We start from the raw sequence: 72,089 nt of genomic DNA, 5'->3' as shown, positions 1-72,089 counted from the left end.
ATTCTAAAAGTCACATCTAGTTTCCAATATCTAGCTATTATAATTCTACCTATTATAATCATAATTCTAATCAATTCTTTTTCATATTTTGTTAATTCTATTTCCTTAATTACCAACAATAATATAGTTTCCACTCTCAATGTTATTACTTTCCCCATCATTTCAAATATCATTTTCTCCAATTGTTGCCAAAACTTTTTAACCTTATCACATTTATACCACATATGTTCATAAGTCCCCAATTCCATCTCACATCTCCAACATTTTTTACTAATTTTTTTATCCATTTGTGACAATCTTACTGGGGTCAAATACCATTTCCAAACAACTTTATAATTGTGCTCTTTAATCCTTATAGATTTATTTATTTATTTATTTATTTATTTTATTTAATTTAACTTTAATGAGATAAAGTTCTCATAATTCTACTATTCCAATTCACATTCCAATCTGACTCTGGTATTTCAATATTAAGATCTTTTTCCCAATTTGTCCTCATCACTCTTTGTAATTTTTCATCAGAATTTATAATCTTATAAACCCTACTAACGAGTCCCTTTAGCCCAATTTCATCTTTCATAATCCGAGATACTAAATATTCAAATTCAGTTTCACATCTATTTATCGAATAATTTTCCCTTAATTTTTTTGTCCATTTTTCTATCTGTATTTTTTCAAACCAACTTAACCCTAATTTTTCAATAATTTCTTTATTCCTCCTTTCATTTTCCATAACTTTTATCCAATCTCTAATAATTTCTATATTTTCCTCTTTAATCACTTCATTACGTTTTATATTATTTTTAATCGGCCAAATTCCAATTGTCTCCCCCAAAAAGATTATATCCGGAATTAAAATTTTAACAAATTTATTCCACATTTTACTTAATCCCTTTAACAATCTATATCCCTTAACTCTAAGTCTCTCCAATAGTTATCTTCACCTTTAAATATTTTTACCACTATCCGGATACCATACGCACAGTAATAATTAAATAATTTGGGGATTCCTAATCCACCTTCCTTTTGATTTTGATACCACATTTTCTTCACTAATCTAGGTCTTTTGCCACCATTACAAAATTTATCCAATTTTTTCTGATATCCTTCAATATCTTTCTCTGTCAAATTTAGCGGTAGCATCTCGAATAAAAAGTTGAACTTGGGCAGCAACATCATCTTACACATTGCAATTCTACCAAACCAAGACAACTTTAACATTTTATATTTGTCTATCTTCTTCTCAATTTCATTAATCACCACATCATAATTAAGTTTTTTCAATTCTTTAACCTTGAGTGAAAGCACTATACCCAAATATTTCAATGTATTTTTAATCCTTATCCCAAATTGCTCTTGCATATTCTCACACTCATTACCATTACTATCCATCAATAATTCTGACTTTGACCAATTTACTTTCAGACCTGTCATTTCCTCAAATTCTATCAAATGCTTATATATCCTTTTCAGGTCTTTCTCTACATTTTTCAAATGTTTATAATGTTTTAACACAGAATAAGTTAAGCACTAACAAAAGGGATTCTTGTTAACACTTTATACTGCAGAAGGCCCTAAAATATTTCTAATAAATACATTTTAACCTTATGCTTAAATCGATAGTATTCTTACCTAAGAAAGGCATAACTGTTTTTTGAAATAATGATAATAATAATCATTTGAAATAATGAGCTCATGTTTCCTCAAGAAAAGCTAATAATTAGATTGTTCTGAATAAGCCTATGTTTTTAAATGAGCTATTTATCAGAATTTGAGAATACTGTAGGAAAGAATAAACAAAAAAAGACAATCAGGATCAGGACTTTGAAATAAGAATGCAATAGCAGTGCTTTTGGTGATTCTTTTGGATTATAATTTTAGAAAGATAAATTGAATAATTGTAAATAATTGTCAAAATAACTTCATTCTGAAATGCTGTCATATTCACTACTCCCAGCCCAGAACAAATTTTAACACTCAAATATTTATAATTCTTTGCATTGGTTATGCTGGGTGCCATTGCTGGAAGCTGAAGTCCCAAATAAGAACAGTTTGACAGTAGACCTAATTATGCAGAAATGGTAGGCTCCCAATGAATATATCTGTGCACCAGACAGACCTTCTTCAGGGAAGCCTTAAATTAGTCTCCTGCACGAAACTGGAGGCCAGTCAATAGCCTTTCCAGCTATATGAGTGTAGGATTGCATCAATTTACCCATCCCTGCTGTAACCAGCAATGTTGACTTTGGAATATTTCTCCTCTTGGCAATCTTGTGCTTATGGAGCTTAATGGAGTGCACTCTTAGTTACAAGAGTATAGGCTTGCTCTGTAAAGTAAAATCTTCACCAAACTAGGTCTGTACTTTGCACTAAGGCATACATTTAATGTATGAACCAAGACATTGTGGATCATAAATAATCTATATACGGTAATAGAAGCGTAAAATGTGTAGCCAAGAGAGAGAAACTACATTGTGCCCCTTGTTTGTTTTTTTTTAAATTAATTGAGAAAGTCATCCTCCAAGCCTAAAGAAGCACAAAGATTATCGATATCTGATTGTCAGCACTCATTTCCTATCAACTCAAAAGATAATTTCCGAAGCAATCATTCTCTAGTGTCAGTGCTGCAAGGTGAATATAAAATTAGTCTTACACAAATGAAATGGAAATGGGGAACTGAGAAATATGCTTTTAGCCCCCCTTCCTGTCAAGTGCTGAACAGAATTTCTTTTCTCCACTATAACTTTTTATTACGGTAGCACAATGTGTCTCGTTCTCATTGTGATAGAGCAGGCTATCTAGAAATCCAGCTGACCAAAGACATAGCAAGGTTTCTGAATGCACTGTGCATAGTAGCACTGCTTTCATGTTGAATGGGAAAGCATAATAATTAAGCTGCTATACAGAAATTGCTATTTGCTGTACAGAAAGTGAGATTGCTACTCTGGTTGGGGACTAAGAATGCAATTAAGTCAGGACATGGGTGAATAGTTTGTACTGCTGAAATTCAACAATACTTGTTAATGTCCTCTCTTTAATGACCATGGAGTAGTAGTTGGTTGCTAGCTAGAATACCCAGCCTATCCAGCTATTCGCCCTTTTTCTGGTTTTATTACAGCAAGATCCCTACCCACCATTATTTAAGCGGTTAGAGCATTAGAATCGACTATTTACAAAAATATACAGCATATAAAGCAGGGTTACTGGGGTTTATAATTTCTCTCCCACCGTCAGTAAATGTCTTTTCTTTAAGTGCTTGTGATGCCACTAGAAATTGTTTGTTCTTCATTAAGCCTATTACTAACACAACACTACTTCACTGTCACTACTGAGTTAATAACACAATTATATTCTATTTAATGTCATAAGGGCTGTAGAAAATTGTGTGTGGGTTGAGAACAAGAGGGCAACTGGCCGGCCAATTTAAATGATTCAGTCTAGGCTCCTGAATCCATTTTAAAAAGCCTGTGACATGGAGTATTGAACTATTGTTGCTGAAAAAGCAGCTTCCAGGAAGAATTCTAAGTAGCAATGAAGTAAAAATGACACAGTGAAGGAAAGCACTGATTGCATACTTTGGAGTGCAAAATGCAAAATAATGTGTTATTATATGAAGCTATTGGCTCTTTTGGGACACCTTTAAATAATATATTATTATTATAAGGTACAGGTTTCCTACCAAATTCCTTTCCCTTATTGACCCTTGGATTGTCTCCCTAGGTGAAATGTTGGGATCAAAAAAATAATGGCATTTAATAGAAAGCGACATGTATAAAAAATAGATACTGTATGTAGTTAGTCCTTGAGTTATTATAATTGAACTGGCAATTAACGGTTATAAGTTGTGATGCTCATAAAGTGAACATCATCTAATTTTATGAAATTTTTTTTGGTGGTGGTCATTAAATAACTGCAGTTGTTAAGTGGAGTGTGTGCGTGTGTGTGTGCATGCAATGTTGCAACTTCAAAACTGGATCATGTAGCTTTTCAAGGGTCCATCTTAACTTTGAACAGTCATTAAGCATACATTCCTGATTTGCTTTAATTGCCCTTTCATAATGTAAAAATAAACTAAACTGCCTTGCTATGTGATTTTCTCCTTCCCTGCTTTTTCTTTTCAACAGTTTCTTTTAAATGAGTCAGGTCAGAGAAAGCAGATTCCCCTCTCCTAGTCTGTTACAAAAATCATTTCCACTAAGAGTTGGAGCTTAGAGTTGGATTTCCCCTTTTGAGGACAATGGAAAGATTAAGTAGATCTTAGATATGCAGGAATGTTAGACTAGACTTCTCATTCTGTTTTCCCAGAATAATGGCGATGGTAATAATGCAGTGGCCATCCACTGTAAGGCAATGATTATCACAGATTATATGGGGTTTTTTGCATTCTCCAGTTGTTAATCTATCTCCCAGATGGCATAGGCAGTGCAAGTAGGGGAAATGCTTTTTATATGAACAAAATTCTCTGCAGAAAGTTTCATATTTGAAGGCATTTGTCACATTTATTTTTTGAAAATGTTGCTATTCAGTTAATACAAAACATTTGTGGAGGTGGAAATTCTTCCAGATCTGATATATGCTGCCGGACAATGCTGTTTGCCAGATAATAACAAATATTTAAAGAAATTGTTATGACTAAGAAGAACTAACAACTTTTAAAAGGGTTGGGGAGCGCAGATACAGCTGTAGCACAAACTTTCAAAAATTATTTCAGAAAAGGCAATTGCCTTATGTTAGATGTGCATTTGATCCAGGATTCTAAATTGAAACATTAGAATTAAAGTTAGCACATAGTCAAGTTGGCTTCAAACCAAACTGTGGCTGACTTAACTCAGTTATGGGTTAAGATGTTCTGCAAAAGAATCTATATATTTCTGGGCAAGCTGTTTCATCAGTTACTTCTAAAACAAAGTACCCAAAAGGCACTGCTTAGTCTTAACAAAAGCATTTAACTTTGGCTCTAAAATAAGGGCCACGTTTTAGAAACAGCTTTCAAACCTGTCCCCATGTGCAGAAAGATTAGTTTGGTTTTTTTTAAAAGCCCAATGTGGAGGATATTGTGTGGCTCCTGCCTGTTTTTCATTTCATGCAGAGGGTTTTGCCAATCTGGAGCCATTTACAAAGGCTACAGTAGTCTATTTTTCTTCTAGAGTTCTCCCTAGCCAGAAGGCCTTTCTTGCTCTGATAAAACTTGGGGGAAATTTTCTCATTTCCTTGCCACAGCTAAATGGCCCATAAACAAAGTAATTTGCTAAACACTTTCTGCACCTGTGTTTTTTTTTATAGAAACCAGCTGGATCAAAGCTTCTGGCAACCTGGGAGCTGGATAGAAGGTTAGTTGGAAAAGAGGGCATGTAAGATTAAAGCTTACTTTGTGACATTTAAATATTTTTGGGATTGAAGAACTACAATTTAGTAATGCTCTGAATGCAAAAGTTTCCAGATCAAATCTGATATTTTGGTGCATAGACCAGAAAAACATAGGAAAAACTTTGGGTCAGATTAATGCAGGAAATTCAGACTTCTATTCAAAATCGCTATAAACTATTATAATATTTAGAGATAGCTGACTTCTAATATTTAGCCTTTCTAATTAGTCTTTTGTGGTCATTCTACTTACCGTATATACTCGAGTATAAGCCGATCCGAATATAAGCCGAGGCACCTAATTTTACCACAAAAACTGGGAAAAACTATTGACTCGAGTATAAGCCGAGGGTGGGAAATGAGGCAGCTACTGGTCAATGTAAAAAATAAAGATAGAGCCAAGTAAAATAACATGAATATTTATTTGAACGAAAAACAATAAAAGTGCAAAAGGGGGAAGGAGGATTCCCAGCTTTAGAAAATTTAGAACTACGCCGCCTTTGGTATGACCTGAGCATAGCTCATAAAATTATCTGCTACAATGTACTTCCTATCAATGACTACTTCAGCTTCAACCACAACAATACACGAGAACACAATAGATTCAAACTTAAAAGTGAACCTCTCCAATCTAGATTGCAGAAAATGTGACTTCAGTAACAGAGTTGTTAATGCCTGGAATGTGCTACCTGACTCTGGTCTCTTCCCAAAATCCCCAAAGCCTTAACCAAAGACTATCTAGTATTGACCTCACCCCATTCCTAAGAGGTCTGTAAGGGGCGTGCATAAGAGCACCAGCGTGCCTACCGTCCCTGTCCTAATGTTCCCTTTAGTTGTATTCCTTTTATGTATTCAATTCATGCTTATATTTATATAATTATTTAATATGTATTTGACAAAATAAAATGAATGAATGAATGAATAGAATAGAATAGAATAGAATTTTTATTGGCTAAGTGTGATTGGACACACAAGGAATGAATGAATGAATGAATGAATGAGTGAGTTACTTCAACAACATTGTCTCACAGAAATTGACAATACAACTGCAAGCATGAAAATGAGTCCTCCTTTAGCTTCCAAGGGACCAGGGTGCCTCTGAAGGTCAGTGCTCTAAGCACTAAGAACCCAGCACAAATCTAAGCCTGTATGCACACCAATAGTGAAAATACCCTGCACAGTGTCTCTTGGCAGAGAAGGTTAATTTTCATAGACGTTGGGGTGGCTCTTTTTTTTTTTGGCAGGGCAATAAGGATCTCTAATATCATTAAACCCAAGTGTGAGGAAAAGACAGCAGCTAAAATGTTAAGGCCAGTTGTGTGACCTTCTCCAATACAGTTGGCCTGGCTGTTTGCCAAAACTTAAAACACCCTCCCATCCCCCTCCTGCTAAAGCTTCTTTCTTAAAACAATTGTGGTCTTTGCCTTTCATGTCGCTCAACCTTTCACCTGCCAGGTTCCTAGCCCTTCACCCTTGACCCACTGCTGTGTTTGCTTAGCATTGTGCCAATCGACTTTAGAAGTCTGTGTGTGTGTGTGTGTGTGTGTGAGAGAGAGAGGGAGAGAGAGGGAGGGAGGAGGAGGAGTGCAAAGGGGAAGGAGGATTCCCAGCTCTAAACAAAGGAAATCCCGGAATGCCAGCGAAGGCGGTGCTCGCGTTCCTCCTCCCTTGCTCAAAAGCCCCAATAACCTTCACCAGCAAGGCAGACCCCCACGGGAAGGAAGGGGACGGGCTGACTCACCGAGCATCTGGCTGAAGAGCAGCTGCTCCAGGTCGCCCAGCACGGTGAAGCACGGAGGGAGAAGAAAGAATGAAAGAAGGGGAGGAACGGCCCCTCCTTTCTCTCTCTCTCTCTTCCAGCGCCGCCGAACAGAAGGGGACTAGGGCGCGCACACACACGCCCAGCTTCTGAAGCACGGAGAGAGAAGAAAGAATGAAAGAAGGGGAGGAACGGCCCCTCCTTTCTCTCTCTCTCTCTTCCAGCGCCACGGAACAGAAGGGGACTAGGGCGCGCACACACACGCCCAGCTTCTGAAGCACGGAGGGAGAAGAAAGAATGAAAGAAGGGAGGAACGGCCCCTCCTTTCTCTCTCTCTCTCTCTTCCAACGGGAAAACGCTCTTCGCTGCGGGGAGAGGAGGGAGGGAGGAGGAGGTTGGCTTGCTTATTCAACCCTTCCGGCTAGCCATCCAGCCCTTCCCAGGAGAAGGCGAGGAGTTTTGGGCGGCGACCTTTTGCTAAGCGGCAGCTGCTGCCCCAACACCACCAGTTGGGCGGAGCCGGTGAGCCGCAGTAACTCCCGCCAGGCCATGCATTGGCGCGGGAAGCCCTGGCGGTGCAGTCCTTCTCGGCTGAGGGAGGAGGTTTCCGACGCGCTTCGAGAGTGGAGCCACCCAAAGGCCAGAAGAAAGGTCATTCCATCGAGTAATGGGCGAAGGCTCCTTCCTCTCCGCCTTACCCATGCTGTGCGAGCCCGGCTGGGCTGCAACCCCGCCGCCGCCGCTCCTTCCTCAGCCTCCCGGGGCTCGCGCTCTAGCAGCCGCCAAGCTCAGGCGGACTCGGCAGCTCCCCATCAGCACTGCCGCGCGCGGTCGGGCAGGAGGTCGGGCTCGCTCCGTGGCGGTGGCGGTGGCGGCGGCGGCGGCGGCGCCACCGCCACAGAGCGAGCCCGACTCCTCCTGCCCGAATCGCGCCGTGCAGTGCTGATGGGGAGCTGCGAGTCGGCCTGAGCTTGGCGGCTGCTAGGCGCGAGCCCGGAGGCTGAGGAAGGAGCGGCGGCGGGGTTGCAGCCCAGCCGGGCTCGCACAGCATGGGTAAGGCGGGAGAGGAAGGAGCCGCCCATTACTCGATGGAATGACCTTTCTTCTGGCCTTGGGTGGCTCTCGCGGCGGCAGTTCGCGCGATGGAAACCTCCTCCTCAGCCGAGAAGGCTGGCGGCCCCTGCCCAGCCCTCTCACTGCACCACCAGGGCTTCCCCGCGCCAATGCACAGTCCGCCAAGTTTGCGCCGTCCGCCCACCAGACACGGGAATGGGGGCCGGCCTGGGGGCGACAAATCCCGCGAGACCTCGGCGGGCCCGCTCCCCGTCCCTCCCATGGGAGTCCGTTCGGTACCCCCTCCTGTGCGGGGTTCCCGAAGACGTAGACTCGAGTATAAGCCGAGGGGACGTTTTTCAGCACAAAAAACGTGCTGAAAAACTTGGCTTATACTCGAGTATATACGGTACCCCTTTTTTTGTGAAAGGTCTCTTGACAACTGTTAATGAAGAAGGATATTCTTTGGATGAATGAGGCCACTGGCTTGCAAAGCTTCTGTTTTGCTTAGTAATGTGGCTATTTGTCAAATAAAAAGGGATGTAATAATACAATCCACAGGAGCATTTCTATGGTTTCTGGCATTCAAGAATTGCAGCACCCAGAATAGAAACAGCGGTAGCAATTTTGCTATTTCTTCCCAAGCGGCAAGAGAAGTGTCTTGATTAATTTACAGTTGCCTGCATGCATGTCACACTTATTGAAAGAAAGAAATTGATGTACTAAGACGGTATTTGGGACAGAAAACTTAGAGGCAGGTGATAGTTTCTTTCAGATACATTGTTCCAGCCTAGGCATTGCTATCATAGGTCAATCTTTAGAAATCTGAATGATTGAACTTTTTTTTTTTAGTACAGTCCATTACAGGTAAACAATTAAATTCTTGAGCCTACAACTATGGGTGAAGATAATAATGAATTTCACGGAAAACTGCAAATACAGGCAGCACCTTAAATCAGGGGTGAAATGCTCCCGGATCGGACGGGATCACGCGATCCGGTAGTGATGGCAGCTGCTGGTTCGGAGGACCGGTAGCAAAAATCCCTGGCCCCGCCCCCCTGCCTCTGCTGAGCCGCACCATCAGCAGGTTTTTGGGTTTTTTTTTGCTTTTAAAAGCCGGTTTTGCTTCAGCTGAAACCTGCCTTTAAAAGTAAAAAAAAAGCCTTTGAGGATCCTGCCCCTCAGCTGGGATCGGCAGCCTTTAAACTTAAAAATTAAAATTAAAATTAAAGACTACTCTGGGGATCTCACCCGAGTTCCTCATCAGCAGAACCTTAAAAAACATGTTTTCTGTAGAAAACATGTAGAAAAACTCCTTTTAAAAGAGTCTAAGCCACTTACCTGATTACTGATCAACTTCATGGCTTTTCTCACAGCCAGAAAGCCCCAGTTTCGCTTTTAGCACTAGACTGAACTAATCTAAATTTAGCTAATCTATTTCACCACTGAGTGATTAATGCTGTCTGGCTGAGGAACTCTGGGAATTGAAGTCCACAATAAAATAAAATAAAATAAAATAATAAAATAAAATATTTGTGCACCTTTCTGAGATTTGGTGTGTTTCTGTAGTGTTTCACTCTAGCTACACAAACACACAAAATCTCAGAAAGCTGTATGTGATATTTTGTGTGTGTGTGTGTGTGTGTGTGAGTTGTGTGCGTGTAAGGTGTGAAAGTTGATTTTTGAGCTTTTTGTGGCTGTGTGAAATGTGAAGTGCAGCTGCTTTTACATTGTGTGTGAGTCAGTTGTGTTGTGTTGTGTGTGTGTAAAGTGCGAAAGTTGGTTTTTGAGCTTTTTGTGGCTGTGTGAAGTGTGAAGTGCAGCTGCTTTTACATTGTGTGTGTGTCAGTTGTGTTGTGTTGTGTGTGTGTAAAGTGTGAAAGTTGGTTTTTGATGCCTCTTATTGTTTTTTTATACTTTGTTTATTATTTTTATTATTTATTGTTATTGGCCACGCTCACCCAGTCATCTGACCACCAAGCCACGCCCACCAATTAAGCCACGCCCACAGAACCGGTAGGGAAAATTTTTAGATTTCACCCCTGCCTTAAATCATATCAAATTATTGTTCTCAATCTTACATATTCTGATTGGCAGCAACTATAAGGAGAGATCTGTCCTATTGTTTCTTACTGAAACAGTTGAACATACAGAAGGTTGTATCTTTTGTACCTGGGCTCTTCCTAATTTGGAAGAGGAGCTTGGGTTAACATTCTGGGATAGGAGCCTATGTCCAAAAGGACACATGGGGGAAAAATACTCAATAAATGAGAAATATCAACTATCATTCTTCTATTTTGTACGGAGTGTAGTGTGGGCTAGGGACCATCAATGGAGTTTAAAATCTTTATTGATCTCCAGAACTGGAGTGATTAGTAGTAAAACTCTTTTCTCGATCTCATTCTCAGTGACTTGGAGTTAACAAGATTCAGAGGTATAAGAAGTGCAAAAGCTAAAGAAAAGCTAAAGAATCAATTTTCAGCAAATGAAACAGCAAACGTGGAAAACTCTTAAAAATATCACCGGCTCTGGCAAACCTCCTTCCCAGACTGAAGGTAATCAACAACTGGCAGATGACCTGAATGAGTTTTACTGCAGGTTTGAAAGGAAACTAAAGCCACCTATCTCCACAACCCCCATCTCAGACACACCAACAATACCCAAGCCTCCTACAACTGACTCCATTTCATTGGGTTCACAACCCCTAGTGATCACAGAAAAGGAAGTGCAGGACCTATTTCATAGACAAAAGCCAGGAAAAGCTCCAGGCCTTCTTGCTTAAAAGTCTGTGCTGACCAATTGGCCCCATCTTCACCCATATTTTCAATAAATCACTAGAGATGTGCTATGTTTCTTCTTGCTTCAAGTGCTCTACCATCATCCCAGTGCTGAAGAAGTGCACCATCAAGGAACTGAATGACTACAGACCGGTTGCTTTAACATCTGTAGTCATGAAAACCTTCGAAAGGCTAGTGCTTTCCTACTTGAAAACCATCACGGATCCGCTGTTAGACCCCTTGCAATTTGCATACCGAGCAAATAGATCAACAGATGATGCTGTTAATATGGCTCTGCACTACATCCTACATCCACTACAAAGACCTATGCAAGGGTCCTTTTTGTAGACTTTAGTTCAGCATTCAATACCATCATTCCAGACATTCTTCTAACTAAGCTAAACCAGCTACAGGTACCGGAACAGACTTGTAAGTGGATCACAAACTTCCTAACAAACAGGAAGCAGCAGGTGAAGCTAAGCAAGATCACATCAAATACCTGTACAATTAGCACAGGGGCCCCCCAAGGCTGTGTGCTCTCCCCACTTCTTTTCTCTCTGCATACCAATGACTGCATCTCCAACGATCCATCTGTTAAGCTACTGAAGTTCGCAGATGACACAACAGTGATTGGTCTCATTCGAGACAATGACGAATCCACATATAGACGAGAGGTCAAACGACTAGCCTTGTGGTGCAACCAAAACAATCTGGAACTGAACACACTCAAAACCGTAGAAATGGTGGTAGACTTTAGGAGAAACCCTTCCATACTTCCACCTCTCACAATACTAGACAACACAGTATCAACAGTAGAAACCTTCAAATTTCTAGGTTCTATCATATCGCAAGATCTAAAATGGACAGCTAACATCAAAAACATCATTAAAAAGGGACAACAAAGAATGTTCTTTCTGCACCAACTCAGTAAGCTCAAACTGCCCAAGGAGCTGCTGATTCAGTTCTACAGAGGAATTATTGAGTCTGTCATTTGCACCTCTATAACTGTCTGGTTCGGTTCTGCAACCCAACAAGAAAGACACAGACTTCAGAGGATAATTAGAACTGCAGAAAAAATAATTGCTACCAACCTGCCTTCCATTGAGGACCTGTATACTGCACGAATCAAGAAGAGGGCCGTGAAAATATTTACAGATCCCTCACATCCAGGACATAAACTGTTTCAACTCCTACCCTCAAAACGATGCTATAGAGCACGGCACACTAGAACAACTAGACACAAGAACAGTTTTTTCCCAAAGGCCATCACTCTACTAAACAAATAATTCCCTCAACACTGTCAAACTATTTACTAAATCTGCACTACTATTAATCTTCTCATCGTTCCCATCACCAATCTCTTTCCACTTATGACTGTATGACTGTAACTTTGTTGCTGGCAATCCTTATGATTTATATGGAAATATTGACCATCAATTGTGTTGTAAATGTTGTACCTTGATGAACGTATCTTTTCTTTTATGTACACTGAGAGCATATGCACCAAGACAAATTTCTTGTGTGTCCAATCACACTTGGCCAATAAAAAATTCTATTCTATTCTATTCTAAAAGGATCTGGTGGAGTGCAGAATTCCTGGATATTATACTGTGCCCAGGTATTGAGCAGTTACGTGTTGGAGTACAACAGGATGAAGGATTCTATCCCAGTTCCTTACTAAATATCTTTGTTTTTCTTATATTAAATGGAAAGGTGGATTCTGAAAGCCAGAAACAAGTAAGTCACAAAACCGATAGCTCCCAAACCTACAGGGCTCTAGGAGCAGATCACAGGAAACTCTAAAAATCCAAACTTTGCCTATTCATTAATATCTTGGTGGAATCTGAGCTGGCAATAACCAATAAAAGATCTCTTTTTAAATATGACAAGGATCCCTTATTTTATGTGACAAAATGAGAAGACAATTCTGGGATAGCCTGAGAGAACCTCTACTTGTGATGTAATCAAATCTTAATCCCCATTTTAATTATGCGTTATAATTTTTAAAGACTGAAACCTACAATCTTGTGTGCCACAAGCCCAACATTTCTGCTTTTGCTATGCCATTCTAAACAGATTGATAATGAGTACACAGTAATTCAATCTATGTTTTTGTTCAAATCCTTTTTAATTCTTCCATTTGGTTCAGAACAGCATTTTGCTTTGGAGCAAAAAATGTATTCCATGGATATGTGAACAATAGACAAAATTGCATTTTTTTTCCTCCCCCAGCAAAGCCCAAGGGTTGGGCTTTTCATTATGCATTCTCCTTAATCTTCTTCTAAATTTGATCAGATTAATTCAACACATCTTCTCAACACATCTGGCATGCAAATTTTTAGGTGGCAGGACGGCCCCAAGATCTGGCTCATATATACAGGTTTCCTAACCAGGTGTTTGTTCTGTAACTCTCCATTTTATTTATTTATTATTTATTTATTTTGTCACAACATCATACAAAAAGATTATATAGTATATACACATATAAACATATATAGGAAGAAGAAAAGAAAAACAATAGGACAGGAACGGTAGGCACGTTTGTGCGCTTATACATATATGGTCCTCTTAGGAATGGGGTGAGGTCAATAGTAGAAAGTTTTTGGTTAAAGCTTTTAGGATTATGGGAAGAGACCACAGAGTCAGGTAAAAGTATTCCAAGCACTGATGATTCTGTTGCAGAAGTCATATTTTCTGCAATCTAGATTAAAGCGGTTTACATTAAGTTTAAATCTATTGGTTGCCCTTGTATTATTGCAATTAAAGCTGAAGTAGTCTTTGACAGGAAGGACATTACAATAGATGATTCTGTGAGTTAAACTTAGGTCTTGTCGAAGGCGACGGAGTTCCAAGTTTTCTAAGCCGAGGATTTCAAGTCTGGTGGGATAAGATATTTTATTGTTTTCAGAGGAATGGAGAACTCTTCTTGTAAAATATTTCTGGACACGTTCAATTGTATTGATGTCAGAGATGTGGTGAGGGTTCCAAACAGGTGAGCTGTATTCTAGAATTGGTCTAGCAAATGTTTTATATGCTCTGGTTAATAGTGGTGTTTTTGAAAAAGAAGCTACGCAAAATTAGGTTTACAACTCTTAGAGCTTTTTTTGCTATGTAGTTGCAGTGGGCTTTGGCACTTAGATCATTTGACATGAAAACTCCAAGGTCTTTAATGGGATGGGGGTCATCTGTAAGGTAATGTCCATCTAGTATGTACTTAGTTTTAGGATTCTTTTTTCCTATATGTAAGACTGAGCATTTGCTGGTTGAAATTTGGAGCTGCCAATTTTTAGACCAAGCGGTTAGATGGTCAAGGTCGTTTTGAATGATTTTCCTTCAGCATTGGTTTTTGCATCTAAAGCAGACAAGGCAAGGGCAAGGGTGATTTAATTATCATACAGATAGTTGCTGCTAAGAAGGGGGCAGAAACTCAAAAAAAAAAGGTAAACACATTATACTATAAAAGTTTCATATAAATTAATATTTCATACAGTAGGTCCCAATTAGCTCCTAAAATATTTGCAGTTGTAAATTAGCAGTGTTCATTACTGCCTTGTAAGTATATTTAACAAAAGAGCTAAGTGCCCAGCTGGATGCAATAGTTTTTTTTTTAAAATAAAAAGTCTGCTGCAAAGTAAAACCCTCATCCTTGACAGGCACTCTTGTCTTTCACTGCACTGGCAGATACTTTACTCTGTCTTGAAAATGGTCTGTAGCACAGATAAAAGCAGTCCAGCTCCCTAGCAGCAGCAGGTCATTAATTGTTCTAAATCCATTTCTGTGTTCACATGCAGATCGTAGCAATAAAAAAACACTTTCTCTTGATTGCCTATGAATTGTTGTTTACTTTTTTTTTTGGCCCTCCTGATTTTTGAATCTAACTCTTTTATTCATCCAGCTTTGTTACATTTTTAGAAGTGGTGTTATGTCTGTGATGGACTGTGTGCGATGTCTATCTTTGTTATTAAGCACCCTGAATGAAAAACCAAGGACACAGTTATTGCTGCTGTTGCCATAGGGAATCAGGAGTGCTAAATATTCCGTAGAACAGTTATTGTCTACACTCAGGACTGTGTTTTGTATCAATATACTGTAGCAGACAAAGACAACTATGTGGAAATGGAGTTGGGAACATCCCATTGTCTTCCTTTATGTAACTATGAACAAGGGTATCATCCTGTCAGTTGGTCTTATTTTTGTAAACCTGTTATTACACTCTTCCTCTTCCTCTGAGGAAGAGATAGGGGCTTAGGTTAAGTGGAGAAGTCAGGATCACCAGTATCAAACTTACACACTCAAGCTTCTGGTATATGCTCTGGCTTTCGGAATGGTACTTTTAGCCTAGAACTCTTGGCACTGCCTGTTTCTCTACCAGGGTTTCGCCTCCGCGGTATTACACCTGGGCATTTTGGCCACAGTCCCTTCGCCATGGCCCATTCATTGCAGTACAGTTTACGTCGGGCTTTTGGGTGCACAGGACAGTTCGAAGCCAGCCAATTGATGCAAAGGCTTGGGGGCTTTGGGAGTGGAGCGGGAGCTGCAGTTCAGAGAGTGGCTCTGTTTTCAAATTGTCCTGTGCACCCAAAAGCCTGACGCGAATTGTACCACAACAAATGGGCTGCGGCAAAGAGACTGGGATGGAGGGGCCGTGGCCCAAAGTGCTGAAGCGTAATAATATGGAGATGAAACCCTGGTGGAGACACAGGCAGCGCCAAGTGTTTGAGGCTAAAAGTCCTAGACCCCTGGGTTTCTTCTCTATAGCTGTAGTGGCTTGACTGAATCTACAGAGTGAAAAGTTGAGAGGTTTCCTACTTCCTGTGCCAGAAACCTTTTCATTCTAGGTACCATCTAGCTGTACTTTCTACTTTGATGCAGTGGCTTGGTGTAATTCCTGTTGCCACCACCCAAGAGAAGGTATTTGTTTAGCATAACCAGTCGATGTGGGATAATGCTCCTATAGTCTGCATGACTTATTGCCAGGGAAAAGGGAAGTATTGAATGCATGGTTCAGGAAATTAGTCCCTTCTTCTCCTCTTCTATGGAGGGATAGACCAATCTTACAAAAGGGAAGAAGAATCAAAATATATATTTAAAGAGATCTTCAGCCCAGCAGAATCGCAGCCTTTTGATAACTCCCTAAAGCAACTTTTACAAGCAAATGTTTACATAAGCTGCAACCATTCTGTGAAATGGCTGGATCCTTGATATAGTTAGGTCTAATTACAAGGAGAGTCTAGAGCAGGCTGGCCACACCCACACCGCGCCTGGTTTAATGAAGTGGGGGAGTCCCAATACGTCACCTGATGCTGCCATGACAACATGAGTTTGACACCCCTGGTCTAGAGGAACATGTAGAACCAGATGAACAATGTTAAAAGAGAATCTTTACTCTTCAGAAAAACAGTTCCTGAACCTATATTCATATGCTTTACTGAGTCTTGAATTTTAAATACAATTAAAAAGGTCATTTAAAAGACTGATTAAACTTATCAGATAATGATATGTGTTGCCACAAAACCCGGAGGGGAAAACACTGCAAATTGCTGATTTGATATGTGACTTCTAATGAAGGAATGTATAATGAATTATTTTCGATAAAGGAGAATATTATTACAGAAAAAAAATCATTATCAACTGCCCTAGGAAGACTATAGGGCCGTGATGGTGAACCTATGGCACATGTACTGGAAGTGGCATGCAGAGCCATCTCTCCAGGCACGCGAGCCGTCACCCGTTGCTCTTCCGGGTTCCAGCATGCCAGCCAACTGGTCTTCATGTGCGTGGGAGTGCCATAAACCGAAAGAGCAGCCACCCAGTGCGCATGCGTATGCTGGGAAGATGATCTTCCGGTCTTCTAAGTTCTGGCATACATGCATGTGCAAAGACCAGCTGACCAATGCACATGTGCACGCCAGAAACCGGAAGATCATTTTTCTGGCACACGCAGGCACACCAGGTGGCTGCTCTTTTGGTTTCTGGCGCTCCTGCATGTGTGAAGACCAGGTGGCCAGCATGCTGGAACCTGGAAGAGCAAGGGAAGCAGAGCTGCCAGCCAGCCATGATGCGTGGGCGGCCTGCGGCTTCCATTTCTCCCTGCCCGTGCAGGCTTCTTGTGCGGCCTCACCCTGCAGCACCGACATGCATCCTCAGTCCAGAGCATCGGGCCAACTTGGGTGCAAGGGACAGCGTTTGCTGGCTGGCCGGCCACCCGCCCTGCCCGCTACTCCTGCTGCTGCGAGGGGCGATGGGGTGTTGGTGGTTCTCGCACTGCCACTTCTGGCCGGGATGCTGCAGCAGCCAGGAGGAAAAGGAGGAGGAGCTGCCATCAGGGAGGTGGGCTGCCCCAGGAGGGCCAGAGGAGAGTGCAGCATAGAGACGGAGACGCCACTGAGGGGTAAGAGGTGCGCCAGGCCAGCCGGGAAGCAGGATGGCGCCACTGAGGGATAAGAGGGGGAGCTGCGCTGGTTCTCCCACCTGCTGGCCCCCCAAGCTGAGCCCCAGGAATGCTGACGCCCCTTACCTCCAAGGCCGGGAAGGGGCTCCAGCTTTCCAGCAGGGGGAGGTGCCATTCCCTGCCCAACTTTCTCTCCCTAAATACTATAGTCAACACATCAAAATATAAACCATGGTTTAGAAACTGCAGGTCTCTTTCTGAAGAGGAGATTTGGTACATTTTAGTTTAAAGTTTAAATTAGAACTTCACAAAAGCTTGGAGATATAGTGGGAACTGCAAAGAAATGCCTGGGGCTATATCCAGTTCTGTGTCATATAATTTTCCTGGACCATACGCCCCTATGCTGAATATAAAGGATGGTGAAGTGTTTCAAACATCTTTCTATATGAAATTTTGCAAAGTGCAAAAATACAGAGGTTCTCTGAAAGTCATTCAGTCAAATAAGTGGCCTTCAGTTGAGGAATAACTGCTACATCTAAACCCACGCTAAGCTCTACTATGGAGAAAAGAACAAAATATAATTGGTATTCTTCAAAGTGACATTTCAATAAGTGTTGTTCTCAAATAAATCACTGCACAATAATTTTCAAGAACGGCCTGCCCGTGTTTCTTTATCACATAGCTTGCTGAAAAAGTATATTTCAAAATGTGTTAGGAATTTCAATGGATGAAAAATGCAGCCTAGATTTATTAAGTCAAGCCTACTCTTTGATATAAAAACAAGCAGGCTAATAACTTCTCAGTGCTATCAAGTTTTGTTAGCTCCCAAGGTGATACATGACTGGGACCTACAGGACTATCAACTTCCTTTTATCAGTCACAGGATGCTAAACACGCTTAGCCTCAGAGACCCTTACTGTGATTGTTCTCTTTTGCAGTGCTGCATAAACTTTGTGTTGCTATTAGCCATTATCACCTTTTTCTAACAGCATGTGATTCTTGTTATTATGGAGGGCTGCTAAAGAAAATAATGCATGCTAGAAAATGTCTTTAGCCTTCAGATTCTGTTACTGGTACCTCTAAAGGCGAGCCATCTGCTCTAAGTTAAAGGAAACCAGGCTTTGCAGTGCTTCATGACCTTATCTGCAGTGCAAACGCAGTTTCATTTCAGTTCAGGGAAAAAAGCTTGCCAAGATAACACAAGCACTAAAGGCTGTAAAAAGATGAGAAACAGCCAAAATATAAAAATGAAGAGAAATTGCTTACAAGAATTTTGCTCTGCATTTTCTAAGAACTATAGTGAACTACTTCTCCTCCTCCTCCTCCCTTTCCTCTCTCCTCCTTTTCTTTTCCTCCTCTTCTTCCTCCTCCCTCCCCCTTCGTCCCTCCTCTCTTCTTCTACAACATATAATGCTCAGTCTTACACAGGTAATATCTAGAATAGAATAGAATAGAATTTTTTATTGGCCAAGTGTGATTGGACACACAAGGAATTTGTCTTGATGCATATGCTCTCAGTGTACAAGGTAATACACTGTAATAGTGTATTACAGTGTAATACAGTGTAATACAGTGTATTACAGTGTAATACAGTGTATTACAGTGTAATACAGTGTAAAAGGTAATATCTACATATTCACGTTGTGAATTGTTTTGTTTCTTCACATCTGAGAATGTGTATCCTAACCTTAGTTTGCTAAATTGGGGCAAAAATAATTCCCCACAATTCCTAATCTCAGAACTTTGCAGGATAAGATTAATTAGGATGAGTAAGCCTCACCTTTTGACATTTAATGGGGCAACTGAGAGACAGGGACCTGGTCACTTCTCTCTAATGCATCCAGCAGCTAAAAAGCAAGTTTAGATGAAGAGGTAAGCAATCAACTTTCAAATGTAAGAGGTTCCATGTGTCATTGGGGAGGGCACAGACTGATTTGCCCGATTTTGCCTTTTCCTGTCTTTCTTGCAGAAGTGCCCTGATGCTTATTTAGCACTGGTCTCACATCTGACTGCTGATCTACTCTATGGCATTTTGGCTCTATAAAGCTTTCTATACTTTAAAATTAAATAAGATGCAAGTAGCAAAACAAGCAAAACTATTATATAAAGAGGTATCATGTCCCCTTTACTTATCTTCCCACCTGTCACAATTTTTAACTGGTGGGGGTACCTGTTACCTAAAGTCTGGTTGCTTATTAATGGAGCAGGGAGGATTGTTATTTTTCACAGCTTTCTGATTGGTAGCTGTACACACTTCCTCACAGAAGAGTAATTCCTCTTCCAGATATGTACTGTATGTATAGTGCAGTCTGTTCCTGGTTCTATCACCACAGGTGCTAGAAAGCAGATTGAGGGGTCATGTAAGGAGATATGAGTGTCCACCTGAATAATGGAACAGTGTAGTTTCCTTTCCTAATAGTTCTTCCCTGCCACAAACCCAAGGGTGTCTACAGAGGAGCATCCAACAGTCAAGATGAGATCTGTGATCATGCAATGAAGCCTCATTCAATAGGACCATCGAGGCCCCAGCAGAAGCTGATCAGTTGGGTTGCCATCTGCAAGTTGTTTCAACATTCACCTATTTTCACCTAATTATTCACAAATAATTATTTCTCTACTTTCTCCTGAGCTTCTCCTTTAAATAATAGGTTAAGTAAAGGTAAAGATAAAGGTTCCCCTCGCGCATATTAAAAACCAGATGGGGCTTCAACTGCACCATCACAACCACTATTTTTATTTTTCTGATTGCATCCAATAGACATCCCAAAGCATCCACAGCCATTCATTTCAGTCCAAGTAAACTTTTTAGACTAGAGTAGCATCATCTTTGGTAACCTTACAATACAAGCTATAGCACATGTATACTGAACAATGATGTTGCCACAATTAAAGCGTGTTAAGGTCTTCATCTGGTATTACAGCCATACTTCCTTTCTCTAAATCAGTGGCCCCCAACCTTTTTGGGTTCTCAGATCAGCAGCGGTTGGGGATGGTTTCGTGTGTGCAACCTAATCCTACACATGTGCAAATAAAGCTTTGCACGCTTGTTCACTGCTCCATGGCCTGGTTCCCAATGAGCCGTGGACCGCTACCAGTCCCTGCTCTAAATCACATAATGTCAGCTCATAGGCTGTGCAGCATAAAATAACCCAATTATTTTTGCTGTATCTTCAAAGGATGATGCAGCTAAGCTTAAGGATTTACACATATTTTTAATACAAACTGCCTCTTCAGGGGGAAGGGCAAGGTGGCAATGCCAGCAATAGAAACTCCACCCTTTTTTATGTGCATTGTTCATATATGTAAAAAGCGAGAGGGGGTTAAATTGTGCCCTTGTGGCCATCACCTGGACTTGTTGAAATCCTGAAGGTACCCCAAGTTACAAAGTATTTTAGAGAAGAGTTTGTGTCATGTTTGGAAAGAAGAATTTCAATTCCATGTTAGTTTTTCTACTTTTTATCACATGTCCTTTGAGGGATGGTTTCAAGTTCCTTTAAATGGCATAATTTTCAGCCTGAAATAATACTTGAAGTATAGAGGAGTTTTTTAAAAATGTATTTGCTGAGGTAAGTAGTTTAGTTGCATAAGCACTAGGGCGTGGGTAGCTATACTTCACTCCCCAGCTGACAAACACATTTTCCAGAACAATAACTCAAGTTAATTGAATGACCATATAATGCAGATACATACAAATACATACAAGCAGAATATTTGTGTTTAAAAAAATGGCATGGATTCAAATGAAAGAATAGGAAGGGAAGAAGAGAGAAAGAATTTATAGTAATTTTTTTAGGTGCTACTATTTTAACCCCAACAAAAATTGTAGCACCTTGCCACAATAAATTTATGGCAATGTAATTAATCCACACACAAGACTTTCAAATCACAGCTTCTTCATTAAAACTTTTTGTCTTGGCATTGATAAAAATATTTGTGTGGAACACTGATTAATCATATGCTGAATATACTTTTTTTCTTTCCTTTGGAGTAAAGTTCCCTCTATAATTTTAAATATTGTTTAAGCTTTTTTGAATTTACATAGCACATAGAAATGTGCAGAAAAGATGGCAATATGTATGAGCGCATAAGAGAAGGGCAGGACACTTGTGGCTTTAAATATTTTTTGAACCAGTGTATCCGTAAGATTGGGAATGCCCTGGACAAGATGCCCTACAAGGCTGCGTCCACAACATTCTGCTTTTTTCTGCTCCTGAAAGCCATAGCTGGTCTCCTTATTTAAAATAATGAAAAGGTAAAAGATATAGTACTAGCAATATCTGATTAGCAATAAATGGAAAATATGTAGCAATCGGAAAACTAACAGTATATATGCAAAAAACAAGTTTAAGCAAATTCAAGCAAGAAAGGTTTCCATAGATATTACATCTATGGCAAAGTAAATACATACATTTAGAATTGGGGGTTGGACTAGAAGACCTCCAACGTCCCTTCCAACTCTATTATTCTGTTATTCTTTTGCTCCTAGTGAATAGTGTCATTTATCAGTTCATAAAGAAAATTTTAGGACACTGTAAGCAGTAATTATAACATTGGTGCTGACATCCTTTTTAACTACAACTAAAGGAAGAAATTTTAGCTCATTTAAAATCAAGGTCAATTTTACTACTAAGCAGCATGCGTAGTTGCCTTGCCAACAAAATGCAATTGCTTTATAGACATTAGCACATTTTATATCAATCTATTCAACCAGAAAGATACTTTAAAAAGAGCTATTTATGGTACTAATACATAGTACCTTGCTATATTATGTTAGATCTTTCTTTCCTTTCTGTTGGACAGAACATCAACAAAGTGTATGGTATTATTTAAGGAGATATAACAGACAGGTTCAACTGAAACTTATCTGAAGGATGCAAGATTGTGGATTACAGACAAACATTACACAGGTAAATTACTTGTATGCACAATTAAATTATAAATTATTTCATAATCATATCATTCAAAGATATTTATTGTTGATGTTTTAGTTTTATTAAAAATTAAAACCCTCCTCTCAACAAGTGCTTTTTGAAAAGTAATGACTCAAAATAAAGCTTCTATTCAAACACATTAAGAACTCTTGTGTTTGAACGGATATAGTTAAGCTAACACAATAGATTAGATAGCAAGCATGAAAAAAATTCTACCATACATGCTTTGATTTCATTCAAAATAAAGTTAAGAATTCATTATATCTAATCTTGGAAAAGATACATCTTAGGAAATTAACATTTCAATTCATGACTTGAAACCACAGCTTATAAAATGTCTTTTATTAAACGAAAAGAATCTGTTTTGTAGATCAAATATGAAATAGAATGTACAAAAAACTTTACATCTCTTCTTTCAAAGAAATAAAATACTATCTAGAATTAGCTTGCAGCCATTCCCTTCAAATACAGCAGAAAATAAAAGTTTTTTTAAATGGCAATACAGTAATACACAGAATAGCCCGTGTTTAAACTGCAATTATAGAGGTTAGAATTTAAATGGAATCTTAAAGAATACAACTAATCCATAAAGTAACAAAACATAAAAGTCAATTATTACATTTCTCTTAGAAGCAAGCGGTGGGTACATGAAGTGCAGAATTCATAAAGCTTGCATATAGCCTTCTCAGTTCCTATACAAATATAAAATGTTCCTTTTTAAAAAAAAAAAAAAGCCTTTTTTATTCCATAACATTTCACAATGAAGGAAATCATCTCAGCTATCCGTTTAGCTTAATCATGCAATACATTCCTCAGATCTTTCCTTTTGAAGCTTGGTTCCCAAAGCTGTCATGACAATTAAAAAAAAAAAATCTTTCCGTTCAAAATTTTGCACCATTGTATAAGGAGGTTTTACAGAACTTATGTCTTTGGCATATCACACTGAATCCTTCTTTAATACTTTTCCTTTTAAAAAAAGTATACATTCTTTTAGTAAGTATCTTAAAAACATCTATTTCAGACCTTGCAAAATAATGCATTACACCTCCTATGCGATTTGCAAAATATACACCTTTTTTGGAGGTGATGGGAAATACCCGTCCATTCAAATCTTGAGTGGTTGGAAAAAGCTCAAACAAGCTCACTTCTGCATAAATTCAGTTACATAAAATCATTCAGTTCGGCTTCCAATGCTGCTGCCATTTCATCTGCCTCCGAGCTGCTACCCTCCTCATCTTCATTGCTTGATCCTTTACTTGATTCACTGGCAACATCATCATCAGCTAGCTTTCGCTTGTGACCCCTGTAGGTATGAACAGACAATAATTGTGATTAAAACCCAGTTATTAGCTATAAGAATTTTAATCAACTAAGCCAAGTCCAGTGCCGTTAGATTCTGTGTTACTGCAGCAATAGGCCTCTGAATGCTGAATACAAGATCTTCCTCTGAAATCCCAAACGAAGTAGGTAAAATGATAATGTCCAATAGAAACCAATGCTTTTTAATTATGAACGTGTGTGTACCTTGAAACCTGAATGGTACTTTTAAAATTCATTAGGGAAATAATAAGATCCCCAATATATATATATATTATTTATCATATATAGGAACTGCTCATCTCCATCATAGAATGACTGTATGAGCAAGTATATGTATTGGTTGATTTGTTCAACATTTTGCTGATTGTATCCTACAGTTTTTCAAACTACATTCTACAGAACATTTGGGTTTTCTGAGAATTTGGCAGGATTCTGTGAAAGACTGAGAGAGAGAGAGAGAGAGAGAGAGAGAGAGAGAGAGAGAGAGAGAGAGAAAGAAAGAAGAAAGTTCAGTTGAATGCAGCCAATTTTTTTATGACAAGAGGGTTGAGGGTTGCCTCTTTATCAGGGTTCTGAGAATTAAAAACAGATAAGCAAATAAACAAACCACTTGTGACATGAAAATTCTTGCTATAGACAATTTATGCTCATTTTAAAATCAGAATTTCTTTTTTACACTAGTATAAAAGCTTTTTAGGCTTTATATCAAGCACTTGCTTTCAATATTACACAGTACTGATTCTGATGAAATTGTCTCCAAAACATGATTTATATTTTAAGACAAGGTCAACAGTGTGGTTAGAATGTGTAAGAAACTAAAAATGCACTAAGATTTCCTGAATACTTGGATCCCTGTTTTGGAACACTCATCTCCCCCCCCCCTTCCCCAAGATTCACCTGAAAATATTTTAATAATACAAATAATAGCTTGGGTAAGGACAGTAATTTAAGATGGCTTGGGTATGCATACCGGACAAAAATCCTTATTAATCTTCTCCTGAAAGAGAACAATTAGAATTTGACATATTATCACAATGCATTTCACCTGTAATAGCTCTGCCAAAAATCCACGATCAAAAGATCAGAAAGAGGCACTATGATACTCTTAAGTTTACTGTACTAAGAATGTTTTTCAACAAAAACACCTGACTAAATCTTATCTATATGAATGTGTAACCAGTATCATGACACATACATTATATTTCATTATTACGTTATATATTGTAAATAGGTATATGTAGATTAGTGGTTAAGATGTTGGGCTTGAAAACAGAGGTTCAAGTCCCCAGTCAACTACCAACATCTATTTGAAACCATGGCCCAATTCATCACAAAGATTTTATTGCTGTTGGAATAAAACAAGAGGAAATTCCCATGTATTTCACCTTGAACTTTGAAAAGTGGAATATGAATGCAACAATAAAAAAATACGATTATGTATCTTAATTGTATTTACTGTGTAATATAGATTATGATGTGTTTTATTTACATCTTTTAGATTTTGTATAGTTTTTCTCTTTTTAAGATTGTAAATCGCCCAGTTATCCTAGAGTAAGATGGGTAGCCAATAAATTTTACAAATAAATAAATAAATAAATGTGAAAAAGTATTTTCACAGGAAGTCCTCATTTACTAATCACAAGTGGAACCTGCAGCTCTGTTTGGATTACAGTTACAATTCAATTACATTGAATTACAATGAATTAAGAGCATTTGTGACAAAGATATTGCAAGAGAGTATGCAGGGACACAATGAGGAATATACATCAAAAGGAATGTGGTGGTGCTTATTCTCCTGTAATCCTTCTTCTCCAATCTCTCCATTTGCAAGGATGGGAAAAAACAGGTCAGGCAAAGAACAGTGAATGCTGATTGTAATGATGATCACGATTGTTGGACACTGCAAACATCATTAAGTGTAGGTATCTTATTTTTTCAGCACTGTTGTAACTTTGAACAGCTGCTAAGTGAGGCAATCAGTAAATGAAAACTTGTACTTTTTCAATTCAATTCAATATTTATTTTAATATTAATAAATGAGAATATAATTAACATGAGGCACCATTTACATTTTGTAGTCCATTGTGCGATTTGAATGAAAAAATGTGAATTTTGTGTGTAGAAAAGTTAAGTATAAACTTAATTTTAATTAAGTACAAACTTCTACATTTTCACCACTCCCAAAACTCCAACTTAGAATCTGGTGCACCAGATCAAGTACAGATGTTTGCTTCATTAGAGAGGCTCTAGGACAGGGGTGTCAAACTCGCGGTGTCACGTGACGTATCAGGACTTTCCCCCTTCGCTAAACTGGGTGGGGCAGAGCCAGCACGTGACATATCCAGCCCGCAAGTTGACACCCCTGCTTTAGGAGGAACCTGTCTGATTGAAACCTTAAACATTTAGTTTGATTTACTCTTATGGAAGTGTCTGGTATCACCATTTTTAGATCAAAAGAGCTCTGAGGCTTTCAGAAAGAATAGAATAGAATTCTTTATTGGCCAAGTGTGATTGGACATACAAGGAATTTGTCTTGGTGCATGCGCTCTCGGTGTACATAAAAGAAAAGATACATTCGTCAAGAAGGTTAGAGATGCCTATGACTTTGAAAAGAGATTCAAAAAGATTGGCTATAAATCATTCCACTATCCAGAAGATCATGAGTCTTACCATTAGAAAGAAGCTGCATAAAATAGATCTACATGGGAAATGTAGCGGGGAATCCTTGGCTGCCTGGAAAAGTTACCCTTCAAACCAGAGCAAGATTAAAGTGTGCACAAAAATACCTAGCCAAATAATTTCTGGAACTATGTGCTCTGTACAGATGAGGCATTATTGGGCCACAGTACCAGAAGTTCTGTATGGTGAAAGCATTTCACTAGGACAAATTATACTATCTGTGAAGTGCAGAGGTGAAAATGTTATGGTTTGGGGCTGCTTTGCTACATCAAGGCCTGGGTCTTGGCCAACACAGAATCTATAATGAATTATTCCTGGTACCATAGGGTGCTTCAGGATAAGACCAATGGTCATGAGATTGAGGGTCAACCAGAAGTGGACCTTATACATAACAATGAGGTTGTTTCTGCCAAAGGGGCAATACCAGGTGAAACAAGAGTGAACTTCAATTTTCCTGAGAAGGAAATGGCATAGTTTAGTTCAGTAAATGATTACTTTTTATTGAATTACACCATCTTTATATTAATATACTGTTTGAATAAAGGTAACATTGATTTGCCCTCATGTTTAAAAAAAAACCACTTTGCATAGAGTGGTACTTTTTCACATGTCTATATTCCATTTTTTTAAAAAGGAAGAATAAATTTAGTCAGCCACCTCAGTTTTAGTAACAGCAAAGAAAAGCAGAGGATGGTGGAGCCATGGGAATAGCATACATTGCTACTGAGCTTATATATAACGTTGACAGTTAAAATACCTTGACATGGCAGTTAAAGGAAGTTCTCCTATATATTTGTTACAATCATAATCCAAAGTGTCAATAAAATGACTTTTAAATCTCTTTTAAACCAGCAGTTCAAAAATTCTTGAACATAGCCAGATTTTTAATGCCATACTTTTAAAGAATAGGCCTCTTTGAAATATACCTTTTGGAAATTAATTATTTTCAAAATTCACTTATCCATCTCCACTGATTTAAATTTGATTTTTAATTACTGTGAATTAACTATTAATCTAAATATAAATTAAAAAACTGATTCTGATCTGGTTTCCTAAATAGCTATAAGAGTTCTAGCACTGCTGACTTCTGAGAATATTTTATTTAAGGCTTTCTGCAAGCTCCTCATAATAGCACATTTTCTGTCAATATCCCAGGATTATCTTAATACGTGCCTACTGGCATCTTCTATCACTTTATAGTTTCTGGAAATATAATTAATCCAAATAACAGCTGTGCCAATTAGATAGTACACTGGAGTGAAACACAAGCTGGCAATTGATTGAAATTTTTTTCCTTGAATATACTTCAAATAATTTGCATTGTGCTTTTCATATAATGCAAGCAACTCCTGGAAAAAAAATCTTCATCTTTATTTATGGAACTCCTAGAATTGCCTTTACTGAAACAGTTTCTGAAAGTGAATATAAAATTAGTTTTGTATTTGGCAAATTTTTATCTACTCCTGCTACCGGGCTTGGTATTATCTCATAATTCATTGATCTGTCTACTTCTAAGCAAGCTGTCATGTTTGCCTCTGATGAATAGAATTTGATACCTCTTCAAGGTCGGGTTTTGCAAGAAATAGTGTCAATTTAGCCAAATTATCATGGAAGAGCTGGTGATGACCACTTTTTCTAAAGAAGACACAGGTGGAAATAATGAACTGCAGGAATCCATTTCTTTATTGATACAAAACTGAAGGTGATTTGGGATTGTACGATCAAAACTTAATGAATGCCTGAATGAACTATTTCATCCAGTTAATAGGAGATAAATAGCCAATACAGACTTCCTGCCAATAAGATTAATAATGGAAAGGATGTTTATAAACATTGTAAAATGATGTATTATTGATATGTATCATCAGAGTAATTGTCTAGAATGCATGAAGGTATTTCAATTTATGTTGGAGCATAAGGACATTTTATCATGCTGTACATAGATATGTAAACAAGCAAGAAAATTTGGGATTAACATACATCCACTGATTCAGAAGATTTTAAAGATTAATATATAATTGAGACCAGAGATTTTTTTTCTTTTGCAATTGACGGATACAGTTGGGGGGAAAAAATCATAAATTTTGTTATTGTATATAACTGCAGTGAGATTATCATATGTACTAACAAAATAAGATTCACCGCTAATCACAATGAAGGAATATTTGGTGAAGATGTTAAGTTGCTAAGATGGCTAAATTAACTCCTTTGACAAAGAAAAGACTATGTTTATTGCTAATTGGAAACCCCTTATGGATTTTTAGCATAAAACAGAAAACATGAATTCATGAAAGTTATAACTTACGATAGTTATATTGTAATCAAAAAAAAGAGGTTTTTTTTTTTCTTTACATTTATATCCCGCCCTTCTCCGAAGACTCAGGGCGGCTTACAGTGTATAGGGCAATAAGGCAATAGTCTCATTCTATTTGTATATTTTTTACAAAGTCAACTTATTGCCCCCCCCAACAATCTGGGTCCTCATTTTACCTACCTTATAAAGGATGGAAGGCTGAGTCAACCTTGGGCCGGGCTTGAACCTGCAGTAATTGCAGGCTCTGTGTTCTAATAACAGTTAAATTTATAATTGTATTTGTATTTATAATTGCTGTAAAGCAGATCAGAAGCCACTTTGTATTTTTTTCTTTCTTTTCTATTTTCCTTTTTCTTCCTTTATTGCTCTTTTACCTTTTTCCCTCTTTGATTTCTTTCTTTTTCTTTTCTTACTTTATATTAGTATGTATTAGTTTTATCTTTCTGTTTAAATTTTTAAAAATAAAATTATCAAAAAATAATAAGAAACATGATTAAACAGAAGTGCACAATAAAATTCAATGTTATCCATCCGTTATCAGAAATACTTTGGAAAAAATGTATTGGTATATTATTTATAGATCTGGTATAAGACAGAATATGAGAAATAGTCATCATCATATATGACTATTTTTATCTTTACTTTTATCAATCTAGCTTCATGTTGCTTTAGTAATATAATATGTAGCATGTGTAACTTGATAGATTCATAAATTATCAGTTTGCATAATAAATTTAGAAGCATAGCTCCAGCATTTTGACAACTAAAAGCTTTATTGTTACTGAGTAACATTAACTTGTATAGCTTCCTGTCTAATCTTAGGCCACTTCAAAGGAGACTAGCAGCCGCCCCCCCATTAACAAGTATCTGATTCTATGATATCTATGTCTGTAATAATTAGGCTTTCATTTAATCTTTTGACAATATGTATACCTGTTATATAATTATAAGATTTATTAAGTTGTAGAACAGCAATTTAAGAGTACTTTTTATTAGTGATAATGTGTTTCAGACTCTGAAGCCTGATGCTCAGTAAATTATATCAGTATCATTTACAAGCTAGTGTTCTATAACTTTCTTAGATCTATGAAAACTTTCAAGCAATAGAAAGAAAAGTGAACTGATAGCAAATTGTTCTGCTGGAAAACATGTTATGTTCTCAGTTGTAGCATTTGCTCTCTAGGACAGCATACCTGCCCAGGTTCTATACCGCTTCTTCCCTAATGACCTTTGGAAAGTCAGTGAAAATCTGGCTGTTCTCTCAGGCCTGGGGGAAGAATGGTGGTTGAGCATCTGCAAGATGCATTATTGAATCATCTGGAGTTGGGAAGCCTCTAAATGATATCAAGTAAAATAAAATAAGTAGAAATAGATACATCCAGTAGTGGGTTCAAGGAAAGCTCATTGACACAGAAGAGATAGTAGACTCCAATCTCTCATTATGCACTCCAATTTGTAGCCTTATGCTAAGAATTCTTATCCTTTTGGAGTGGTGAAGACTCTTATACAATGTAATGATTCTATTTATATTTCCAGAAAGAGACCCGTGATGGAGAACACACTAACGATTGAACTAAATACAATTCACTGGAGAAGAAAACAACACTTATAATGAAGCTAAATCTTAAATATTTTGGAAACATAATGTTAGGAAACAGGTCTTTGGAGAAAATGTTAAGCAATCAAGAGCATGGTTAGTGATGTCCATCAGGTCGTGAAGGATCAGAAAACATTAATGATTAAACTATAATAATAAAGTGTATCATGAAAGTATGTTGAGTCTTAACATTAATTTAATGAAACAAGTTTGGTTATTTAACCCCCTTTGTTCTAGAGGGCATTTTGTAATTAAACATTTAGAGAGGTACAGGATTTCAAGAAGAATGGGAAAGCAGGCTAATATTTTAGGAATTCCCTAATAAGCTGCTCATATTTCAGATAGCTTACCCTTCAAAAATATATTAAGAAGGATATACAGGTAGTCCTCAGCTTATGACCACAATTGGGACAAGAATTTGCTTTGCTAAGTGAGGCAATTATTAAGTGAGTCATGTCCAATTTTATTACTTTTTTTGCTGCAATTGTTAGGTGAATCATCACAATGAATATTAAGTGAACCTGCCTTCTCCCATTGACTTTGCTTGTCAGAAGCCCACTAGGAAAATTGCAAATGGTGATCATGTGACTCCAGGACAGTGTATGCATCACAGATCCATTCCAGTTGTCAAATGCCTGAATTTTGATTTTCTGATCATGGGGATGGTGTGATGCCGTAAGTATGAGGACCAGTTGCAAGTCACTTTTTTCGATACCACTGTAACTTTGAACCATCACTAAACAAATGGTTATAAGTCGATGACTACGTGTTTTTCCATATACACATTCCATATAAACAGGCAAACAAAAACCCATGGCTTTAATGAACTACTGGTAACCATTTAACTGGTTGCTTTCTGTGTTTAAAACCCAGAAACTTAAGTTGAAGGATTTATTTAAGAATGTTAATAAATACCTGGGTATACTGCCTGTCAAACTTCTTTCACTTGATGATGTTGATACTGGCCTTTCTTCCACTTTTATATTTAGAGTCTCTTTTATAGTACTATGTGGTTCTTGCTTTTCTTCTTCCGTTTTCTTTTTTTCACTGTCACTGTCATCACTACCTTCTCCTAAAATATCATCAACCTGTGAAGGAATATTAGTTGGGAGTGAAAAAAAAATCAGAAAAAACATGAAAATACTAATTTAAATAATACATTTTAAACTATGTCTTTTCAATTTGGATATTCAAAATGTGACATTTGCATGTTTGATTTGAAATGTATTTATTATTTTTAATTCCACTCTCCCCTAAACAAGGTGGCATAATATAAAGCTTAAATTAATGCAACAATATTAGAAATCGATAATTTCAATGCAAAGCAGTACATGATTTTTTTTTCATTTAAAGCTTTAATTAAATAAAACGTATGAAACTTTTTTAGGATAGAGGTAGGCAAAGCAAAAATACTCATCTTGTTTACATGTGGTTTTTCAATAAGTATTAATTGAAAAGAACATCTCAAAAACCTCACATGGGACAGATTAATATCACGGGGCAGAAAAAAACAATGTGTATTTGGAAACTAAAGAAGGAATCATATCCACTTTTTCTACATCGCTTGATGAAGTTTGAGATATGAAACTAAGAAAATTCTAAAAGAAATTCTTCTGTACTCCTAAAGGCTCTGGAATCAGAAAGCTGGATTTTATATTTCCAAAAATGAGGAATAAATCATTTGGATTAGTACAAGGTATAAAAAAACTCAGCAGTTGCATCTTTATCATCTATGTGTTATTTTCACATTTCACCACAGAGTCATAGTTTGCTTCCATTTTTCTTTTTAATTTATAACTTTTTTTCTGTACGTTTTTTTATTTATACCTTATTGAAAAGTTCTGGAGAATCCATAAACTTTACATTATTCTGTGGCCTTGATGTTACCTAAAACTACTCTAATATAAATTTTAGAATATTAAAAGTTATCTGGATGTAGAATTGATCTACTGAGGCTAAAATTTGTATTTAGATATTACAGCTGGTGTTCTACATATTTGATGCAGAGCTGCATATAATATGTATTTTTTAATTTAAATAATAGTTTTGATATTCATGAGCTCTCATTTACCAAAATAGCAATTGCTATACATCTTTTCCACCCTAATTTACAATGGCAAAGACATTTCTCTAAAGTTCAAAATTCAAAATACCCATTGTTTGGAATAATTTCTGCTAAGACAACCAAAAAATTTTGTAACTCATTCAAGTGGATAAACATAATAAATATAATATTATTACTACTATTAAATAAATGGAAACAAAAGAAGTTATCTTTGAGCTTAACTGTCATTTCATCATCATGGGACATATTAATAAAAGGAAGTCCAAGATAATTGTACCTACCCAAAATTATGGCCTGTTTACACATTGTTAATAATTTTTTTAATCCTAATGAACAATTATTTTAGCTTACCTCTTTATCCATACTTTCTAAATCCTCCTTGCATAGAGTATAGAGTGGCATAGTCTCAGACATACTTGGCTGGCGCTTCCTTCTGGATGGGCCAGGCTCCTCATTTTCACTTGCTGGAATCTCTTCTTCATCAAGAAGCTGTTGATGTGGTTGAACAGCTCTGAAAATTCAGACCTCCTTATTAAATGTGTTATGACTGAAACTGAATGAAATGCCAATTTTGGCATGATACAAACAACCATTTCAAAATTTGTACAATGGAAAAATATATTAATCAAGTTGCTCGATTTGGAATTCCCTCTGTCATAGTTCTATAGAGCTCTCACATCCTGGACGTAAATTGTTTCAACTTCTACCCTCAAAATGACGCTATAGGGTTCTGCACATCAGAACAACAAGACACAAGGATAGTTTTTTTCTCTGAATGCCATCACTCTGTTAAATAACTAATTTCCACAACACTGTCAAATTGGCTACTAAGACTGTATTACTATTCTTCTTTTCATCCTTACCACTACCTATCTCTTACCACTTATGGCTATATCCATGTTGCTTGTATCTTTATAAATTATATTGTTTTGTTTCCTAGTATGATTTGATTGCTTATTAGTATCCTATGACTATCACTAAGTGTTATATCTTATGATTCTTGACGAATATATTTTATTTTTTCTTTATGTACACTGAAAGCAAATGCACCAAAGATAAATTCCTTGTGTGTCCAATCACACTTGGTCAATAAAGAATTCTAAAGGAAGCATCAATTAGAATGCCTTCCCACCTGCTCTCTTTCCAGTGTCAAGGTAAAAATTTAGGAATCTCTCCACCACTGAAAGAACTTATAAAAACAAAAAGAGAATTCAGAACAAAGGAGTTCAAAGTATGTGTGTATTTTAAAAGTGCTTTGCATACTTATAATTTTATTTGGACATATTCTAAATCTATCAGGTAATATTATCAAAATAGAAACTGTGTTTAGAAGTGTGAGGTTTTGCTACTAAAATTAAAAATATAAAACAAGTCAGTTTAGCAAAGTACATCAAAGTTTTTAATTAACTGTTGCCATAGCTCTCATACCTTTAAAATAACATCTATTATGTCACAAATACTCCTCAGATTCTGCAAAATGTAACAATGCTTATCTGTATTTCTCCGCAAGTTTTATAATTTCCTTTCTGACAATTACAGGAAAGAGTAAGAAATTATATTATCCTATGTAACAGATTCACAGTCATAATTGCATGCTTTAAACTGAAAACAAGATGTACAGAAATTAGAAATTGTAATTATTTATAAAGGTATTGCAAATACTTTATTAAGTATTAAAAATGGACATTGCACTGTTTTTCAGTTTTCTAATAAAGCGCTTCTTGAAAGAATAAAATATACAAATATGTGAATTATTTCTTTCCATGTTAAATGTAATAGAAAAGAGGAAAATCATATATTTATGTACCTGAATAAAGAATGCTCTCCATGGACTGGTAAAGTGAGAGGAGGAGCTGGTGCTTGAATATATGAAGACTGGTTGGAATTCTGAGATCCTTTCCTAATTAGTTTTCCAGTATTGGGATCATAAAGTCGAACTTCAGGCCCAGGCTGACACTTTGGATGAATGGGAGTTGGATGAAAAAGAGCAGTCTGGAAAGCACTAGGGATATCTGGAAACATGGCAGGACTATTTTCTCTGTTAGATTAAATATTTAAAACACTGTTAGCAATCAGCTTTTCCTGTTTCTTTCCTTGAAAATGACATATAAAATATAAACAGAAAACCATCTGCATTTTAATAGAATCATTGATTTTGATAGTATAAATATGTATAAGAACCAATGTGAAAGTGCTATAAAAACAAAATGGATAATTATTTCACTTACATCTCAAGTTTTTAAAACACCAACTTGAGAACACTTATATAATGTATGGTTAATTTCAGAAAAGACACTGAATTGAACAAATAAGTTATTCAGAAAAAGGAAAGACAAAAAGTATTCAAAAAAAAGAAAGAAAAGAAACTCAGCTAGTATTTACTACTTCTTTAACTGCCATATTATTAACTGTATAGGCCAGTGCTTCTCAATTATTTTCTGGCATGCCCCCCTAGGAAGAAGAAAACATTTTTCGCGCCCCCCGTGCGACTGTAAATAGTATCATTATTTAAAAAAACGAGGTCAAATGCGCCCCCCTTTACGGAGCCTCGCGCCCCCCCTGGGGGGCACGCCCCACTATTTGAGAAGCACTGGTATAGGCTGACAACATCCATAACCGATACAGAAATTTGCACGTAAAATATTCTCATTTTGTACAAAGTTTTCTGTATTTGTAGAATAACTAAAACAGTTATTTCTATAACAGTTCAATATTATTCATTGGATTTTAATCAGAATGCATCGAACAAAATCTATTATTGTTTATTGGTCAAATAAACAATATTTATTATTTGTTTATTGGTCAAAGATCCAAGTACAGATCCTCTCTCCAAGATGCTAAGTGGGATCAGTGAATGGGCAGAATTTACCATTTTTCAGCAAAAAAGCCCATTGGATAAAATGGACTCACAACAATTAGATTCATTTAATAACTGTGGTGACTTGCTAAATGACTATCATAGAAATATAAAATTGTTTATATCTCTATAACTTTATTATAGTTTTTATAAATTATATACCATATAGGTTTTCATAAAAAATAATTTTATAGTTATAGAGTTATAACTATAACTCTTTAACTATAAAATTAAGTCCAGTCATATGGTAACCTGACTTATATCCACAAAAAATTATAATCAACATTCTGGGCTCAAATGTAATTGTAAATTGAGGTTACAAATAAAATTTACAAATTTTATTTGTAACCATTCTAGACATATTTGCCTGAGATTCCATTAAAGTAAGTTTCCATTGAAAATAATCCATTCCCAGAAGCTATGTAAGTTCTTTGACTCCCATTGTCTTACTTTCCCAGCTATTCTCTCACTTGAAGGGAGCTTCCTTCTATGGTTGAGGAACATATGTCAACTCAGTAAAGTCTATTCTTCAAGTCCAGCTGATCTTGGAATAAATGACTTTTAGAATGTCCACATCCCCAGCATTGCCTCTTCTCATGGCAACTTGTTCATTGTTGGCTCGTGTACGGGTTACATAGGAGGAATAAAAGAACAGTCTTGCAACACCCTATAATGGAGGACTTTAGATTCTTTTCCATACCAATACCAATTGAAGCTATTTCTGGAAGGAGCACTACTGCAAAACAATATCCCCACTCCTAACTTCCAGAGGTATTACAGAAGGATACAATGAAGGATGCTATCAAAGGCTGAGAGCAAATACGTCAAGAAGGGCTACACTCCTTTTCTGCCCTACCCTACTCACCCACCTAACCAAGATAATTTCACTTATCTTGAATCCAGACTGAAATGGATTGCTATAATCTGTTTTCTCTAAGAACCCCCATATATTTAGGTCAAGATTCTGTTAATGCAGCCTTACAATAAAGAAGATTTAGTTCATCTAGTCATGTTTCCTGTCTGGGAAGTCAATCTTGCAAATCTGAAAATATAAACTTTCCACCGCCATTTTTAACTGCTTGATCCATTTGAACTAGTCTTTTCTAAGTTTCTTGAATTTCTGTTGGAGGCTCCTGCCCCCGTCTGATTGTTTCCTTTCTTCAAGGTGATTCTCACATTCTCTTACAACCTTTAGAGATTTTTCTCCAATATCTTTATTTCTGAAGGCAGGACATTAATTTTTAAACACAAGCAAGTCACACATAACCACAGAATCTCCATATATTCAATTATTACTTTTTACCTTTGTGTTTTGAAGTAATCCTCCTTCAAAGGAAACAGTTGTTCCTCTACTTTGTCCCATCGTTCCAAACAACACCATAACCAATCTGGATTTACAATATGAAGATTTTTACAGTTCTGAGCTTGCCGGACTTTTTCTGTGCCTATTTAAACAATCAAATGTGAGTGTTTGGAAAACAATTTTTTTGTGATAAGTCAATTCTGGTAACACTTTGCACATACACAAGTCCCATTAAACTTAGCAGAATTAAAATAATTTATAGAAAAATACTGATTTCAAGTCAGTTTCAATGTTTCTAACCTTCTGAGATTCATCCAATAACCTGCTTCATAAGAATTTGTTGTACTTCAACTATGACGGAATTGATTTTCAGATGTATTATGCTTTATTATTTTAATTTTAATTTAACTCCATGCAAAAGAAGTAAATAGCTATATTATTTTACTGAAGGATCAAATTAGTACAACAAAGGAAAAGCATGACAGCTACCCAGGGGAGACTTGTTCTTCAAATTCAAAATAATTTTATTTTCTATTTACCTGCTCTGGCTGCAATAAGGTGGGTTGGCTTATTGGGGTCATCTTCATTCAATACAAGAGTTTTTGTAATCTTGGCTCCAAGTGCAATAGCATGATAATGTTCCCGTGTTTTTTCTATAGGAAAATTTGTAGGGTACAATCCACTAAATAATATGGTAACATCTGACAATACTTTTTGTTTCAGTTCTGGCACTATTTTTCGTATATCTGGAAGTTCATCAGTTTCCTTTCTGACATATTTATCATACTTGGAATAATAATCTGTATGCACTCTGACAAGAATCTCTTCAAGGTATATTAAATGGTCATCATGATCTGTGTCATCATCTTCTTCCTCCTCCATACTTTGATCTAAAGATTCTCCTACAGTTATACCAGATTGTTCACTATTTTGAGATTCTGTTTCAGCTTCCTTCTTGTCTATACAACCATTTCCTAGACTATAAAGGCTATCTTGTTCAATTTCCTCATGCGTTTCCAAATCCAAAGCTTTGGGATGGGCATTGACGTTAAGTGAAGCTGCAGAGTCTCCAGAATGGTTCAACTGTCCATCTTTTTCTACATTTGTAGCATTTCCCAGCAGATGTACACCCTTTTCTTCCTGCACAGGATGCTTTGATTTTTTCCAGCTTCTTTTCCCTTCATTTTCACTATCTGAGGCAGAAGAGGATAAAGATTTTTTAGCTTCCAAGCCACTATCACTTTCACTATCACTAGACAACTCAAAGTCCAAGTAATTGGCTGTTTTGTCTTGAACCTGCTGCTTGCCTATAACTGTCCTGTTTTCATGATCTGAAGGTACACAAGATTCCTTGGCACTCATCTGATTATTTGTATTAGGAACATTTTTTATCTGATCAGAATCACACAAAGAGTCTGTTCCTTTATTGTTAGAATTCAAATCCCTTGGTGAAGGCTCATTGCTGTCAGAATTATTGCCATTTACTTCTTTTGTAGATTTTTTAATGCCATTGCTCTGCTCTTCCACATTTCCAGTGTTCTTTATTTCTTCAGAATCCTTTATTACTGCTGCTGGATCAGACGCATCCACTGATTTTGAGGAATGATTTGCTAAATTAAATATACAATATGAATTAAATTCAAATTCAGCTTACACAAGTATAGAAAATAAGTCAACTAAAGAATACAAATTATCCAATTAAATACATCTTTATTTAAGGCAAAAACATGGGCCTGCATGGTTTCTGTAATAATCACATAAGGAATACAAAACAAACAAACAAAAAAACCCCCAACCCCATGGAAATTAGCTAATGACATTCCCCCTTCCCTACCCCTATCCAAGGGGAGGGAAGATAGCTAGGCCAATTATATTTTTATGTTGCACAGAGATTTAATTGGTTTAAGGTTAAAAACAATAATTTACTTTAAATATTTCTGGCTACACAAAATAGTGAAAAGCACATTATTTCATCTTCAGCTACATGATTATATCTCTATTTAAAATTCATACAATTAAAATGTATTATCTTCCTGAGTACAAGAGATCAAGGAGATTATTCCATTTATATCATTTTCTTAATTGAAGTATACCAGCTGGATAGTGTGAATTCTATTAGAATATAACACCAAAATGGGGAAGTGCTTCAGCATAGTGACACAGTTCATTGAAAAAAATATATAATTGTATACTTCTGTTTCTACATAGTTAGATGTCCATTTTCATAAATGTCACCTAAGGGACTAACTCTCCTTTGCCTTACTTTTCATAAGAGATAAGCAGCAGAGAGAACATTCTGGGCATGTAATTAGAGGCAGGGAAAACACTACACCTTTATTTTTCAGCCATCAGGTAAAGAGCGCTTATGAATATACAACAGCACAAGTGGGGGGCATACATAAGAAGTATGTTACTGGCTCTATCTGCTGTTATTCACCAGACTGCTTTAATTAAGTTCAATTTTTAATAAGGCATATTTAGTTCTACCATTATTGGCTGGGTTCAAACACTGCATTGTGTTCATTGGGCTTTTATGTGGCTAAGCACAACATATAAATTCAACCATTGTGGTTTATAAATCACAGTTTTATCTTACTGTTATCTATAAGGAAAATCACTGCCAATTAATTATGGAGAAATTATAGTTCAACACAATGTGTGAGCTACTGAGAGAAACACCTATGGTGGCTATTAATTCCTTTTTAAATTGAGGTGCCTAATTTGAACCCGCTTGAGCCAAATTAATTGGCTGGTTACAGATTAGATAGTAGACAAGTTATTATGTATTTTTATAACAATTTTCTTTCTCTCACTTCTCTTCTTAAAATTGCAAATAGTAGGACAAAAGAATCCAGGCTGAGGCCATACTACAGAAAAATACTTCCATTTCTTTCTCACTATATCAATTTATTTTTGTTAAAACATCTATTTTAATATTGTTGAAAAAGCTCCAGTATAATTAAAATATTGATGCAGATTTTTCTTTAAAAAGAAGCAATTTTTAAAATATAGTTGATAAATGTAAGTAAGTTGCCTTACTAGCATTTGATGACTTTCCATGCAATAAAAACCATCTCTATATATCAATTACTAGCAATCTTGTAATCATTTTAAAAAGTGATTATAGATATCTAAATCCGCTAAATGTATAATATAAAAATTTGATTCTGTTGGTTTTCCAACACTGTCTTAGATTAGATAATAGTCTGCTTAAATAAATATGATGGCAATTGACTTTGTATGATGCAAATATTGAAAATTAGAACATAGTTTCCCGCCATCATGTATATTAGACAGTTACCTTTCTTTCTCATTTGAGCTTCCCTTGAGCCAGGTGGTGCATTAATATCACCTATACCCTGAAAATATACATATTTCTTCACAGTGATCAAATTAGGTGCAAATTTCCAAACATCTTCTCTGTCATCAATAATGCAAACCATGGAATCTCCACAAGGAAATAAGTTCCTATAACCAGAGAACAAAATTAATTTATATTGATTATCCACTTTTAGATACCTCTAAAATAATTACTGGTAGATTATGAAAAGTTGTCAGAAATGTATAAGCAAACATTATTTTTTTAAGGTTCATCTGACATTCAGTTCTACCACCAACCGGTCAAGTATGATCCTCTGTTGGCTAAAGCAACCTGTCAGGCCTAGAAGCTGTCTTTGCATTGGATCTTCAGGCCTGCCACATTTAGTACTGTAGGAAACTGGGAGGGGGGATTTTATGCATTGTACCCTGACACAACCAGTAACTGGGTACAGAAGGAATTCATCTCAGATATGATTTTGCTTAGTGGATACTTTAGCTTAATTACTGAGGAAGGGGCAGCAAGAGAAAAAAATCGGAGTTAACAAAAAATGAAGTTCATGCAATACAGTCGAGAAAAAGCAATGGCAACATCCTGACAGTCTAAATAAAATGCATAGATGTTAGCAAGAGGGGACATACATCAATTATAATTTTGTTATACACTACTAAATTTTAACAAATGTGTTTAAAAAAATTAAAACACAACAAACAAAACCAGAATTATTCTCATGATACATTTGGATGACTAGCTGAGCCCAAGGGGTCTGGTGAATCATCAGTATGGAGTCCCTCCAGCCCTCTTTGAATTCCACTGACTCTTATCTACCTCCAGTTTGCATTGACTATTAGTAGTTCTGATTTTTGTAGAGAGCTAGCACAGAATAAACTTATACTCATTTGAACAGGCTTGGACCCTGATTTCTTGTGCCTAACAATATATTTAGCATCATAAATTATTAAAATACAATAAAAAAATCCAAAATGTACTCTACAAAATAGCAATGTTTTAAACATTCATATAAATTAGTACTCATTTTTGTTTCCAAAGTATGACTCAGGAAGAACTACACAAAATAAAGCTCAGGGCAAATGATTTTTCTAACATATACAGACACAAACACTGCATTCAATTTAACTAATACAAATCTTTCTTTTCAGTCAAAGTTGACAGAAATACTTGTGCATGTAGCTGAAATGTAAGTTGAGAATACCTGTAATATTTAATTGATTTTTATCTTCTATTTCTCCCAATATACTTTGTATATTTATTCCATAAACAACAGTTTACTCACAATACATACCTAAGGTTGCCAGTTTTTGAATATGGATCAATACATTCATCCCTTGACAATATTCGATGGGAAAAAAGCTTCTTTTCAGAGTCCAAAAATGCTTTTAAAGGGAAAAAAAGACTGAAATTAATTTTTCCAGTATTATTACATTTCCTGCAGGGATTTGTATACTATGTGTTTGTCTTCTAGATTACTACAAATTATACACACATACATTTTCATCTGGGTTTTCCTATATAAATAAAATATATTATTAAATTCCACAATATGTTTATCTACTAATAATACTGCAAATTAAAACAACATCTCTAATTCAAGAATTGATATATAATTTATAGTACATTAAAACATGCTAAAATAAATAGTATTAAGCAAAATATTTTGAAGCTGGTCTATTATTTTATACATTCTTACTTGAAATTTAAACCAGAACGCCTGGTTTTTAACATTATATCATTTTGTTAATATTAACAAGATACTCCACTCATATAGTTTCATTGCAAGTCTCAGGATTGAACAATGTCTCTCATTTATCAACAGCATGTCTCAGTGTTGATAAATGTTTTGGTGCTTTTAGGCAAAGCACTAAAGATGTGCTGTAATGCTTAAGCAAAATGGGCAAGATAAGGAAAAAGTTTCAACAGAAATTTCTTGCAGTTGCAGGTTTAAGTTATACTTCTAACACTTGTGTATAAATACTGCATAGCTGTCCTTGTAATAGTATTGGGTTTTTTAATCATAATTGTGTTGTCTAGTTTGTGGTATATAAAAATCAGTTTTATCAAAGCTTTATCAGAGTTTTGGGAAAATCATCTTATACATCTCTTGGTTTTGCCATTTGCCAAGTAGTGTAAAATATTTAGCACCTGATAAATTATATATCAGCTAGGCAATACCCAGCTTGGCTGGTTATATAATATTGATACTCTAGAGATAATCAATACAAACTTGCTTTTTTAAAGCAGATATTTTTAAAAAATACTTTAAAGTTTTGACCATAATTGTCTAAATTCCATGTTCAAACATGACTGGTGATTCAGGAAGTAATGCACTTAGAGCAATCTAGTATCTATTGGCAACTACACAGCATTTTCTATAAGTTAAAAGCAAAACACCTCCAGATATCACTGGTCATTTATTAAAGCTGATACATGTAGGCCAAAACGACTGCATCTTAAAGTAGTAACTTAAAACCCACAAAAGCAAGAAAATGTGAGAGTTAAGGATAGAAATTCAACCTTAACTCACCCGCGTTTGCTTAAGAATTTCAGCAAATTCATGTAGAATCATCCCTGTTGTGAGACCCCTGCAGTACCTAGGCATAACGAATTGAAAAGATTAGCTAAAGAGAATCATCACCAGATAAACTTTAGAAAAATGCATAGTTACTGAAGTGAAACAAGCCACTTAACTTGGAAAACAAAAGGACATAAATATATTAAAATAAAATACATTTCAATAAATAAAACCAGGACGTAGTCAATTATTTTTCTATATCTGTATCTACATAAGAAACAAAATCTGACTAGATTAACAGTCTACATTTAGCCAAAAGTTCCTCATATATATACAGGCTTTCTCACAACTGACTGCAGAAAAGGCAAGACTTATAGAAAGAGATTTGTTTCCCAATATCATCTTTTTTGGAACTTAATTATAATATCCTAGTCTATATGAATTAATGTATGCACACTTAAGTACATTTAAAGCAAAGGAACAACATGACAATCAAACAATGTACTCTTATATAATTGGATATGAAACCACATGCTCAAAAGGGTAGACAGTTTAGTCATGCCAACAAATACATTTCTGTTAGTCTCCCTGGATCTGCATGTTTGTGGGTAAATTCACAAGCTCATCCAAACTATGACTTGGGCTCTTTACAATAGCCATTCTCAATCTGCATTTTATCTATACTTTTAACCTACAACTCTCAACATTTTCTCAAAAAGAGCTGAGAACTGGAGAGCATTTTCGTTGTGAATGGTTGTTTTAGAGGCAATTTGATTGAAAGCCAATGTGGTATAGTGGTCAGAAAGCGAGAGGACATGAGTTCTAGTCCCCCTTTAGGCATAAAAGCCACCTGGGTGATTTGGGGCAGTCACTGTCTCTGAGACCAAACCAACTATTAGCATAATAGTGCCACTCAACTCCCAAACCCTGGACAAGTTCTCCCATAGTTTTATGTATATTATATGTAAATACTATGCATGGAAAAATGAAACTTTGAAGAGTTCACACCAACAGCCACTATACTGAAAACATACTGAATGTATAAATGGATAAATGAAAGAACAAACACTTGAAACAGCCTAGTCATAAAAATAAAAATCGCTATAAAAATGTCTCTTTCCATGCTCGTCACCAATAAAACCAGAAAATTATCAAGCCCCTGCCCTGATCATACATCAAGAAAAACAATATATTCTTCATTCTGCAACAATGTCTAAGATGAAAATGAAATGCATATGGATAATCCAAAGCATCCAAAAATAACTGCGTTTGGGATGAATAGATGAAACAGACTGGATCTTATCCAATACAATGTAGTGCAATAATAAATTTTTAAACAACGTTCTGTTAGCTCTTTGTGATATAAATAAATCACATACTATTAAGCCTTGGAATATTAAAACAGACATTATATAAGCAAACAAAAAGCAATCTAACCCCCACCCTCAATATCCTACAGATATTTAGATTTTTAAAAAAATTAATTTTAAAAAGTAGAATTCAATTCCTGGTGACTGAATCCACAGTCTCCTTGTCAGCTTTACTGAAATCTTTTGCTACTGTCTTCTTCTGGGATTAAAAAATATTACAGCAGGTATTTCTTTGTATTTCTGAAAGACAAAAAAAATGTATACTCCAAAAGAAACATCTGATTATTGAGATATGTGGTTGCTTGCAGAATTATTTTATTAGAATTATAATTGATATTGCTTAGTGTAGGTGGCATGTTAGCATTTGGTAAAATAGGGAAAACTGTCATCATCTTAATCATGGCAAATTACAACTTTCAACAATTCTAGTTAATCAGCAAATAATGAGGAACTGGAGACTAATTTAGTAATATATGGAGGGTTACAAGTACATTATCTTTTTACAGATATATTTTTAACAAAGACATTTCCTTTTTTTTTTTTGTTTACATTTATATCCCGCCCTTCTCCGAAGACTCAGGGCGGCTTACAGTGTGTAAGGCAATAGTCTCATTCTATTTGTATATTTACAAAGTCAACTTATTGCCCCCCCAACAATCTGGGTCCTCATTTTACCTACCTTATAAAGGATGGAAGGCTGAGTCAACCTTGGACCTGGTGGGACTAGAACCTGCAGTAATTGCAGGCAGCTGTGTTTTAATAACAGGCTTCTTACAGCCTGAGCCACACCGTGGCCCTTAAGATATCCTTCTCTGCTCTCTAAATTATTATACCATCTTACTATGAAGACTATGATCCTGAAGATGAAACTCAAATACTTTGGCCATCTAATGAGAAGGAAGGACTCACTGGAGAAGAGCCTAATGCTTGGAATGACTGAGAGCAAAAGAAGGAGGGGCGGCAGAGAATGACGTGGCTGGATGAAGCAGTCGGCATGAGCCTAAATGAACTCCGGGGGATGGCAGAGAGTAGGAAGGCTTGGAGGAACGTTGTCCATGGGGTTGCACTGGGTCGGACATCATTTTGCGACTAACCACAACTATGAAGATACTTCAGTTATCTGTCTTTAATCATCAATTTTCTATAATTGACTCCATCGACTTTTCTAGATGTTTCTTTATTAAAGATCATTCAATACGTTTCAGAAGGATTTCCTAATAAACTACTGCAGGCTCTGTTTATATTAGTATATTGTATATGTTCCACACATATACTCACATATTAAATAATTTCCCATAGCTACTTAAAAACAAGTTTTGTAAGATATGAAATTGAAAGCAGAAATGTTTCTTTCCTGACAAATTCTAAGCATTTGGTATATATGTAAAATTTAAGAAACATTACTTCAGGCATAGATGTAAAGTATGTTTTTGTCAAAGCTGAAAAAAGTCTTATTTGATTTTAATGTAGAACAAAAGTAATTTTAAAAATTAAAACAGCATCTGTTAAATACATTTTTAAAAATATCATATATTTAGCTGCAAAATGCTGCCATCTAGAGCTTAAATTATGTATGATCTGCTATATATGTATCTGTGAAAAAAATTATCACAAAATCTAGTTGGAAATAACCTTAAGAGCACGTTCCAACCTCTTTCTCAGTGCAGGATCCAGCACTGCATCTAACAGATGACCATCTAGCCTGTTGAAAACCTCTGGGGAAGGAAACTCATCACTTTGTGTGGCAGCTGTACAAATTGACAGCTATACATCAGGAGGCTCTTTTTTTTTTTTTTTTTTTGCAAAAATTTTTTATTTTTCCATAATAATTCCCACAATTTGACCAGTGTACAATACAATCACTTATCCAACAATCAGTCCTATACTCAAATTATACTCAGTCAGGGCTGCTCGACTGCCACTCCCCCCTTTAATCCTTTCTTCCCTTCTCATCCTTCTTAAACTTCCCCCACCACCTTCTCCTCGCTTTCCTACTTCCCCTCCTCTTTCCCACTTCTCACTACCATCCTTTCTAACCCTCTATCTTCTCCTTCTTCTCCTCCTCCTATCCTTTCTTCTCCCTCCCTTCTTTCCTCCATACCCACCTACCTACCTACTTTCTTCCTTCTTTACTCCTCTTTCCTTACCCTTTCCCTTCGGGAGTGTTTGCCGAGCAGTCCCGACATTACACCATTCCAACTTGTTTAATTCTACCATTATTCCTGTACAATGGCAACCAATCAATTTATAGTCTTCCCTTTCCCCCCCTCCCTCCCCGAGACTTCCCAGAACAGAATACAGGGTATTGTAACTAACAAACATAATCTAAAATATAACATAAAACATATTCCATTTCACACCATCACACTATCAATTCCCTTCTTTCTTAAACTAATACATAATAATTCCTAACTTCACTCAAAAACTAATTGATATTTTTTAATCTGATACTTATTTTGAATATAATCAATCCACTTCCTCCATTCCAATATATATTTTTCTTGTGTACAGTCTTTCAAGTAGGCAGAAATTTTTGCCATTTCTGCTAAATTTGATACTTTACTAATCCATTCTCCAATTGTAGGTAAGTCTTCTTTCTTCCAATATTGTGCAATCAATAATCTTGCAGCAGTTATTAAATTCAGAATCAGTTTTGTCTCTATAACAGTGCAATCTGAGATTATTCCTAATAAAAAGAACTGTGGAACAAACTTGATCTTCTTTTTCAAAATGTTCTGCATAATCCACCATATTTTAATCCAAAAGGCTTTAACTTTTTTGCAAGTCCACCATATATGATAATAGGTAGCATCCTCACAATCACATCTCCAACATTTTGCTTTCACATTTGGATACATACATGACAGTTTTTTAGGATCTAAATGCCATCTATAAAACATTTTATAAAAATTTTCTCTTAAATTTTGTGCTTGCGTGAATTTAACATTCCTCACCCAAATTTTTTCCCATGTTTCTAACGAACGAACTTAAAAAACGTCAGATTGAGTATAGATGGGACATCCCAATTGGTATAATAGTTTACTATGAAGGGAAAGCACATCGTCTTAATACAGTCAGTAAAGCACAAGAGTTTTATGCTTATGTGCTTAAGGCTGGAAGTCCACCATCTCCGGATGGTAGGAGAAAGGAAGGTGAAATTAAAGAAAAAGAAGTGATAGTAATGGAAGAAGACCGTTTACAAGCGTTGGATGTGTCTAAGATGGGATCAGAGATTCCAAAAGAGCCAAGGATGACAAGAGCAGCTGTCAAACGCAAGGAACAAGAAGAAAAGGCTCAACAGGCTCAATCTGCTATTACCAAGACGGAAACAGTGGGAGGAGCAAGGCCCAAAGAAAGATATGATTTGCGGCTGGTGCTTCAAAAGTTTCCGATTGCTGATAATGGCAATTAGATTTTTATCTTGGAATGTCAATGGATTAAACTCACCACAAAAGAGAAGAAAGATATTTCATTATTTGAAGCAATTTAAAAATGACATTGTATGTTTACAAGAAACACATATTAGAACATTAGACCAGAAATATTTGATAAATTCGAAATTGGGAATACATTTTGTTGCATCTGCTACAGAAAAGAAGAATGGACTAGTTGTTTATATAAAGAGTAATTTATCTGCAACATTAATTGAAGCGGATAATCAAGGAAGATATATTGCTATTGAACTTTTACAGGAGGCTCTTCTTGACGTCTATTCTGAATCTAATTCCTGTAGCTTTCAACCATTTGTTTGATCCAGCTCACTGGGATAATAGAGAAGCTGACTCCATCTACTATATAGTAAAGCCTATTTAAAGCCTATTATGTACCCTTCAATCATTTCTTCTAAAGATCAAATATGACCAACATCCTTTAATGTTTCTAATAGGGCTTGATCTCCAGACCCTGCACTGTTTTCTTTAAACTTGTTCCAGTATGTTACTGTTCTTTTTGAATACAATATTCCAAGAGGGGTTTGGACCAGGCACAGCAGAATTAAATAGTAGTCCTTTGATCTGGACTCTATGCCCGTTAAAACATGGCAAGATAGCATTTGCCTTTTTAGTGTCAATAGCAATAACACTTAGACTTATATACCGCTTCACAATGTTTTACAGCCCTAAGAGTTTTAGAGTTAGCATATTGCCCCCAACAATTTGGGTCCTCATTTTACCCACCTCAGAAGGACGGAAGGCTGAGTCAAACTTGAGCCAGTAAGAATTGAACTGCCGAACTGCTGGCAGCTGGCAGTCAGCAGAAGTAGCCTGCATTCTAACCACTGCGCCACCACATCTCATAGTAGCTGTACCATATGCATTATTATGTTGTTTATTTTAATCTATTAATTGCCCAGCTTCAGTGGGTCAAGGTATTTGTAGTTTAAAAGGTTAGTTGAATTTTTTGCACCTGTTCAACTACCAAGTCAGCCGTACCAGGTCACATATTACATTTTGTGATAGATAGGAGCACAAATACACCAGTCCCATTATATTTTATGGAATGGGCAAAAGCAGTTGGAGAAAGGCAGTTGTGCAAAAGACCTGGCTCTTCTCACAAGCACTAGGCTAGGATGATATGTGAACCCGCCATTTGTAGCAATCAATTTGTATTCTCTTTCTTCCCAGGATGAATGTTCTCTACTTTTAATTTTCTGAAAGTCACCAAGAGATCTAGTCTTGGCTACAGAAGTTAAAATTAAAATAAATAAACAAATAACTGTAGCATTACATAATCATAACGTGTTTTTCGTTTAAAATTTTACAATTCGGGGGGGGGGGGAATGAAAGGGAAGTCAGTGGGAAAATGCAGTGTAGTTACAAACAAAAAAACAGAATAAACATCTGAAGTAAGGAAGGGAAAGCTTGCAGAAGATTACTCTTAATTTTCCCCCCAATTCCTTTATCAAAAGTGGAAGACACCTATATTTTCTTCTGTCTCCCAAAATAATGTTATTCATATATATATTTCTGCCATCCCAGTGTGCATTTGTGTTTGTGGAGAAGTTCAGAGCAAGCTGCATAAGGACCCCATGGGATATAGAGCCAGGATAGAGCAGACCCAGACATTTATGTCCCCGGGCCACATCGGGCCCTTTGGCTATTTCTGTCCAGCCCATGTGAGGTCATTCAGAAATTAAATATAAATAAGCAAGCTGCAGGGAGCAGAAGCCACCAAGTCAGGTCTGGCTCTATGCAATCACTATGCACTCCTTCAGTTGGCTGATAGAGAAAGTACTTTTCTGTGTCTGTGTGGTACTCACCCTTTGCCTGAAGCAATCTGAGGAGTTGAGATAATGGAGTTTGAGGACATCAAATCGGGTTACATTGATTTGGCCATTCATAACAGTTCTCCTAGGAAAATCAATTGCCCACCCCTGGGATAGAGGGATAGTACTCAGTTTGTGGTAGTATTGATCAAAAACCATGAACTCCGTAGATTACAAAGATGTTGTAAGAGCTGATGGTTTGGAAGAGAGGTGTTTTTAATCAACATTGCTTTTTGACAGACATTATCCATCCTGATTAAGTGACATGCACAAAAGGCTCATTAGACCTAGAGATGGCCTACTAATACTCAAAGAATGGGTTGCACCACTTCAAAACTATCCCCAGCAGTCAAACTAAAATCTTCGCAGAAGCTGCCTGGACTACTCAAATTTCAAGAGCTGAGAAGGGCTAAAACCAGTAAGTATTACTGAAAAATAATGGCAGATATATTCTAGAACACTGTCAGAAAGTAGTGAAATTGTACTTTTTCAGAACACTTCTGGTGAATAATTGTGTACCACTCAGACCTAGTTTTTCCAACTTTGTTATTCTGTTGTGTTGGATTTTATTAGTCAGATATTTTGTACTGTATCTGATGAACGGGAGAACAATGGAGAAACTGAATGCTCACTTGGAGAAGGCCAAATTGCTGGCCCTAGGTCCCAATTGAGAATGTGAGTGGTGGGGCTAGGCTCCAGCAATACCCATGAATCCTTCCTGGACGTTCCGGCAGATCTGAAGGCCTGAAAAACTTATCCAATTACCATCAGCAGTCTTAAGGACATATACTGATAAGTTCTATGGTTTGAGGCTGGACAATCTGGGATAAGTGAAAAGTGTGGAAGATTTCTGTTTGTCTTGATGAGAATAAAGCCTCAATTAAAGCTTTAAGCTAAAAAAGACAGAATTGGAAGTAGGAATGAGAAAGGGATGAGGATGGTTGGTTGAGTGAGAGATACCAGTCTGAATGGCATAGATACTTGGGAAGATTTAAAATTGATCATAAGCAGATCCTAAACAGCTCAATCTGTAAGCCCCTTAAAAATACTGTAGTTAATTAGTAAAAGTCTGCAAGGCTTTGCCAGACAAGTCTTGTCAGATTAACCTTATCTCATACAGATATAATGTATCTTCATTTCAGTCCAGATGGTCCTCACTTAGTGACCACTCATTCAACGGCCATTCAAAGTTCCAATGGTGCTGACCAAGTGGTATTTACCACTGACTCTGAAGTTATAGTCAATGTCTCTCCAGTTAGGAGATTCTGATTCAGGTGGTTGGCGGCTGCCTCATGATTACAACTTTGCAGTGTTCCACAGTCACGTGACTGTCATTTGCAACCTTCACTGACAGCTCCTGACAAGCAAAGTAAACAGGAAAGCTGGCAGAAGGGGCCTCTGGTGGCTCAGCAGACTAAGTCTGTTATTAACACAGCTGCTTGCAATTACTGCAAGTTCAAGTCCCACCAGGCCCAAAGTTGACTCAGCCTTCCATTCTTTATAAGGTAGGTAAAATGAGAACCCAGATTGTTGGGGGCAATAAAAGTTGACTTTGTATATAATATACAAATGGATGAAGACTATTGCTTAACACAGTGTAAGCCGCCCTGAGTCTTCGGAGAAGGGCAGGATATAAATTCAAATAAAAAAAAATGAGAACCACATGAAATTGCACTTAACAACAGTATGTGATTCGTACATTGTATTTAACAATGACAACTGGATATACTGTAACTGCCATGCCTAAATAGTGCAGTTATGTGACATTGAGCTTGACAACCACATTACTTAGCAATGGGAATTCCCAGTTACCATCAATAACAGAGGACTATTTATATAAAATATTTGACAAAACGCCCCATGACATTCTCTTTGGCAATTCTGTGTGGGCTGACTGGTAGAACAAGTAGATATCTGGTTGGTTGAAAAATTGGATTCAAAGGGTGCTCATCAATGGCTTTTCATGAAACTGAAAAAACTGAAAGATGCCATAGTGTTCAATCCTAGTCCTCTTGTTTTTTGGGTAAAGAAGCTGAAAGAATGTTTATCAAATCTGCAGATAGCACAAAATTGGATCGGTTATTTTTATAATATGCAAACAAAATTTAAATGAATCCTGATAGGTTAGAGAAATATATTGAAACTAAAAATAAAATTTAATGAAATAGAAACTTTTTAAAAAAAGTTTAAAAAAATAAATACACAGGAACAATACCTAAGAGATACCTGGCTTGGAAACAGAACCTATGAAAAAGATCTTAGAATAATAACTGATTAGTGTGATGAGGTCAGGAAAGAGGCAAATGAATCAACATAAACAGAGGTTACAAGACATATTAAATAATCATCTTCAGCATTGGGTCGTCTGGCTTCACTGAAACAGATTCCAAGTAGGAATACTGTTACGGAAATGAAAAACTATAACTAAATCCTATGAAAAAACTGGATGAGCTGGATATAATTAGCCTGGAGAGAAGGAAGATTAGAGAGATGCACAATAGCATTCTTCTGAAACTATGTCAGAAGGAAAATCAAAACATGTTTCATTCTAGAATATGTGCCTAGGAACAATGCATTTACATTACTAGACAGATCCCAATGGATGTTAGAAAAAAAATACTAAAAGCAGCAGTTCCATAGTGGAATCAATTTACAAACATGACAGACTTCCTTCTTCAGTGGACGTGTTTGTGAACCATTTGTTGCTGATGCTGAATTTGGATCTCTGTGTTGAGAACTAATCAAAGCTTCAAATGGCCTCTTTCAATTTTATAGCATTAAGGATTCTAAAAAGTAGTATCATATATAGCAGAGAATCATACAGATGTAACAGGTTTGATATGAAAGGTAAAGAAATGGGTAAAAGCTTCATAAGCAAATAAAACATTCAGGTAGTCCATACCTGAACCTGGCAATTATACTCATAAGTTCTGATCGCTGTAAAGTGGATCATCACGTGACTGAACCAATTTTACAACCCATTTTTGCAAATGTTGGCAGTCATAAAGTGAATAATGTGGTCATTAAACAAATGGCATAGTCGTTAAATGAACACATTGTTCATTATGGGCCAGACAGATTTGTATATAAATAAACAATCTGATTTTCTTCTGAAACATGGTTTTCAAATCAATTGCAGAGCTTATAATAACATAATATTGTCAATACTATTTATACATAAACATAAACGAATTATCCTGAAACTAATAATAGCATTTAAAATTTTTGGCACAAGATTTTATCTGATCTAAATGGGATTTGTAAGGGTAAACATATCCAATAATACCAAATTGACTGGAAAAGAAAGAAATATGATTGCTTTTTTTTACTTATTAATTCAGGATATTGGTTTAAGAAAACAACAAATGGCCTATTCTATTCTTTTTCTTATAATCATATTTGTTTATAGTACGGATAAGAAAACTTTTTCAGTCTGTCCTTCTGCCCTGTCTTGGGGGTTGTAAGATCATAGTTAACACTGACAACACTAGAATGGAGAGTGCTGACATTTTTAGCCCCATTTATTTATGTTATGGATGTGGATGGGATTGCATACCCTTCAATCCCCAATTGCAAAAAGCCAGTTTGATTCTTTTTTTACACTTTTCAAGAAGTAAACTCTCAAGGTTCCGGTCCTTTCACATCCTGCCCAAACCTAAAAACACATATATGTAAAAATAGGCTGAAAATTTTAGTTCCACCTAATCTGAGAACAGCTCTCAGAGCTGAAATGTCAGCACAGGGCCAAACATCAAAAATTGCCCTTTCCAGGTTTTACCTATTGTATACAACTAATTTTCCCATGCAACAATATTTACATGCAGATAAATAAAAATCTTTGCATTTTCAGATGGATAAATTTTGTCAGTTTTTGAAAACCAGGAAAAGTGAAAGAAAAAAACCCAAGATAATGCTACTTCTGTAGATTCCTGAGCTAGAAAATATCAAATTAAAACAATTTATTTTAATACCCTTATTTATTTTAGCAATTTGTCGGGTGACTCAATCAAACTGAAAAAGAAATACTGTTAATCCTTAAATATATGGATAAATAACAGTATAAGAGAATAGTTGTACAATATATTATTAAAGCAATTAGCAGAATTACTTAATTATTAAATATAGATACATTCTATATTTTCCTCACAATCCTTGCTAGTGGTTATTCATAAATTACTCAGTAAGGCTAACTTTGTAATGAGAATGAACTGTTTTATACTGTAAAAGAATGAAACATATATTCACCTTCATCTATTCATTCAGGATTCTATTTAGTTATTGTTTATAGAGTGAGTGATCATCAGATAAAGCTGAAATTAATTCAAAGACAAGGATATGCAGAATACACAACTGGTCATTTAACTATAGATATCCTTAATTATGGTTTTTTCACACTTTTAGAAAATTTAGATATGTCAAAATAATTTTAAAAATGCTGGATCAAAATAGGATTAAAATTCCAACATTGAATTTTAATCACGAGACACAGTTCTACAACTGGTTCAAGCAATGCACTACTGTTAGTTGATATATTTATATTCTTATTCCTCTTTAGCTAGCTAAATATTTTATATAAAGGATGAATATTTAACTTCAAACATTCTAACGTTAATCATTTCCAATTCAGGTAGCCCTTGCTTAGTGACTATTTGTTCAGTAATCGCTCAGTTAGAACAGTGCTAAATATTTATATATTTATATTATTGAAATGAATGGTACTGTATTTTTTGGACTATAAGACGCACCGGTGTATAAGACGCACTAAGATTTCAAAGAGGTAACCAAGAAAAAAAAAGTTTTTGCCCTCCCCAGCCCCCAGGAGCACTCTGCAGGCCTCCCAAAGCCTCTGCATGCCTTTTTTTTTTTTTTTTTTTTTAAAAACAGGCCCATTTTTCACAAAAACGGGACCCGCAGGGTAGGGCTTTGGGAGGCCAAAAATGGCTGTATTCAGTGTTTAAGACGCACCAACATTTCCACCCTCTATTAGGGGAGGAAAAAGTGTGGCTTATAATCCGAAAAGTATGGTACTTATAGCTAATGCTTGACATTATAGCTATTGCAGCATCCCCATGTTCAGCTGATCAAAATTCATGTGCTTGGCAGCCATCCACATTTACTGCCACAATGTGTGCTTGAACTCCCCCATGCACCCACACACCTAACTCCCTTCCATCTCTGCCCTGTTTAGCCACCCTGCATTCCACTGCCTATTCCTGTTTCCCATCTCACCGACAGTTTCACCGTCTTCTTCCTCCTCTTGCTGACCTCACAAAGGGCCAGCAGCTGTCTTGACCAGGTGCACCTCATCAATAATGGAAGAAGATGGTAAAGGACAATGGGGAAGGAGGCAGGGAGAGCTGCAGGAATAAATAATGGCAGCAGTATGTTGTGTGGCCAAAAAAGGAAAAGATATGAGGGGGTATAGTGGTATGGGGAGTTGAAGTGGAGGTGAGCAGAGTAGAGCAGGAGAAGTATGAGGATGTAGTCTAATGACAAAAACCTGGACTGGAATTGCTATTGCTGAGTGAGGTAGCCATGTGATGTCTTGCCTAACAACTGCATAGCTGAGTGACAGAAAGTTTGATCCCAAATGGGATCATTAAGCAAGGGCTACTTGCATAGGATTGTTAGAAATGAGTACATAACTGAAATACTAATATTTTTAGGTTTTAGGAACATTATAATGAAGGTTTCGATGCAAACATATTTGAAAACTTATTGGAAAATAGCCATAGAAGTATGGAATATCTATTAATGCAGAGTACTACTTACCTGCAATAGTATGTGCATAAAGCCGGCTCCCAAATGTGAAAACATGCAGCTCATACAACTTGGCAATTTTTTCTAGGAATTCTTTACAATGAGGTCGCAATCGTGTATGGAGCATAGGTTCGCCTCGACCTAGCTGATAATGAAATATTCCCTAAGGGAGAGAAAGATCCATAGTAAGACCTTAAAACATTATGTCATATATATGGATAATATATGTGAATATTGAGGAAAAATCTTCATGCTCCAAAAGAAAACCATGGGTGTCTTCCAAAGAAATTAGATCTGGTCAAGCGCCACAGACAAATCACAGTATGATGTCCCTCCCAAATAGAAATTACTACACTACTGTAGAAAACTATAGTATTCTACTATTATGCTAAGTTCAATAGTCATGCATCAAATGAGTAAGTGTTTAGAAGTAAATGGCAACTTATTTGAACATTTAATGTAATTGATATAATAAATCTTCTATGGGGTCAAACTTTGGTACACTTTCTGTATCTACATATATATGCCATATCTATGTCTGTCTGCCCATCCATCCATCATGACCATTTAAAAAAATTACTTCATACAAAAGTTTCACTTTAAAGTATTATTTAAAATGATTTTATACTTATTATATAGAGTAGTAATTAATAAAGTTGCTTTACTCTGTTAGACATCTGTGGACAGTGTTGCTCTGTGGTATGAATCAATGTCTGATCCAAATCTACCATCAGCACAAGTTTTCGATTTCGGCGTAGCCTTTCCTGATCTTCTCTTCCCAACTGTTCAGCTTGCTAAAAATAAATATATATATTAAATGCAAATGCAAACACCATAGGCTCAAAAGAAGAGAAATCTAATTCTATTTATTTTTCAATTGCAATGAGGAACTTAGAATTCAGAGAGTACCAAGTGTTTCAGGTTCAAGCCTGTTAAAACTTACCTATTTATTCAAAACAGATTATACTAACATTTTAATTATGAAATTTTCTAGCAATATGGTTTTATTTTTATTCACAGTAAGTAGCAGATGCATGTGAAGAAGTAGAATGTTTTCCTATGTAACTATTTTGTACTGTGAGAAAAAAGTGGTGTACAACTAAATTCTGCTTATTTGCTATTCCACTGATGCATAAATAACAGGTCATACTATGTATAATACTTCATTTAACTGAAAAAAAAACTTTACAAAATATAGTTAAACATAAGTGTTTTTATTACCATTTCTGAAAACATATGCTAGGGATGGATACTGTATTTCAAACTTAGCATATTAAGCTGAATGTGTAAAGTATAGATGTAACACCTGAGAGATAAATCCCACAATTATGTCCCAATAGTACAATGAGAAAATAGGATCAGAATATGATTAGTGTATTTTTTTTTCCAAAAGGGAACATATATATAATAAACATGGGGAACAAGACAGGGATGCGGTGGCTCAGTGGCTAAGACACTGAGCTCGTCGATCAGAAGGTTGGCAGTTCAGCGGTTTGAATCCCTAGGTAACAGCATACCGTGTGCCTTTGGCGTTTAGTCATGCCAGCCACATGACCATGGAGATGTCTTCGGACAGCGCTGGCTCTTCGGCTTTGAAACGGATGAGCACTGCCCCCTAGAGTCGGGAATGACTAACACATATGTGCGAGAGAACTTTTACCTTACCTTAACAAGACAGTACAGCAGAAGACTATTTTCCTGTTTTGGGAATTTACATGATTTATATGCCATCTTTCTATTTAATACTGACATTTAAAATAGGCAACTGTTCCATCATCAAAAGCTGTTTTTTTAAAAATAGCTCGCGAAAGGGTTTCTGAAATTGAATTCCTTTCAGTTCCAATACTGGCTAAGATGGACACCATATGCATTATGAAGAAATATCTCTAATGAAATTTGCTGAATTCTGGACTTCTTCCAAAAACAGAGGAGCAGTATACTTGCCTCAGAGCTAACCATCAGTTCTGGGACACTATGAACCATTGATACAGTTGCTGTGGAAACAGGCATGTTTTGTTTTCCATTCTTGCTTTGTAACCTAATAATTGAAGGAAAGGGAACAAAGAATATTAAATGAGTTGATAAACTGTCAAAAGGTAAAGGGCCAACTAACTTACTGTGCTATGAATTTTCACAACCATCTCATACATTTTATGTGTCAAGTACCGGTAGTCCTTGGTGTACACAAGTAAACACTGTGCTTAATTGCCAGATAACATCATACACACACACATCCCCATCCAAGAAACTGTGAGTTCTAGTCCTGCCTTAGGCATGAAATCCAGTTGGGTAACTTTGGGCTAGTCAGGCTCTCCCAGCACAATTCACCTCACAGGGCTGTTGTGGGGAAAACAGGAGGAGGAAGGAATATTAGGAATGTTCACCACTCCATATTTCTCCCTCCCTTTGAGAAGAAAGTGACTAGGATACTAAATACCTGGTTGAGTTTTAATCAAATGCTTTTGTGATTAGCTTACTTTACAGGGACTGCTAAAATGAAGGACAAGAACACTCTTCTACTAACTGAATACTGAAAAATGAATACATTTATATGGGTGGGCATGGCAAAGAATCTCTCAGTAAAAAGCAATTGTAATCAATCTGGTTCTATATTGTTATATTCATATATGATAAGCAATTAATATACATTCCATAGTACAGGGGTCCCCAACCTTTTGGACCTCAGGGACCACCAAGTCCATAATTTTAAATCCCGGGGACCACTAATATGAATCCAGCGCGCTGCTTGCTGAAGCGCTTGGACTCATAGTGACGGGATGGGGTCCTTCAGGCACTGTCCCTCCTCTCTCCTCTCTCCTTCTCCCCCCTCCCCCTCCTCTTTCTCTCTCCTTCTCTCTCTCCCCCTATTTCTTTCTCTTTTTTCCACTCAGTCATCTCTCTCTCTCTCTCCCCCTTTCTCTCATTCTTTCTCTCCCCCTTTTTCTCTCTCTCCCCCTTTCTCTCCCCCCCTTTCTCTCTCTCTCTCCCCTTTCTCTCATTCTCTCTCCCCCTTCTCTTTCTCTCTCGCACTCATTCTGCCATCTCTTTCTCTCCCCCCTTTCTCTTTCTCTCTCTCCCTCTTGCCCACCTTCTCTCTTTCTCCTCCCTCTTTCTCCCTCATTCTCTTTCTCTCCCTCTCTCCCCCCTCTCTTTCTCTCTCATTCTCTTTCTCTCCCTTTTTCTCTCTCTCCCCTTCTCTTTCTCTCACCCCTCTCTCCCACTTATTCTGTCATCTCTCTTTCTCTCCCCCTTCTTTCTCTCTCTCTCTCTCTCTCTTTCTACCCTTCTCTCCCCCCTTTCTCTCTCTCTCCCCCTCTTTCTCATGGGCCAGCCAGTGTCTTGGGGCTGAGAGGAACTCAAGCCAGGGAGAGCAAGGTGCAGGAGCACCAACAAGGGCCGGAAGAAACAGCTGCAAGATCCAGCTCCCACTCTAGAATATAGAGTGAATTTCTATTCCCCCCCCACTTCCCTTGCCAGACGAGGAATGACTGGGAAGGGAAGGCGAGGGGCGGGACAGCAACTGGTGGGTTCAGCCCAGGGGTGAAATAACAAAATCGTTTTTGTGCATGTGTGCGTGCGTTTGAGGGAGGGAGCGAGCAATCTGAAGCCGAGGCACCCAAACTTCTGGCAGAGATGGGGGTGGCTTCTGAGCAGCCCTGAATCAGCCAGCTCCAGCTGACCTATTTCCTGAGTCTTGCCGTTCTCCTCGCCCACCCACCCCCACTCAAGCAGGAGCTTCCCTGCTCAGCCCCAACAAGCTATGCATCCATAGTGCCCGCACCAGCATTTGGAGAGAAGCAGAGAAGTAGAAGCTGCTTGAGTGGGGTGGGGGGGGGCAGCGGCGAGGAGAATGGCGAGACTCAGGGAATAGGTCAGGTGGAGCTGGCTGATTCAGGGCTGCTCAAAAGCCGCCCTCATCTCTGCCAGAAGTTTGGATGGCTCGCCTTCAAATCGCTCCCTCCCTCCCTCAGATACACGCACACACAAAAACAGAGGTTGGAGAGCTCTCTTGCTCGCTCGCTCTCCAAGAGCCCAATGCACAGCCCATTTCAGGAAAGGGCACGCATGGCGGGGCGCGTTTGGCTGCAGGAAGAGGGGCAGAGCAATGGGGTTGTTTTGTTCGCCGCGGTGGTGCTTCAGGAGGGCAGGTGGACATATTCATTATAGTTGTCACTTGCAGACATCCCGTGCAGTTTCAGGGAGAACTCGAGAGACGAGAGCTTGCAGGGAAGTGATCTAATGTCCACCTCCCTGCAAGCTTTCGTCTCTTGAGTTCTCCTGAGCGGCACGGAAGCTGGGTCGGGCTCCTCGAGAGGAGAGCTTGCAGGGAGGCGATCTGGCTCCGCCTCCCTGCAAGCTCTTCTCTCCAGGAGCCCGACTCAAGCTTCCCATGCCGCTTCAGGGAGAACTCGAGAGATGATAGCTTGCAGGGAAGCGATCTAACATCCACCTCCGATCTAACATCCACCTCCATCCACCTCAGGAGCCCGACTCAAGCTTCCCGTGTTGCTTCAGGGAGAATTCGAGATGAGAGCTTGCAGGGAGGCGGAAGCCAAATCACCTCCCTGCAAGCTCTCGTCTCTCGAGGAGCCCGACCCAGCCACGGACCACCAAAATTTTCTCGCGGACCACCAGTTGGTGACCACTGCCATAGTATGACTATTTTTCATTTTTACACAATATACTATGGTTTTATGTACAGGTAATTCTCAAGTTACAACAATTGAGCCCAAAATTTCTGTTGCTGAGATATTTGGTAAGTGAATTTTGTCCTATTTTACAACCTTTCTTGCCATAGTTATTAAGTGAATCACCTCAGCTGTTCAGTTAGTAACAAAGTTGTTAAGGGAATCTGGCTTCCCCATTCACTCTGCTTGTCAGATTGTTGCAAAAGTTGATCCCATGATCCTGAGACACTGCAATCGTCATAAATATGAGAGTTGCTAAGCACCTGAATTTTGCTCACATGACCGTAGGGATGTTGCAATGGTCATGTGAAAAACGGTCAGAAGTCACTTTTTTTAGTGCCGTTGTAACTTTGAACGCTCACTAAATGAACTGTTGTAAGTCGAGGACTACCTATACCAACTTTTAAAACCACACTGAATTTTCTATTAGTTCATTTAGTGACCATTCGAAGTTACAACGGCACTGAAAAAAGTAAGTTATGACCATTTTTGACATATATGAACATTGCCACATTCCCGTGGTCACATGATCAAAATTCAGATGCTTGGCAAATCTCTCAGATTTATGATAGTTGCAATGTCCTGAAGTCATGTGATCACCTTTTGTAACTTTCTAACAAGCAAAGTCAATGGGGAAACCAAATTCACTAAACAACTGTGTTACTAACCAAACAACCGCAGTGATTCATTTAACTGTGGCAAGAAAGGTCATAAAATAGGGCAAAACAAATATTTCACTTAGCAACAGAAATTTTGGACTCAATTCTGGTCATACATTGAGAACTCTGTAATCCTCAATTTTAGTCCTATATAATTAAGAGAAATCCAGCTCCATATAATAGTACTTACTGTGTCAAATCTTGACCACATTCTGCACATAAGCCTTTCATAACAACAGGATGGCTACATGCTTCTAGCCTTAGCAGTACACCTCTGAAAAGCAATAAAGAATCTGATTTAAGAAAAAAATGACTTGATCAAATTTCAGTTTCTATCAAAACTAAGTTCTGTAAATAATACCCAATCTCTGTAAACAAGACACTAAATACATAATGTATATTATTTATGTTTACATGCTATCTTATTTTACACAAGAAATATTTCTTTAATTTTTCAACCAACAAAATATTATTTTTCAAACAAGGGACCTCTATGAATGAGGAATAGCTATGAACAGCTTCAGTAATATTATTATTTTATTTTCCCCATAGAGATTTTGAATATAGTCTTTATATGGGGTAAATAAAGACTATAATCAAAATAAATTTTAATTTAACATATGCAGTTGCATATGCGATTACTGATTATCAATATTTAGGAGATTTTTAAACACGTCTTCGTAATATTCAGCTTATTTTGGTATATGAACATGGCTGAAGTGAGTATTAAAAATCCACTGTCACAAGAAAATGTTGGTTAAACTTTCATTAGCTTTTCGATGATGAACTAAATTACAAGGATCCAAGATCCACAAAACTTAAATTCTTAGGGCCAGCTTGCAGATTTCCTTCAAATATCTAGTGAATACCAATGTTCCATGAAACTAGATTAAGAGATAATAAGCAAACATTACTTGTGCACAACTATGAACAAAGTAGTATATGGGCCTTTGGTGGCTCAACAGACTAAGCAGTCTGTTATTAACACAGCAGCTTGCAATTACTGCAAGTTCAAGTCCCACCAGGCCCAAGGTTGACTCAGCCTTCCATCCTTTATAAGGTAGGTAAAATGAGGACCCAGATTGTTGGGGGGCAATAAAAGTTGACTTTGTATATAACATACAATGGATGAAGACTATTGCTTAACACAATGTAAGCCGCCCTGAGTCTTCGGAGAAGGGCGGGATATAAATTCAAAAAAAAAGAATTCACAGGACTACTGAAGTCTGCCACAACCCCCTGTGACAATTCTTTTTACAAGCTAGTGTTATAACATTGATCAAGTATTTAAACTGCCACATACAGTGGCACAAACCATATAGTGGGAAAAATAAATAGGTCATATATTATACAATAACATCACATAGTCTCACCTCAGCGTACAAGGTTTTAAGGGTTTTCTTTTTGTAGAAATTGTTATAAGCACTTTTATTGCATACAATCTTCTAAGGAAAATGCATTTATTTTTATGACATCTTTGTAGTCAGTCTTTTAATGTCAAATTATGGCTGGTCTGCAAATAGACCGTTTACATTACAAATATGAAACACCCCAAACTTTGTTTATAACTTCCAACATTAAATTAAAAATATTTTTTAAAAACTACCAAAATCCTGAATATTCTTTGTGCTATATCTTGTGAGAGGATTTAATTATTTATCATATATATAACTTCAGTCTAGTGGTCACTGGTTGAATTACAAATCTTTAATGATTTATAGAAATTCTGAGAAAAATTCCAAATGTAGAAAGGGTGGCTGACATTTGCTCCAACATCATTAATATAATGGGAGAATAAAGCTGAATTTCTTTCACTTTTAATGTGCTGTTTACTTAATATAATATAATATAACAACAGAGTTGGAAGGGACCTTGGAGGCCTTCTAGTCCAACCCCCTGCCCAGGCAGGAAACCCTACACCATCTCAGTCAGATGGTTATCCAACATTTTCTTAAAAATTTCCAGTGTTGGAGCATTCACAACTTCTGCAGGCAAGTCGTTCCACTTATTAATTGTTCTAACTGTCAGGAAATTTCTCCTTAGTTCTAAGTTGCTTCTTTCCTTGATCAGTTTCCACCCATTGCTTCTTGTTCTACCCTCAGGTGCATTGGAGAACAGCCTGACTCCCTCTTCTTTGTGGCAACCCCTGAGATATTGGAACACTGCTATCATGTCTCCCCTAGTCCTTCTTTTTATTAAACTAGACATACCCAGTTCCTGCAACCGTTCTTCATATGTTTTAGCCTCCAGTCCCCTAATCATCTTTGTTGCTCTTCTCTGCACTCTTTCTAGAGTCTCAACATCTTTTTTACATCGTGGCGACCAAAACTGGATGCAATATTCCAAGTGTGGCCTTACCAAGGCATTATAAAGTGGTATTAACACTTCACGTGATCTTGATTCTATCCCTCTGTTTATGCAGCCCAGAACTGTGTTGGCTTTTTTAGCAGCTGCTGCACACTGCTGGCTCATATCTAAATGGTTATCCACTAGGACTCCAAGATCCCTCTCACAGGTACTACTATTGAGCAAGGTACCACATATACGGTACCTGTGCATTTTGGTTTTTTTTGGCCTAAATGTAGAACCTTACTTTTTTCACTGTTGAATTTCATTTTGTTAGATAGCGCCCAATGTTCAAGTCTGTCAAGATCTTTCTGTAACTTGAGCCTATCTTCTGGAGTGTTGGCTATTCCTGCCAGCTTGGTGTCATCTGCAAATTTGATGAGTTCCCCATCTATCCCCTCGTCCAAGTCATTGATGAAGATGTTGAAGAGTACTGGGCCTAAAACAGAGCCTTGGGGTACTCCACTGCATACTTCCCTCCATGTGGATGTAGTTCCGTTGAGGACTACACGTTGAGTGCGGTTGGTCAGCCAGTTACGAATCCATCTGGTTGGTCAGCCAGTTACGAATCCATACGGTGCTGTCTAACCCACATTTTTCTACTTTATCTAGTAGTAGGTTACGGTCTACTTTATCAAATGCTTTACTGAAGTCCAAGTAAATTATATCGACAGCATTCCTCTGGTCTACTAATTTTGTCAAAGAATGCAATAAGATTAGTCTGGCATGATCTGTTTTTGACAAACCCATGTTGGCTTTTGGTTATTACTTTGTTTGCTTCTAGGTGTTCGGTGATTCGTTGCTTGATTATTTTTTCCAGAATCTTCCCCGGTATTGAGGTCAGGCTGATAGGTCTGTAGTTTCCTGGGTCTATTTTTTTTCCTTTTTTGAAGATGGGAACTACATCAGCTCTTTTCCAGTCCTCTGGCAGCTCCCCTGTGCTCCAAGATCTTTGAAAAATATAGTTCAGTGGTTCTGAGATCACGTCTGCCAGTTCCTTCAGAACCTTGGGGTGTAATCCATCCCGTCCTGGTGATTTGAACTCATCTAGGGTAGACAGGTGTTCACTTACCATTTTCTTCCCTATTTTAACTTGTTTATCCCAAGTAAAGAAAAATTATTTCAGTTTTATATTTCTTCATGATGTGGCTCTTCATATTTATATATAAAAGATTCTTGACAAAAATGTCCCTGGAAGCAAAATACCGACAACATTTTCAATTGTTTTACTAGAACAAATAGAAAAACTATAATCTGAAAACTATGCCCATTATCATAGTTTCAGATGAAAGGGAATTATACTTGTTTTGGTTTGAAAGAAGAGTAGAATGTCAGTATATCAAAAACTTTGCTTTATTCAGAATCTGCAGAGAAAGTTGTATTTCTACTGAAGCCAATATGAATTCATTTTTCATTTTGTTTCATTTTTCTTTAGATCTCCTGCTGAACACTTAAAGGGAGGAAAGAGGAAAGGATGGAGCTGCTAATACAGCCCATTCTCTCCCCACTTTGAGACCCTGAAATATTCAAACAAATGAATAGCCTCTTTAAACTAAGAAAATAAATATCTAAGAGTAGGCCAGTCATATTCAACACAACTATCAATTGCATTTAATTTAATCTGGGTGTAACAGTCAAAGCCTACTATGGTATAATTCAGTAATATGACACCTAAGGTGAATAAGATGAAATTAAAATTAGACAAGATTTAAGAAGAACTCGTGGTTGAACAAGAGTCCTGCTATAATTGTTCCTATTTTATAAAAACACCTGTCCCTAACTCCAGTCAATAACACCTGCCTTAATTAAAACAAAGGTAAAAGCACTAGTAATTTTCACAGCTTATTATAAGATAGGTAGCAAGAAAATTACTATATCTTTCATTAAAAATAGCCAAGGAAATCGCACATGTATGTCCATAAAATATCAAGAAGCATTTAGTATGTAATTCTGCAAGGGAAAGGTAACAGGGAAAGCTATCCTGAAGCAATCTGCCTGCTCTTTCAAATGTACAAAAAAGAAAAAAAAGAGTTCCTACTGTTTGGAACAACTTGGATTTCAGAACCTCAAATTATCTATTATTATCCACTTTAGTTGCTATACTAAATATGTTGTTTGTAGGTAGGGAGCTGTAATCAATCAAAGGACATTTGGCAACTTCTGGATGCAAACATATTCGATATTAACAACATGGCTGAACTCAGGAATACTTTTCATTCCAGTTTTGATTACAAGTATGCAATGTAAAACAGCATGCTAATTTAATCCTTCCTTAGGAAAATGCATATGTAACATATTTATCTTTAAGATTACTGAGATACACTTCCTGTGGACTAGTTTCTAAACTAAACTATGACAGCCTATTTGGTCTGGGTGGTTAAGGCACCAAGCTAGAAACCAGGAGGGTGAGTTCTAGTGTCACCTTAGCCATGAAAGCTGGCTGGGTGACTTTGGAGCAGTCACTGCCCACGTTGTCAGGCTTAGGTGACAAACTGGTTGGTCAATTCCTCTCACAACCAATAGATCAACAAAACCCTGCACTTGAGGGATAAATACTAGGAAGAAAAATATAAATTTCCTGAAAATGTTCTAAGTTCTTTCTAGGTATAATTCAAAAGTAAATGAAAATACTGATTTTGAGCTTTACAGAGTTCCAAACCATACACTGAGGTTTATGAATAATATTATTTGTCATGAAGTTATATTTAATTAAATCAATTCTTTGCACTGAAAGCATTTTTGAAGGTAATTTTTCCACTAAGGAACGCCTTCTCACTGAAGTCATTATAAATTAAAGGCAATACATTTAAGTTATTTTTTTAAAAAAATCAGTTTTCTGCAATACTGTTTATTTGCAATATATCTGTTAACGCATTCTTTCATCTTTCTCTCTGAATGTATCTGAGTAATGGATGCTATTCTGAAAGTTTTCTGAGAATAGGATGATTTCGCATTGCAAATGAATATAGTAAAATAAATAAAAATTGGTATTTCACACTGTTCAGCGTACTTTTCATCTGAAACCACTGGATCTAGAAAGCAGTTGTGCAACTTAACAGAACTTGCACATCTTAAAAATTTGAGAATCTTCTAAACATATTGTAATCTCTAGTTAGCCAGTATAATTATTTCTAAGTCTTTTGATTTAATCAGATGGGCATAAAACATTAACTTATTAAAATCTACCAGGGCATCAGAGATGATCACACACTACTGTCATGGAAAAAGATTAAGAATTAATGGCAATCATCCATTCTTCTGACCTAGGTAATTCAAGTTATCTGGAAATGATTTGCCAGTGTCTGTCTCTCTGGGCTTTTTGTATCATCTCCCTTAATACAGTTACAGAAACGGCATTGAATGAAAGCTCAGTCATCCCTGATACATAATCAAAATGTAAACACAAGGAAAATCGATCAAGGGGCAGAGTTTGAGTCCTTCATATGACTTTCAACTTTCCGAATTCTTAGGCTTTGGTTTTAATTAGTCACTCCTCCTACTTCCCCACTAAAAGGGGAGGGGGAAATCCAGGAGATTTAATAAAAAGAAAAGTCCAATTCATCGAGCGCCCTCATCGTAAGATGCAGACTGCGGCTTTTTTCTTGCGCTGCCCGCAGGATCACGCACCCCCCCCTTCACGCAGCGTCAGGTGCTTATATAGGCTCTGAAGCAGGTTGGCAGACTTTTCTGGGGACCCGTTCGCCTCGGCCAGTTCGCCGGCAACCTAGGCCTGCAAAAGCCTCCCCTCAAGACGGCGGCGTCGGATTGCGACTGGGGAGGGGAGAAAGAAAAGGAGCGGGGCCTCGACTGTCACCGGCGCCGCAGCGCTAGAGGGCGGGGAAGGAACGGCCTGCCCCCTCGCGCGCTTTCCCCAACCTCCTCGTCTTTCACCGCGCTTGAGGGAAAAGCAGGGCGAGCAAGCGAGCCGGCTACACCCCCCCCCCGCCATCTTTCCAGGAAGCCCCCACCCCCGCAGCCCGAAAGCCGAAACTTGAGGGATTCGGGTCCCGCGGATCAGAGGCGGCGCCCTCAGAGGTCGGCCCACCCGCTCAGATTGTTGTCTTCGTCGTCGTCGCCCTTTTCTTACCCCGGCGGAATGACTTGTCCCGGCTGGGCGCGCAGCTCTCGTACGATTCCCGGGCGCTCGGCTTTGACCTTTCGCTCGGCCGCCCGTTGCAGGCCGGGCTCGATAGGCAACGCGCCCGGCCGCGCTGGGATTTGGATAGGCGCGCAGACGGCTAAGACCGAGCCGATTTTCACGGCCGTTCCGGTCGCTACTTTCCATTCGAGCAGCCGCAGCGGCTGCGGGCCAGGAACGAGGATTTCTGTCACTTCAGACGCGGCGGCGGACGCGTCGTCGTCGTCTCCACAGACCGAGGCGGTTGCCCCGGGTTCCTCCATGGCCTCGGCCACTGGGGCTTCGTCCCAGGCCAGGCCCGTCGAAGGGCAGGTCGCTATGGCAACGGCGGCGCCTCTATCGGTTGAATTGGAAGAATCGAACGCAAAACGTTATTTTTTACCCTCCCCCACACCCAACTACCACCTTCAGAAAAAAAAAAATAACAAGAAGTAGTCACGAGCAGCGCCAAACGAGCGCGAGGTCAATATTCCGATGCGCAGGCGCGAGACAGCGTTTTCTCGCGCCCGGACAAGCTTAAAGGGACAGACGCTAAATTCGAGCAAATCGAGGAGCAAGCTCAACCGAACGGGCTCTTGTTTCGTTCCCAACTCTGACGTGTCCGTTTGAGCCACGCCCATTTTTCTTCTTTCATGCCTTGTTAGCCTCCGCGGTGATGCATGTGCGCGCTTACTGTACTTGCCCGCCCCTCCGCGTGGACTGCATAACAGTGTCTCATGTTTTGTGCCTCCTCAAGAAGAATTGTGGGACGGGAGGCACGCTAGCGAAGTTTTTTTCTTCTGCAGCTACAAGTTCCAGCATGCATTTCTCTGGCGGGTTTGAGCATGCGCGCCGGACTGCGGTCAGGAAAAAGCCGCTCAATAGGGTTTTTTAAACTCTCGAAGTTACTAAACAATTCGTCTGCAGACCTCAGTCATATTCTGTTCCCTCAAACCATGATTTAAATCCTGCATTTAAAAACATATATAGGAAATAATTTTAAAAAAAAATTACCCCAAAAATTAGTTTACCAAAATTCTGCAAATGCTTCTCAGAAAAAGAAAGAAATTGCCTCACATTTAGCGTTTCCACACTGTTGATATGGAAAGAACAGAAATCGAAATATATCTGCCTAGCTTTGCAGGGAGTGTTGGAATGACTTAAGTTAAAACAATATTTTAGACCAAACCATACAAAAATGCAACCAAAGTTACTAGGGACCATCTGGAAAATGTAGATAAAAATAATAATACTGCTTATTCCAAGTTTAGAACTTAATAACAACAACAACAACAACAACAGAGTTGGAGATCTTCTAGTCCAACCCCCTGCCCAGGCAGGAAACTACACCATTTCAGATGAATGGTTATCCAACATTTTCTTTAAAAAATCCAGTGTTGGAGCATTTACAACTTCTGCAGGCAAGTTGTTCCACTGATTAATTGTTCTGTCAGGAAATTTCTCCTTAGTTCTAAGTTGAACTTGAAGCCATCCGATACATCCACAGAAACCTGGAATTTATTAAAATCGATTGCTTGTGATTTATAGTTACAGCAACAGTAATGAGGTCGGTACAGAAATGGCCATGGTTAATTTGTGGAACTTGGCACTGTCAAGTGTGATAGCCACCAATTACAAGTAGTCCTTGACTTACAACAGTTTGTTTAGTGACCGAAGTTACAACCGCACTGAAAAATGGGACTTCTGACCATTTTTCACACTTACTATGGTTGTGCATTGCCATGGACATGTGATTTACATTCAGATGCTTGACAACTGCTTCACATTTATGATGCAGGGTCATGTTATACCCTTTTGTGACCTTCTGACTAGCAAAGTCAATGGGGAAACCCGATTCACCTAACAACCGTGTTACTAATTTAACAACTGCAGTGATTCAATGAACATATGTGGCAAGAAAAGTCGTAAAATGGGGCAAAACTTGCTTAACAAATTTCTCACTTAGCAACATACACTCTGGGCTCAATTGTGGTCGTAAGTTGAGGACTACCTGTACACAATTTTAAAAGGAGACTGGAGGATCAAGTTACCCATGCATATTCATCTGAATAGCAATTTATTTTCTCCAGACTGCACACTTTAAAATATTAACTGGGGAGCAATTTGGAGGAGAATTGTCATTTCCCTATCTATGGAAAGTTTTTTTCCCCTAAGTAAGTGATATAAAATACTAAATTTCATAGCTACTTCATCCTCGATTATTATTTTTTTGTATAGCATTATGTAACCCAGTAATTCCTCAATATTGTATGTGTGTGAGGGATGTAGAGAAAGCTATGGGTGATAAATTCTCTTAATTCCCAAAATGGCATAGGGCCGGGTTACTTACGGGACCACCTACTGCTACCGAATACCTCTCACCGACCCGTGCGCTCTCACAGAGAGGGACTCCTCAGGGTGCCGTCAGCTAGGCAGTGTCGTCTGGCGACGCCCAGGGGAAGGGCCTTCTCTGTGGGGGCTCCCACCCTCTGGAACGAACTCCCCCCAGGACTCCGTCAACTTCCGGACCTCCGAACCTTCCGTCGCGAGCTTAAAACACATTTATTCATCTGCGCAGGACTGGACTAGATTTTAAATTTATAGTGGTTTTAATTGGTTTTAATATTTATACTATTTTTAATAATTTGGCTTTTAGAATAAGTTTTTTAATGGTTATCTTAATTTGTACATATATGTTTTTACTTGCCTGTGAACCGCCCTGAGTCCTTCGGGAGATAGGGCGGTATACAAATACGAATAAATAAATAAATAAATAAATAAATAAATAAATAAATAAATAAATAAATAAATAAATAAATAAATAAATTATATTTGATCTGATCTGATGTTGCTCTTTGCATATTTTTATTATGCAACACAAAAGCCATTATTTTTATTCAAATATGACCTCTGACCAGGATCGCTATTGTTGCTGTGCATCCCACACTCAAGGAAAATTCTACTGTATATTTAATTGAAACAATTTCCTTTTATTTACAAGAGCATTCCTAGGATATTGTGCAAAGCATGTTACAGTTTGATAAAACAATAAATCCTTTAAACAATTCAACCTTTAGCTAAAGAAGAATTGCCATGTCAATATTCTGTTTAACAATCTGAAAAACCAAATGAAATAAAAACTACTTTTATTACCCATCTACTTTTCTTCATGACCATGCTGCTGCTATAGCAAAGGCCATTTTTCAATTCTTAATATTTAACTATACATTTTTAAAACCCTATATTTTATAATATTTCTGTTCCACCCAGTGGTGAATTATTTTTTTTTACTACCGGTTCTGTGGGCAACGCTTGGTGGGTGTGGCAGGGGACGGATACTGCAAAATATGGGCCTTCTCTGTGGCGGCACCAGCCCTGTGGAACGAGCTTCCTCCAGAATTACGACAACTCCCTGACCTCCGGACCTTCAGACGTGAACTGAAGACTCTATTATTTCAGCGTGCGGGACTAGCCTAAGAACAAAATGTTTTAGCTAAATTTTAATGGGGGTTTTAATGGTTTTTACTGTTTTAGTGATCAGGCTATGATAATATTTAGTTTTAACTGGGTTTTAATGTTTATTTATTATATTGTTTTTATATTGTTTTAATATGCCTGTGAACCGCCCTGAGTCCTACGGGAGATGGTGCGGTATATAAGTTTGATAAATAAATAAATAAATAAAATAAATAAAATCTCCATTCGCTCCCTACTCCTGGGGGAAGGATATTGCAAAATCTCCATTCCCACCCACTCTGGGACCAGCCAGAGGTGGTATTTGCCGGTTCTCTGAACTACTCAAAATTTCCACTATCAGTTCTCCAGAACCTGTCAGAACCTGCTGGATTTCACCCCTGGTTCCACCCCAGAGTTCTTAAGCTACATGCACATTAAAACTAATTGATAAAATAATTATTAATAAGATGTATAGTCTTCCTTGAGGATTTTTTCCTCCCAGAATCTTGCAAGATGCACAGAGGAGGCTGTTACGGTAAGTGCTAAGGAGAGAGAGAGATCAAAATGCGGCCGCCTCTAGTCTTTTACTGCCGTTATCATTTTCCTATTGGATCCATAGCAGTATCTATCATTTTTAAAAGAAGAAAAGTTGCATAGAAACTAGAAAATCCAGAGATAACGCAGTCCAATAATAATATGGAGATATTCCAGAATTGCCCGTTGTCTTCCTTCATTTCAATTCTCTGCAATACTTTATTTTACTCTTTTAAAATAGTTATCTATCAGCATTCAGTGTTGTTCCTTCCAGTATTACAGTATTTTGAAGTACTGAAATATTTTTCTGATCATACTGAAGGTTTATACAATCATAACCTTTATTGGAATATTTATTTTCATTTAAAATATTTTAATATTCCATTTTTAATGTAATAAGTAGGTTATATCTAGGTAAAACACAGAGTGATCTTTTTAAAAAATGACATAAGATCTCAGATACTTCTTCATAAAACTATATCATGTTTTGCTTGGATAGAACCTTAATTTCAAGTACAGCATGTTACTAAATGCTCTTTACACATTGGCTAACTGGGGCAGAAAATTATTGAAGTGATTTATCACTGACTTCATTAAAAGATTAAAATGAACGCCTAAGGAATGGAATGTATAATTAAACATGTCTTCATATTATATGACAGTGATGCAGGAAGCAACAATGGCTTGTTTATTAGCAATTCTGCCAAGATGACACTACTAGGACTGGTGTATATGTATATACACTTTGGCAAGAGATGAGGAGGCGAAAACCGTGGGTGTGTCAAGAGTTACTCTTCACAGTCTTTGACACAAGACAATAATTGAAAATAAAATAGCTAGATCCCTGAGGTGTTTCTTCACCATAAAGTTGTCTAGCAAGGTTACCAGTTGTAGGGTAACCTGTTGGGGAAGGCTGAACAAATGTTTACAAATGAATGAGAAAATATTAAAAGAATAAGGCAGAAACTTTAAGACAGTTTTTAAAGCTGTTGTGGGAGTTTTTAACCCCTTACTGATGTACTTGCCATAAAAGATGTCTTTCAACATTTAAAATAATGTCATTTGCATATATGCTGTATTTAGCCACCTAGAATGGAAAATAGAGTGGAACTCACACAATGCATTCAAGATTAGTAGGTTTGTAAGCATGAGTGATGTAATATTGGGTTTTAAAATGATAAAGGAAGCTAGTGAAAAGGGCGGATAAAATTAAAACCAGTATCAAAACAAAAGGAATAGTTTGGAACTTTGCTTAAGATGCCTGAAGTGGGGAGGGAAGGACCAAGGTAAAGTTAAAGGAAGGGGAAGGAGTGGAATGGAGTGGAGTGTAATAAAGGGGAAGGCTTTATAGTCTGAGCTAGGAATAGACTTTTGGGCACAGTAAAATGCATTTCTGTAAATGAAAAAAGCCAGACCAATTTTAATCAGGGCAACTTTGGAAACAAAAAAAGAGTATGGGTTGCCCTGAAAGTGAGATGGGCAGTCTCTAAATTTGATAAATAAGTAACAATAAATAAATAAGTCGCTAACAAAAGCTGTCTGAGTGACTTTGGGTTAGTCGCTCTCTCAGCCCAACCTACCTCACAGGGCTGTTGTGGGGAAAACAGGAGGAAGAAGTATTAGGTATGTTTGCCACT

General features: G+C 37.4%; 1 protein-coding gene across 1 annotated transcript; it reads right to left on the bottom strand.

Annotated features, from left to right (window-relative positions):
- Positions 1–22,313: 22,313 nt before the first annotated feature.
- CTDP1 (CTD phosphatase subunit 1) lies at positions 22,314–67,242 on the bottom strand. The gene is made up of 13 exons (XM_058176031.1): positions 66,433–67,242; positions 60,190–60,273; positions 56,597–56,690; positions 55,318–55,446; positions 54,665–54,815; positions 41,033–41,123; positions 39,712–39,878; positions 36,950–38,020; positions 36,411–36,552; positions 34,058–34,288; positions 32,602–32,761; positions 31,101–31,273; positions 22,314–23,578 (listed from the first exon to the last, which is right to left on the bottom strand). The coding sequence occupies exons 1-13, from the start codon at positions 66,744–66,746 to the stop codon at positions 23,437–23,439; spliced, it is 2,949 nt and encodes a 982-aa protein (XP_058032014.1). The 5' UTR covers positions 66,747–67,242; the 3' UTR covers positions 22,314–23,436.
- Between the last annotated feature and the right edge of the window lie 4,847 nt (positions 67,243–72,089).

The sequence above is a fragment of the Ahaetulla prasina genome, chromosome 3 (genome assembly GCF_028640845.1).
Source record: "Ahaetulla prasina isolate Xishuangbanna chromosome 3, ASM2864084v1, whole genome shotgun sequence".
Taxonomy (NCBI): domain Eukaryota; kingdom Metazoa; phylum Chordata; class Lepidosauria; order Squamata; family Colubridae; genus Ahaetulla; species Ahaetulla prasina.
Note: the sequence above shows the minus strand (reverse complement) of the source record. Positions and strands in the feature narration are given on the sequence as shown.

What these genes read in the sequence shown, in the direction of transcription:
- CTDP1 (XM_058176031.1), bottom strand. Translation starts at nt 66,746, where the DNA reads ATGGAGGAACCCGGGGCAACCGCCTCGGTCTGTGGAGACGACGACGAC. An exon ending in AACTGATGGTTAGCTCTGAG is followed by an intron (nt 55,447 to 56,596) that starts GCAAGTATACTG and finishes ATTTATTTTTAG; the next exon opens with CAAGCTGAACAGTTGGGAAG. An exon ending in TTGACAGGCAGTATACCCAG is followed by an intron (nt 23,579 to 31,100) that starts GTATTTATTAAC and finishes TCATACCTACAG; the next exon opens with GGGTCACAAGCGAAAGCTAG.